The sequence below is a fragment of the Rosa chinensis genome, chromosome 5 (assembly GCF_002994745.2).
Source record: "Rosa chinensis cultivar Old Blush chromosome 5, RchiOBHm-V2, whole genome shotgun sequence".
NCBI lineage: Eukaryota > Viridiplantae > Streptophyta > Magnoliopsida > Rosales > Rosaceae > Rosa > Rosa chinensis.
Window position 1 is genome coordinate 73,746,965 of NC_037092.1, and position 63,438 is coordinate 73,810,402.

General features: G+C 39.0%; 3 protein-coding genes across 20 annotated transcripts; 2 read left to right on the top strand and 1 right to left on the bottom strand.

The window, feature by feature from the left end:
• Positions 1 to 25,010: 25,010 nt before the first annotated feature.
• LOC112164026 (ras-related protein RABC2a) lies at positions 25,011 to 26,423 on the bottom strand. The gene is made up of 5 exons (XM_040505968.1): positions 26,393 to 26,423; positions 26,178 to 26,246; positions 25,918 to 25,983; positions 25,424 to 25,545; positions 25,011 to 25,169 (listed from the first exon to the last, which is right to left on the bottom strand). Exons 2-5 carry the CDS (start codon positions 26,194 to 26,196, stop codon positions 25,011 to 25,013), a joined length of 366 nt encoding a protein of 121 aa, XP_040361902.1. The 5' UTR covers positions 26,197 to 26,246; positions 26,393 to 26,423.
• A 1,683-nt stretch (positions 26,424 to 28,106) lies between these two features.
• On the top strand, positions 28,107 to 33,384 carry LOC112202564 (ABC transporter C family member 12). Of its 16 annotated transcripts, none has more exons than XR_005800936.1 (12): positions 28,109 to 28,708; positions 28,824 to 29,143; positions 29,397 to 29,557; positions 29,674 to 29,702; positions 29,780 to 29,881; positions 30,290 to 30,375; positions 30,950 to 30,980; positions 31,083 to 31,142; positions 31,687 to 31,842; positions 32,111 to 32,289; positions 32,784 to 32,884; positions 33,095 to 33,384. XR_005800936.1 is itself a non-coding variant. In XM_040507450.1 (11 exons), exons 6-11 carry the CDS (start codon positions 30,966 to 30,968, stop codon positions 33,136 to 33,138), a joined length of 558 nt encoding a protein of 185 aa, XP_040363384.1. In that variant the 5' UTR covers positions 28,118 to 28,708; positions 28,824 to 29,143; positions 29,397 to 29,702; positions 29,780 to 29,881; positions 30,290 to 30,375; positions 30,950 to 30,965; the 3' UTR covers positions 33,139 to 33,384. The 16 variants fall into 16 exon arrangements, 3 of the variants coding, with proteins under 3 accessions (XP_040363384.1, XP_040363385.1, XP_040363386.1); XR_005800933.1 differs by having other exon boundaries at positions 28,110 to 28,708; positions 30,950 to 31,023; positions 31,103 to 31,142; positions 31,684 to 31,842; XR_005800934.1 differs by having other exon boundaries at positions 28,110 to 28,708; positions 30,950 to 31,023; positions 31,103 to 31,142.
• A 10,294-nt stretch (positions 33,385 to 43,678) lies between these two features.
• LOC121049514 lies at positions 43,679 to 46,686 on the top strand. 3 transcript variants are annotated; one of them, XM_040507097.1, is made up of 4 exons: positions 43,679 to 43,782; positions 44,530 to 45,264; positions 45,355 to 46,238; positions 46,330 to 46,686. In XM_040507097.1, exons 3-4 carry the CDS (start codon positions 45,462 to 45,464, stop codon positions 46,372 to 46,374), a joined length of 822 nt encoding a protein of 273 aa, XP_040363031.1. In that variant the 5' UTR covers positions 43,679 to 43,782; positions 44,530 to 45,264; positions 45,355 to 45,461; the 3' UTR covers positions 46,375 to 46,686. The 3 variants fall into 3 exon arrangements, with proteins under 3 accessions (XP_040363031.1, XP_040363030.1, XP_040363032.1); XM_040507098.1 differs by having other exon boundaries at positions 43,770 to 43,782; positions 44,527 to 45,264; XM_040507096.1 differs by having other exon boundaries at positions 43,691 to 45,264.
• Positions 46,687 to 63,438: the final 16,752 nt, after the last annotated feature.

Below are 63,438 nucleotides of genomic sequence, written 5' to 3' on the forward strand. Positions count from 1 at the left end.
ACTAAAAATTTCCTCGTCGTATTGGACGAATGGATGAGGTGGACAAGATATCATTGAAATCATATATGCATTTTGTCGTGCTCGATATTCTTCCTCGGACTTTCTCCTTCTCTCCATGGACTCTTCCTCATACTTCCTCCAATCCTCATCCAGTTTCTCTTTACGCTTTTGAAAGTATTCATCCAACTCTTCTTGGCTCTTTCGAGAGTTTTCATATAAAATTTTGGTACTCTTTTTTATGGATTCAATGATTTTCCAACAATTTTGTTGGTGATTCGAAACAAATTCTGGCCGTGGGTTGACCAAATATCCAACCTTTTGATTAGTCCACGTTCCATCCACGTAATGGCCATTAAAACCATATTGAGTTGTTGGTGTTTGTAAACTCCATTTAGCATGACTATTCAAATCAACAAAACTATTGTACGTCGCATAGCTGTATCCACCATTGGCATCATATATTGAATTAGAGCCGTTTGCATTCAGCTCATAGAAACTCATTTGTGAATATGCTAATACATTAGTGTCCCACTCAGCGTGCCAAAAGATGGCTGCCTCAAAATCGTCTCGGCCGAAGTGAGGGCCGAGGGACTTGCGGTTGAATCGTCCTTCTGAAATTGCGCGGGCGAGCCAACTCGCTGCCGAATGGCTGAGCGAGGTTCAGATCTGATTTGCTATTGTATCTGACTTCTTATCAAATGATTGTTGGCTGAGGAAGGAACCCTCTCGACCGTTGAGTTCTAATGCCTCTGTTTCAAGGACTTTGGTTAGGCGTCAATTCTGATCATGATTCACTTCTTGGGTAAACTCAAAGGTTCGGGTGACAAGCGAGAGATCTATCGGGTGAAGGTACTCGCAAATCAGGGTGAAGATGAAGGTGAAGTGGACTCGGTTGTCAAAGCGTTGAGAGATTATGTGTGTGTGAACAGCGAATCACATCGACCCAATTAGGACTGGCCGAAAGAGATCAATGGATGATAATATACGTTACGAACTACTCCTAAGTGTGAAAAGTAAAGTGCATGTAATGTAACTGAACAAGAAAGTAAAGTGCTTGAATGTAAAGTACTGAATTGAAATAGAAAAACTAGAAATGAAAACAAGTTATGAAAGTTGAATCGAAGGTAAAGTACCTATGAGATAGCAAGAGAAAAGTTTGAGAGTAAAAGTTGTATATTGATTTGTTTGTGTGGTGCATGACCTCTTTACAATGAGTTTACAGCTCCTATATATACAGATCAAAACCTAGGCTAACTTGCTCTCTAAGACATGGAATTCAAGTAGGATTCATCTTCCTTTTTGGGGTTGATTTGTCCATAAATGTTATGATTCGGCTGATATCTGGAATCTTCACAATTGAGATCCTTAATTGATTTGAACTCTTTCCTTATGAGGATTCCTTCCTTGGACGGACTCCTTGGCCGATGTTTGTCAGTTGGGCGAGCATATCTAAGCTCTTTCTCGGCCCATCTGCGTAGTCACTCATTTGAACTTGGATTTTCCAACGATGTAACCGTGTGATCCACTTTCATCATCTTTTGGGTTGTTCGACCCAAAATCTCAAACCTTGGCCGAGTGATTGAACGATGTCTTTATCTTAGACTCAAAACTCTAATCTCGGTTGAGTGACCGAACAATGCCCAGTCATACGACTCAAAACTATAATCTCGATCAAGCGACCAAGAAACTTTGATTTCAGTCAACACCTTTATTTCAGCTGTATGACCTAAACTTTATATTCTCGGTCGACCTAATGCTTATTTGACTAATTTCCTCATCTCAGTTGAATTGCCAATTAATTTCATTCTCGGCCAAATGATCGAGTGACTCTATTCTTGGCCCTTACTTAATCTCGGCCAAAATTCTCTCTCATCCAACGGCGAGAACTTAATAGGTCGACGTGCAAAAAATAGGTGAAAATAGGCCGCAGGGGGACGGCGGCGCCGGCCAGGGATGACCGGTTTTGGGGGTGAAGGGTGCCGTGAGGCACAGGGGCTTTTTCGGTGTCCAAAAACCGATTTTGACTTCTTTTTGTTCTAAAAAATGGATGTCTGTGTGAAGTCTTTAATATACGGATCATCATATCACGACCTAGGTGTTCCAAACGGTCATGCCAAAGCCTATATTTGTCAGAATCCCATAAATCATCTCTCATAACATGATTGGATTCAATTATTTGAATAGTCGTTGCATACAACCCACTAAATCGACACATAAGTTTCTCTAAGACTCTTTTATGTCCGTAGTCATTAGAGGTGATGCAAAGGAACTCTTGTCCATTCTCACAATGTGTTTCCACATGAAAACCATTGGCTCTTATATTTTTGAAGCTCAAAAGGGTTCTTTTAGCCCTTGGAGCGTAGAGAGCTTCAGTGACATTAATGATTGTGCCATGTGGCAATAAGAATTGAGCTGGTCCTCGACCATGAATCAATTTAGATGACCCTGCCATCGTAGTCACTGAAGATCGAGTAGACGTCATCTCAAGAAATAACTACCTATTTCGAAGTATGGTGTGCTTAGTAGCACTATCCACGAGGCATTCTAGCTCTCCGGGAAACATACTTGAATGAATAAAGTTTGAATCAAAATCGACACTTTATTTCAATGAAAGCCAATGATTACGTCAAAGTTTCTAAATTTAATCCAAAAAGGATAATCAAGCTTAGACAAGTAGTAATTATTCATTCCGTTTGGCAATTCCAATTTGGTTGTGACCAGGTAAGGTAAGGTGAGATTTTGGTGGAGCGTTGCTCACTTTTAAAACCGTTCTCTCAATTCAAACCTTTCCAAGACATCATAATTACTCTTGAGTACGCCTAGTGAGAAAGAGTTATAACCATTGTCTTTGTTGATAGTGTCCAAATTTTTTTTGGATTTGGATTGAAACTAATGACATTTATATGGTCAAATTTTTATGCTTAAGAACGGTCTTAGTTCGTAAAAATCGATGCTCACGGATGCTCTTAGTCCAAAGATCACGAACGTTCTTAGTTCGTATATAGCGTGAATCCTCACGATTCTGCTTTTAGCAAATCGAACCCACGTTACAGAAAGGTGGGATGTAGAGGAAGGGATTTTGTAAGTCCCCGAAGAAAAGTAAATTTAAATTTCAAAAAGGGGAACAACTTACTTGTGAAAACTTACTCATGAATTTTGGAACTTGAAATTCTCAATACACACGCATGTTGATGCAGACATGTAGGATTGCAGGCGTGCTATCGATCTTGGGTCGGGGATTGCAAACTATCTTTCAATCCCTGCTATGTGGCCGATACAGGTCTGGCCGAGGTAAGCCAAAGAGCTGGCCGAAGGATGCGTGCACAGGGGTGCGTAGGCACTGTAGGGGCAGGCACGCAGATGAGGCTAGTGTGGGCTAGGAGCTGATGCAGTGATGCTTGAAGGTGGCAGCAGCGGTTTTCAAGGATTTTTTTTTGTTGAAATTCAGAGCAGATTTGCCTCTGTACAGCTTTCACTTCGATTAGTGTATAGGTCTAAAAAAAACTCCGATATGTCTAAAATTCGAAAGTCAGATAGAAGAGACAGAGATGAACAGCTTTGATGAAGGAAGCATTTTGATCTGAAGTTCCTATCAAGATGTTTCGGGGCTTTCAAGCAGGCTGATTTGCACAGGAACGAGCGTCCTGCTGTGCTGCAGGGGCAGCAGGCGTGCAGTGATGCTGCAGGGGCAGTAGGCGGCACACGGGTGCCTAAGGACTGTAGGGGCAATGTGCAGCGCAGGGGCGCGCAGGTGGGCAGCAGCAGCTAGTCTAGCACGGGCTAGGTGCAAAGGTGAGAAGGTGATGTTGAAGAATTTTCTAGTTTTGGATTTTTGATCTCAAGGTTAGGGCTTGTGCTGATAACGTGTTTAAGGAAGAAATAATTCAAGAGAGATTGATGAGAGAATTGTGTGGAGAATTACGCAAGGACATGAGGAGAATTTCTGATAGGACCCGCCCCGGATTTCACCTTGAAATCCGAAGTGACCCTGCGGGGCCCACCTTAGAAGAAATTCTACCAAAAATTTGGCGGAACTTCCCCTAAAATGGGCTACCCAAACCTGTAGAAAACATTTACACTTCTTAATCAATTCATCCTTATGCTCCTGGAGCCACCCTACTCCCCAAATCAACATCAGTCTCCAATTCATAAAACACACATCTAAACTCGAATAGCATAAATCCAAAAGGTAATCAGAGCAATTCTAACAGAAAGGTATAAAAGGAAAACCTAATTCAAAGGCAGATGCGGAAGCCATGCTGTTGACTATGCCTCAACTCCGTGTACGCCCGACCTCAACCAATTCGCCTGCAAACTGGGCATTTGAAACCGAAGGGCCCAGGGGAAAGTACATAAAATACGTTAGCGTGAGTGGACAAAAATAAACAATTTTTAAACCAAATGGATTTTATATTTTCCCACATTTATTTCCTTAAGAAAAACTCTCGATGCATGCAACGAACGATTTAGAAAACAAATCATGAGAAGCTCCGCTCAAGAAAAACCGACTAGCCCCGATAGTCACAAACAACTGAGAGGAAAGATGGAAACTCCGATACTCAACAGGATAAGACCAGCCCCGCTGGTTACACGGAAATTGGACTAGGCCCCGCTAGTCGAGAAATGATAGGATATGGGGAAGAGATATCACCATACGGGAAATGGAGCCTCCCAGGCTCTACCTACCCTCAACTGCCACTCACACATAGATTGTGCGAGGAGGAGAACTAATAACCTCAACTTCCACTCACACATAGATTGTGCGAGGAGGAGAACTAATAACCTCAACTTCCACTCACACATAGATTGTGCGAGGAGGAGACCAAATAACCTCGACTGCCACCCACGTGAGGAGGAGAATAAATCACCTCTACTACCACTCACCAACACAAAGTAGGTGAGGAGGAGAACAAGCTACCTCAACTGCCACTCACCAACACAAAGTCAGTGAGGAGGAGACCTAATCACATAACCCGCGTATGGTGAGGAAAAATCATCGAAACCAGTAAATCCATGTAGCTTCCCCACATTTCTCACGAGATAGAAACCATATATTCAACGACGTGACCCCGCACGCCAAGATTACTCTCAATCTCAAAATGGATAAGTGAGAAATAGGAATAACTCGACGGGGTGTCCCACACGCCCAAAATATTCTCAAATCCGTAACCGAAACCGGAAATTAGTATAAGCAAATCCCATTTCCAAAAATCTCTCAAAATCTCCAAGAAACCAACCAAATCCAAAATCCTTAATTAGGCATTCCCGATGCCAAAACCAAAAGTCAATAAATAAATGAGAAAATCCAACTCCATCGAAACTCATCTCGAGAATCTTCTAGGAACTTAAATCGGCAATTAGAAATATACTTAATTCCGGAAAATTACCTCGGAAATAAGCAATTTGTCAAATAATATTATAAATCATAATCAACTTTTGAAACTCATTATCGAGAGCAAATCCACGAGATAAACCGAGATCGAATTCCGAAAATCAAATCATTTGCTCAATAAGTAATATGATTAAAACTAGAGCATTATTTAGGAAAATAAATGCATGCATCAATATTTAAAAATAAAAGTCCACTCACAGTACTATTCCGACGATCACGCATTCGTGTCCCGTTATCGAGCAATAGCTCGGTACGTCGTTCTGTACACAATTATATTCCGTGAATAATTCTTCAATAATTTAATACGATTCCTAAAATCAATTCCTCATAAGTACATCTCCCATTCTCCTCAGATTTAGCCCAAATTATACCACTAATACCAATTCGTGAATTTAAAGGTTCCAAGGCAGAACCGAGAGATATCCGACAGTCGGATTCTCGTAATTCGATAATCGAAACTCTAAACTTCAAAATTCATACTTAATTCCAAGTTTCTCCAAAAATTACCAAACTTCACATACAAGCTCTACACAATTTATAGGATTTAATGGGCTAAAAACCGGAATTAAAACACTGCCCAACACGCCTCCACGCGCCACCCACAGTGGCGGCGAGTGGGGTTCACGCGCCGGTGGCCACCACCTTCAATGGTCACCAAATTTCGGCAGCGCCACCTACTCATCAGACCCAACATTTTTCATGTTCACAACATTTTCCAATTTTACCTCGAAGGGCTCCAAATTGGCCGGTGAAATTTTTCCAGAAAACTCCAAGAACCCTAAAAATTGCAAATCGTTAATTCGACCTCTACACTGAAAATTGAAATGAAAGACCTTAGGGAAATGATCTATGTCAAAAACCGAACCTTCGATGCCGGTTTGGTGGCCGGAGACGGCCGGAATCGCAGGAAATCGACTGAAATCCCGACCTGCTACAGTAACCTTCACAGCTCCCAATCGAGCTCTTCCGGCCAAATTGCTGCAAATTACCACCACAGACGTGACCAGGGTGAGGAGGCGAGCCAGCAGATGTCCAGATTCCATTGTGGGGTGGCCGGAGGAGGAAGAATCGGCCGAAAAGGAAGAAAAGGTCGGGGGAGAGGAGAGAGAAAGAGCCGGGTAGGTTTCCAAAAATAGAAACTTACCACAGTAACTCGGCTATTTATAGAAAGTGACTATGAACAGTAACCGTGAACAGTAACTTTAATATTTCGCTTATAACTTTCACATACGAACTCCGATTTAGATGTATCACATGTCCATGGACTCGGTTTAACGTCCTCTACGACTTTCATGAAGAAAACTTTCTCAAATTTTGACCCAAACAAAAGTCAACAATTTAGGGCCACTAAAGTTACCGAAAAAGAGTAAAGGTAAAACAAATTGTCGTTTACTGTCCAACGACTAGTAAACCGGTGAATTTAGGTTCGGGACGTTATAATTTCTGCAATTATTGGGACAGGTTTAAGAGCCTTGTAGCATCATGCCCTAACCATGGGATGAGTGAGGCCTGAGGTACAACCCTTACTCCAATACTTACAATCCTGGGCTCAGAGACCACCCCAACTTTCGTTGGGCCAACAATGATAACACCTTGAGACCACCTCAAGGCCCAGGTCACACTACTAGAATTTTGCTCTTAGACATCACGACAATTACATCGGTGAGGAATTCACGCGATGTAAAAAATATCATTAACATCGATTTCTCAAATTCTGATTTGTATGCATATAATTGACATCGATTTTTAAAATAGTCGGTGACTAAACTTTTATTCAAATTTTTGTGAAAACGTAGAGCGGCTAAGTTTAAAAAATTTCAAGAAATGTGGGCCATGAAAATTTGTTTCCCACACTTCTACATATTTCGACGGCTAAAATTGACTTCTGAGGCCCCAACTATTCGACTAGCACCCAATCACCCTTTCCTCTCCTCCTCCGCCTCCGACCAGAACCCTCATCCTCTTCATTCTCCGCCTCCGACCAGAACTCGATCCTCCTCCTCCTCCTTCTCCGCCTCAGACTAGCTCCTCTGCTCGAAGATGGTGAATAGAATCAGAGTTCGAGGGATTTGCGAGCTTTTGTGTCATAGGTAATTCACGAATCTGTTCAAATCATGGCTTCAAAGGATTTGCGAGTTCTTAATTCACTGATCTACTTAATTTTCTTTCAAGGGTTTTCAAGAAACAAGCATTCTTCATTCATTGAGCTTTCTGGGCAAGTTCAAGCTTGCTAGGTTTGTGACCATGTAGTTGTCATTCATGTTCTGAGCTTTCTAGGCATTCTCCATCTCTGGTTTGCTCTCTCTCGATTCTTCTCATTGTTTTGTGATTGATTTGGAAGGTTTTGGGCTTTTTTTGAGTTTTGGATTTTGGTTTTGCAGAGGAGACTTCATGCTTGTTCTCGCAGTGGTCAAGACATTCGATTCTGTGTTCTCTGCCGATGAAGGTTTCTGTAGCTTGAAGCAGGTCAGTAACTTCAAATTTTTTTATCTGTATATTATGAATTGGTCAATAGAGATTAGATTAATTTCAATCTTGGGTCTTGGGGATTGAGATTTGAGAGCATGTGAATGGTGGGCAAGTTGATCTTGGTTTTCAAGGTTCCTGATCTTGGTCTATATGCTTACAACAGGCTTCCTTCTGAGTTAATGGCTTTAATGGTGAGTCACTGTGACTAAATTCTTTGTTTTCTGTTTGGGTCCTGTGAATTTTGGGTCTTCAATTTTAAGGGTTTTTGGTAATTGATCGAAAATTGAATTATAGATGGGTGGAGATTTGGGGATATCTGCTTGAATGAGATTTAGAATGCAGATTTGTGATATGGTTGTAGAACATCTGTGGAGAAGAATTACAAAGAATTCATATACAGAAGGTGAGGAAAGATCTCTTGGTGTATACTTTCTTTTAGTTATCTTACCTTCTATCGGTTGGTTGCAGAACTTGGAAGCAAGGTACGGTAGTCAAATTGGTAGAGGAATTCATTTGCACTTTCATATAATTAAATGACTCTAACTTGTCAAATTGTCTCCGTAATTGTTTGCTCTTGTTGATTGCAGTCTCTTGTCATACTAGTATCAATGTCATACACAGAAACCTCAGATTACAGAACTAGATATACCAGTTTGACAAGCATGTTATTTATTTTACTATATATCAGCTAGCTGTGTACTCGATCTTATTTGGGATTGACTATTATTGGGTAGGCAGGTGAGCTCATGAAATTTGAGTACCAAAAGAAGGTCGCCTCGCTGAGCAAGCTAAAGAAATGTAGTACTAACTCAGAAGCATTGGAGAAATCAAGAGCTGCAGTGAGTCATCTACATATAAGATACATAGTTGACATGCAATCCATGGACCCAACAGTATCAAAGATAAACTCTTTACTTTCAGCTTGTTGTAGGGTGAGTTTGTAGTGTACTCATATTTGACATTCTTTGGTTGTGATTTTGTCTGTGGTTGGAGTCTTTTAACTTTGCACCTGATAATTACATTTCTAGATGAGCAATTTCAAACAGGTTATTATAATTTAATAGAGGAAATTGAATTTGATAACATCGAACTAGATTCTATTAATTTTGGTTGCTTAGGTACTTTTGGTTGATCAAGGCTTTGGTAGATAGTTTAATGGGTCTGATGGTGAGTTGTGGGTAGTTGGTGGGGAGGGCTGGTAAAGGTTGAGGTCCTGGGTTCTGAGTATTAATAAATGAGTTGTAGACTTGTAAATTTTGCCAGGAGGTCTTTTCACCCAGAAGGGTTATAATAATGCCTTGTTAGGAGCTTCTGATACCATTTTTGCTGCTGTCAAGTGTGAACTTTTTCTGGGTTGAATTATGTTCTTTTGGTGAAGTAAAGTATCTGTTTTTAGTTAATGCTTAGTTGTAATATATTTTCCTTACTTCAGATATTTTCCTACTTGAGCTAGATATGGTATTATTCCCTCAAGAGAGGATCCCAACTTTAATAAGATAGCAGCTAGTTATGACACTTCCCTAACTTTTTGTTTTCTGGGTTTTCAATTTTTTTGGTTGACATATCTTAATGCTTTTGCAATTTTGATTGCTTAGAAATGAGTGAAAAACTAGGTTATCAGATTCTCTCCCCATGACCAGACATTTATTTTACCTGATTAAATCTGGTAATTTTAGTTCTTTAGGAGCTGATCAATTAAAGGAATTCTAGTTTATGATGTCTTTTTTACAAATAGATCTATGTTACATTTAGAAAAGTGATTATTTGTAATTAGCAACGTTGTGAGAGCTGCCTAGATTTGTAATAGAGATGTGCATATGCAATGGTGTTTGTGGGTTGCTCCAACCAAGTACGTTGGACATTTTAGGATCAATTGGTGAAAAGCTTTTGCCATTTTAGGACATTTCTCATACAACTAGCTAGTGTTCTTGTTTTTGTTTTTCTTGGTCACTTTTCTTATATTTACGAGGATTGAAATGCTATGTCAAAGACAAAGAACTTTGGGAACTATGTTCTTGTTTTTCTTTTTCTTGGTTTGCTTTCATATATTTACAAAAATTGAAATGTTGTGTTACAGACAGAAAACTGTAAAATATCATAATGAATGCAGCCGATGCAACAGGCTTCATGGACAGTTTTGTGGAGACTATTTGTACAGGTGGTAAACTCTACTCTTGAAACTTCGTTCCTGCTCTTACATTTGTCAAATTCTTTATGATGTCATTATTGCTTTCATTTTTCGGACAACAAAAGAAGTTAATATATCTTGATTTGGTGATATCTACTTGCAATCAATAATGTGATTGTGCATATGGCAATGATAGCATTATAATAATGCCTTGCTGAATTTGAGTGTGCGTACCTGTAGGCACAAATGTGGTCAATTAATGGTATCTATATTGGTGATACCTCATAAAAGTGTAGCATGAGTGAAGCTGAGAAGTTCCATTTTCTCGGGGAGTAAGTTTTTATACTTCTCACTACGCATTCTTAGTCCATGGAAGTTTTTATACTTTTCACTACTCATTCCTAGGCCATGGATTGGTTTTTAGTTCCATTTCCCATTGTATGCATGTTTTAATGGGTCATTGTGCCAAAAAAAAAAAATTGAAGATAACGCTAATATTGATGATTGGATTTCTTCAGAAGAGCCATCGGATATCTACATTTTCGGGTCAGTACTTTCTATCTTCCTCTTCATAATCAACCTAGGCACATACTCAGTGTTTTCTGCATCAGGTTCTCCCTTCACCTCCGTAGGCAGCAATAATTTGTTATCTATAGGATTCTACATTCATTGTGTCTAGTGCTCTATAAGTCTATATTCTTTCTTTGTTAACACATTTGGATGCAGAATGTTTTGCCTACTGTTTATTGAAGGATGTCAAGAAGTCATGAGCATATAGTTGACATCACATGCTTAAACATTTTCTAAATGGTACAAGTATTAGATGTTGGTGGGGTGCTTTGCATGCTTAACTACATGAAATTTCAGCCTAGCAGAATCTTGATATTAGATAGTCTATCTAAAAATAGTTAATAGTGTAGTATAACCAATATTGTGGCTGCTAAGAAAGTTTTAATGTAATTTTAATTGGCACTTATGTATCGGCTATATGGTTCAGTTTTCAAGAGGTTGTTCCTTTGAATGCTAGGAATATATTCGGAGCAGAGGATAACAAACCAATACCAAAGTAGGAGGCAATCATTCGGAGAACTCGCAACAAATCATTGGAACCTAAAAGCAAACATAATGCTACAGTGCTTCACCTTCACCGATACAAAGGACTTCTTCTGTTGCTGATGTACTTGCAGATGAGACTAATGCTCTTCCACTACGTTAGCATATGATTTTGAGTAAGTCTAGCTAGCTTTAGTTGAACCATCTTGTAGTACTTGCACTAATTGTAGCAACTGTGAACAAAACTACATGCAGTTATTGCAGTAGTATGTTTTGGGTTAGCCTTGAAGTAAGTTGGGGTCTTTTTGCCTATTTTTTAAATATTAACATCTCTGATGTAGGACATAAATTAATGCAATACCCCATATTCAAATTAATTTGGAATTTCATGTTGTCAAATGTGGACTTGATGTATATACACCTATTTCAAATCAGTGTTAAACTATAAAAACAATGTCAATAAAGAGATAATACATCAGTTTCAAAACAAAAATTGATGTCTCGTTTTTCAGTGGATATCGACGCATTAAGTAAGAAACGATGTCAATAAAGAGATGATACATCAGTTTTGAAACAAAAATCGATGTCTCATTATTAAGTGGATATCGAGGTATTAGATTAGAAACGATGTAAAAAAAACTAATGGACCTCGATGTATAATATGGGGAATGATGTCTAGTATCAATATGCACATCGCTGGAAACCTAAAAAATTGATGTAATATAGAAAAATAGACATCGCTTCATAAAAGGAAACGATGTTTAACATAATAATGGACATCGTTCATGCAATACTAAAGAATGTAGATTGAATCTTAAATAGTGGGATATATGGAAAATACGTGTGAAGCTCATAAACAGCAGGAAAACTTCAAAAACAACGATGTATAAGAAAATATAACACATCGTTTCTAGAATGAGTAACGATGTTAAAATGAATACTAGTGCTGTTGGACCTATATTTCGTTAAGCACTAAATGCATAAATATGAAGGTTTAACAATATCTAAAAACACCAATTTGTGATCATAATAGCAGTTTAACATCGATTCTGGAACATAATCCGATGTTTATTATTATATGGGACATCGGTTTTTAACCGATGTCTATTTTTTTGCTATCTTTTACATCACCCACTAACACATGTGTACAAATTTTTTTTTACATCGGTTTCTGGCCGATGTATATGAGAAAAATTCTAGTAGTGTCAAAATTCTCAGCGCCCACTAGGTTTGTTTTTGAGGCCTCAGGTACCTCAAACTTTTGGTATTCCCAATTCTGTCCCTCCATCTCCTGTTTCTAATACTTTGAGTGCCCCTAATTATGATGAACTGTTGAAGTCCCTTGCTGCGGGGCAACAACAACTTAACACGGCAACTCAAGCTTTGGTTGTAGGACAGGCGACCCATTCAAAGGATATTGCAGAGCTCAAGAATCAAATGGGCCAAGTGGTGGATTTCATGGGTCGGATTGCTGAAACAGGGAAACTTCCAAGCAACACAGTGCCTAACCCAAGGAATGAGCATGCCCAAGCCATCATCACTAGGAGTGGGCGCGTACTAGTTGACCCTCCTAGAGCCCACAAGAAGGCCCATAATGAAGAAGAAGATGTTGTGGAGGTGTCTAAGAAGGATGTTGAGAAGGACCTAGCTACATCAAGGGTGGAAGTTGACTTGCCCCAAGCTGAGGCACCCAAAGGTACAATTCCTAACTCTAGTGGTTTAGTTAAGACTAACCCAGTTGTTTCTATACCTTTCCCAAGCAGGTTTGCCAAGACAAAGAAAGATAAATCTGATCAAGAGATCTTGGAAATCTTCAAGAAGGTTCAAGTGAACATGCCCTTGATCGAGTGCATCAAACAGGTGCCTAAATACGCCAAGTTCTTGAAGGAGCTATGCATCACAAGGAGGCAGACAAGAGAGAAGGAGGTGGTGAAAATGAGCGAGACGGTATCAGCCGTTATCCAGAGGAAGCTACCCCCAAAGTTGAAGGACCCAGGGAGTTTTTCTGTTCCCTGTATCATTGGTGACACCAGGTTTGAAAATGTGATGTTAGACTTAGGGGCATCCATAAATGTTATGCCTTATAATTTGTATGTGTCCCTAGGTCTAGGCCCTCTTAAGAGGGATAATGTTGTCATTCAACTTGCTGATAGGTCTAACAAATACCCTCAAGGGTATGTTGAGGATGTTCTTGTGCAGGTAAACCATCTGATATTCCCTGCGGATTTCTACGTATTGGACATGGAGGAATCACCCCTAAATACCACTCCATTACTTTTAGGGTGTCCCTTTATGAGGACTGCAAGAACTAAAATCGACGTGTACAAAGGGACTCTCACTATGGAGTTTGATGGTGATGTTATACGCTTCAACATTCTTGAAGCCATAAGGTACCCTGTTTCTGATTTGAAACCTTGCTTTGCTATTGATGTAGTTGATTCACTCGCGCAGGTTTTCTCTGAAGCAATGGTTGAGGATGAATTGGCTCTGACCCTAGAGGAGGGGGTCGGATATGATGCAAATGGGGAACCTATCCCCAAGGTTAAGTGGGACATTGAGGAGCCTAGAGTGATCAAGACTGTGGCCTCACTGGAGGCTCAACCTATAAAGAGGTCAATTTCCTATTTGTCAATTCCGGTTTCTACTAATAAAATGCTACCCTCTATTGTTCAGGCACCCAAGTTGGAATTGAAGGTACTCCCTGAGCATTTGAAGTACGCATACCTAGGAGAAAAGGAGACCCTCCCAGTGATCATATCATCAACGCTAGAGGTAGAGCAAGAAAGAAAGTTGGTGGACGTGTTAAAGAAGCACAAGACTGCCATTGGTTGGACTCTGGCAGATATCAAGGGGATCAGCCCAACCACGTGCGTCCACCAGATCATGTTAGAAGATGGCGCCAAGCCCACAAGAGAAGCCCAAAGACGTCTACATCCGCCCATGATGAAGGTGGTCCAAGACGAGGTGATCAAGTTGCTAGATTGTGGGGTGATCTAATTGTGGGGTGATCTACCCCATTTCTGATAGTAAGTGGATCTCTCCAGTGCAAGTGGTGCCCAAAAAGTCTGGGGTGACAGTGGTGAAGAACGAGGATAATGAGCTAGTGCCCCAGAGATTAGTCACTGGTCATAGGGTATGTATCGACTACCGGAAGCTGAATGCCACAACGAGGAAGGATCATATGCCCTTGCCTTTTATTGACCAGATGTTGGAGCGCTTAGCGGGCCATTCCTACTACTGCTTCTTGGACGGATATAGTGGGTACAACCAGATCTGCATAGCCTAGGAGGATCAGGATAAGACGACCTTCACATGCCCCTTTGGGACCTTTGCTTATAGGCGCATGCCCTTCGGCTTATGCAACGCACCAGGTACTTTCCAAAGATGTATGCTTTCCATTTTCTCAGAATACATTGAAAATATTATTGAAGTCTTTATGGACAACTTTAGTGTCTTTGGTAAAGATTTTGATACTTGTTTAGAGAATCTAGGATTGATACTTGAGAGGTGTGTAGAAACTAACCTTGTGCTGAATTGGGAGAAGTGTCACTTCATGGTGACACAAGGAATAGTGTTAGGACACATAATATCTGATAGGGGCATTGAGGTAGATAAGGCTAAGGTTGATCTTGTACGTCACTTACCCTCCCCCACAACTGTGAGGGAGGTACACTCTTTTCTTGGCCATGCAAGATTTTACAGGCGGTTCATCAAAGACTTCTCCAAGGTAGCGAGACCTATGTGTGCCCTATTGCAAAAGGACGTGTCGTTTGTGTTCAATGAGGATTGCAAGAAGGCGTTTGAAAAGCTCAAGGAGTTGTTGACCACGGCCCCCATCATATGCCCTCCGGATTGGAGTCTACCCTCCGAGCTTATGTGTGATGCATCAGACTATGCTGTTGAAGCTATGTTGGGCCAGAGGAAGGATAAGAAGCCCTATGCTATTTACTATGCTTCTCGGACCCTCAACGACGCCCAGCTCAACTACTCCACCACTGAAAAGAACTCTTGGCTGTAGTCTTTGCTTTAGATAAGTTTCGTTCTTATTTATTGCACTCTAAAGTAATTGTTTACTTTGACCATGCAGCCTTAAGATATCTGATGATCAAGAAGGAGGCCAAGCCCAGATTGATTCGATGGATCCTGTTGCTTCAGGAATTTGACCTAGAGATCAAGGACAAGAAGGGCAGCGAGAATGTGGTGGCGGACCATTTGAGCAAGATAGTACATGAGGAGGATTTCCAGCCCCTACAGGAAACTTTCCCAGATGAGCAGCTCTTTGGGATAGAGGTTAGTGTGCCCTGGTATGCAGATATAGTTAACTATTTAGTCACTAGGATATTTCCTGACACACTTTCCAAAGCTAGTAAGAATAAATTGAAGAAAATGGCTAGGCACTTTATTTGGGATGAGCCCTATTTATGGAAACATTGTAGTGACCAAGTCATTAGGAGATGTGTCCCAGAGTCTGAGCATAGGTCAATTATGTCATTTTGCCATAGTGAGGCTTGTGGAGGCCACTTTGGGCCTCGTAGAACAGCCCTGAAAGTCTTAGATTGTGGATTTTATTGGCCCACTATCTTCAAGGATGCAAACTTGTTTTGTATTTCTTGTGATAGGTGCCAACGGACTGGTAATCTTGGCCCAAAAGATCAAATGCCCATGAGCCCAATAATAAATGTAGAAATTTTTGATGTTTAGGGCATTGACTTTATGGGCCCATTTCCCTCGTCTAATGGTTGTTTATATATACTATTGGCTATGGACTATGTATCAAAGTGGGTGGAAGCAAAAGCCACCAGGACTAACAATTCAAAAGTGGTTGCAGGTTTCTTGAAAACTAACATATTTTCCAGGTTTGGAGTGCCACGTGTGCTAATCAGTGATGGAGGTTCTCACTTTTGCAACCGTACAATCGAGGCTTTGCTGAAGAAGTATGGGGTAACCCATAAGGTGTCCACGCCCTACCACCCTCAGACCAGTGGCCAAGCAGAGGTATCCAACAGGGAGATCAAGAGGATACTCGAGAAGACAGTGGGCCCGACAAGGAAGGATTGGAGCTAGAGATTGGATGATACGTTGTGGGCCTATAGAACGGCCTACAAGACGCCTATTGGGATGTCTCCCTTTAGGTTGGCCTACAGAAAGGCATGCCACCTTCTAGTGGAGCTAGAGCACAAGGCTTGGTGGGCTGTCCAGAAGTTCAACATAGATTATGATGAAGCGGGCCTACATAGGAAGCTACAGCTAAATGAGCTTGAGGAGATAAGGAATGAGGCCTACGATGCTTCATGGATCTACAAGGAGAAGACAAAGGCCTACCATGACAAAATGATTCGCGGAAAAAGCTTCCAAGTGGGCCAGAAAGTTCTGTTATTCCATTCCAGACTTAAGCTATTCCCGGGTAAACTTCGTTCTCGTTGGGTTGGCCCATTTATAGTTACAAATGTATTTACTCATGGTGCTGTAGAGATCAAGAGTGAGAAGACGGGGAAGGAGTTCAAGGTAAATGGGCATCGTCTCAAGCCCTACTATGAGTCCTTGGTGGGACACACATTGGAAGAGATACCCCTCTAGGAGGCACCCCATGATGTGTGAACAAGGAGAAGAGTCCAGGCTGAAGGACTATAAATATTAAGTGCTGCATGGGAGGCAACTCATTTCAACCGAAGCTGTGAAGGAGCCATCAACGAGAGTTTGACATTTCTATCCCTTCACTTGCTTAGGTTGAATTGTACTTGTGTCTTTGTTTATTGTTTGTTTATTTTACCCTTCCCTTATTTTCGTAGCCCCCCCCCCTATTTAGGGTCTATATACCATATTTCTTGCCTACATTGAGGACAATGTAGATTCTAAGTGTGGGGTGGGTTTACACTTTTATTTTAGTTTAGAAAAAAAAAATTGTTTTAGAGTCTTTTTGTGTGTTTGAGTCTTAGGATGCCCCTAACGTCTAGGATGAACATGTCTCTGAATTCATGGCTGAAGGTTTTCACAATCAAAATAGGACTTAATTGAATTCTGTGGTTAATCGACGTTGTGATACTTGTATGAAGATTTGAGATAGGATTGTAACTTGGTTCATTAAGCATGCTAGGATTAAGTCTGATTCATTTGACCCTAAGTGAGCTGTTGAGCTAAAATACTTTCTTTTCGAGTGCTGATTGATAAATTCAGAATTTCATGGCTGTATTTGCAAAACCTCATCATTCTTTGAAATCCAATGATCATGTGCCATAGATTTTAATGGACTAGAGATTATTAGAACTCGGCTGTTGTGACTGTCAAAACTTGTATGCCATAATATGCTCTGATCCTGGATAGGATAGAAGGCATTAGGGTAACCACCATAGCCAAACAAGCATGTGTCCCCAATTGTGCCCGTCGTGGGACTCCTTAGAATGAACCCCTTTGAGCCTATGTTGAAAACCTTTGTTTCATCACCCTCACTACCCTACCATGAGCTTAGTACATGATATCTCTACCCTTGTCTTAGAGACTTAGTAGAGCATGACATAGTGTGTAGGGGTGACGATGAAAGACAAGTGTGGGGTAGGGAAAAACCAAGAAAAAGAAAGAAGATTGCCATGAAAAATGAATGAAAGAAAATGAAAAAAAAAGAAAGAAAGAAAGAAAGAAAAGTGGCAAAAGAGAAGAAAAATTGAAAAGAAAACTCTTGGGAAATTGTTGAAGTGTGGTTTTGGACTTTCAAATTTGTAGAAGGCTCAAACTTGAAAATTAGGCCTTTGTCCGTTTCCATGTTCGTTAGAGTGAAGGTTGGGCCTAAAACAATGATAATTGGCCCACAAAAATGGTGACATAAGGTGGTCCATGTATGCTCTGCTAGGTCCTTAGGATTTTTGTATCCTTAATCTTCATTTTGAAAACCCTAGCTTAGCCCCATTACAACCTGTTTTAAGTGCTTACTTGATCCTTGAGATGGGCAGTCTTTGGTTAGTGGAGTCAGGTACGCAGTCGAGCTTATGGTTTAGGTCCATTTGTGCACTTAGTCATTTCTTGAGGTCTTTAATAATTCTTCACAAAATGCGTTTATTGATGAAATATGCAAGCTGTTTGTTGCCTTACAATTTATTCTCTTGCATATACTTGAGTGTGAAGCTTTTAAGCATAGCCATTTCTGAGAGAAAAATCGAGAGTATGCCTTGTGAGTTTGGATTGGACTTGTTCGAAACATGCTATCATTCAATGTATAACTTAAGTTCTCCACATTTTACTTAGTCATATGAGTGTCACATGTTTATCAACCATGGAATTATCTATGCGATTTTGATTAAGTGTTTAACATGAAAGCCATGAGTTTGGAGTCTCTGAGACAACAGTTAGGAGCAATAGAGTCATTTACTTGCTTTTCGTTGAGTCTTTGTTTTGTTTTGTATTTTTGTTTTGTTAAGGGACTAGCAAAAGCTAAGTGTGGGGTAGTTGATAGGAGCACAATGTGCGACGATATTAATGAGTATGTGCTCCATTTTAGCCTTGTTTCTCCCTTAAGTTTCATGTTTTGAGTCATTGAGTCATTTTAAGAGTCTTATAGAGTTTTTGGCGTGAAATAGGCAAAAAACGCAAAATTCATGAAGAATCCTAGCTAGATCTGGATTCCTCACCGTCATGCATTATGTGGGCCTTAAGAGAGAATTTATGGGTATATTTTTTTGAAATTAAATTGTTTTAATTTCTTTTATTTTCTCTAAAAGAATTTAATTTTGTGCCCTTTATTAAATCAGGTTGACCAAGCAATGAAGAAGGGACATAAAGTGAAAGACGTTTTCAGTTGGAGAATAAAGGAGAAAGATGTTTCAACTTTGAAATTAAAGGAATTGCCCCATTATGAGAGGAGTTAAGGCCTTAAAGGAGATGTTTCAGTTGGAAAATTAAAGGAATTACGATGCAATTCTATCCGTCTAATGATGAAGGGTATGATCGACAAAAGACAACCAATGCTCCCCTATAAATAGGCAACGTCAAGAACTGAATTTACATCAATTCTTGGCCAAAAACTTTTCCGAGACTCTGTCCAATTCACTCCTTAAACTTCCATCACCTACAAGACCGTGACCACCATCCATCCATCAATCTACGAAGCTCTTAGGCGCTGAGTCAAGGACGCTCCACCACCATAGCAGAGACGAGTTCATCACCTTGTTGCCAAGCCGCTGAGGAAAGCTTCAAAGTGTAACTATGACTCTACTTATAATTTTTGTTTCGGTTTTGTGTGTTTCAATTTGCAAGTTGTGTAATTGGAGACATGAAATTTTCAGAATATTTTTATTAATATTTTTGAGATTTTCAGTTTATTATTGAGTTAATTTCGAGAATTCTTTTATGATGCATGTTACAATCTTGTGCCCTTTTACGTGTTTAGGTAATTTTCAGAGTTAGGTTAATAAGTTTGCATGCTAGAATCACGCTGAGTGTTCTTGTGTGTTTGCTTAATTTGCCAAGAGTAATTGTTATTTGTTAAGACGCTGAGTTAAACAAGTAGTAATTAGTTCTAACGGGTGGTAAAAATCATGCTTTAATGATTAAATGATTCTAGAAATTATGTGTTAAATTCTATGTGTAATGGTTAATTTGCACGTGTGAGTTGATTCAAGGGTTAGATAATACTACTAGTTAAGAGAATTAAGCTGAGTGTTTTCGAAAATTATTAGTATTAGGCTTGGTAAGGACTTTTCCGATCCAAGCCTACATTAGAATGAATTAGATAAATGGATTGATCTGCTTAGGCTTTTCATTTGGGCTCTTATCTAGGCATTTAAGATGGGCACGTTTTTGTAGCATGTTGAAATAAATTTTCTGTTTTTACACTTAGTAATTTCCAAGTGGTATTGGTCTAGGTTAGGGAAGTCGATCATTGTATATAGTTTTATTTGTTTTGTTTTTATTTTAAGTAGATTAGGAACCAAATTTGAAAACCCCCATTTTATTCTTTTATTTGTTAATTGACCTTTTTGTGTAGGTGTACTCTACAATCCCATGACTGAACGATCCCTGCTTATCCTATACTAACAACTACATTTTGCAGGGTTAAATTGTGAGGCTATTTTAGCCGCATCACATACCTTAAGATTAAAACTAAAATAGGAAGTTCAAAATATTAAAGGTCTAAACATGATGACCATGTTTTTTTTTTTTTTAAATAGTTTTTGAACTAAAACTTGAATTCATTAGATCAACAGCCAAAATGCTAGAGTCTACCATAACTTACATAAGTAAACTCGGCAAGAAAATCCGAACTAAACTATCTAAGCTAGAATAGATCATTAAACTCTCTGAGACGCTCGCTTTTAAGCAAGCCTATCTAAGAATGTATAAACCTCGCCCTCTACGAAAAGGAAATCATTCAACTAGCGCTCTCTTGCCAATCATGCAATTGTGGTACAAGTAAGAAACTAGAAACGTCATAGATGTCTCATAGAAGCTTATACAAACTCACACAGGCTTGCGTCAATCTTATTTCAGATAATTACCAACTCCCGTAGCAGTCTTGATCTAACAAATGATTGGTTATGGACCATCTACACGACCCAATTGCCTCAGAAGGTCCACCTCCTCTTAGGTCATGGCCACCCTCATCACTAAGAGCAAATGCACCCATGAACCAAGGGCAATTGCTGATTTGCCAACCAAATTGGTACTACCAATCCACTATTCATCCCAAATTGACAATTGCCTCCAGCTTATACAATGCACTAATGAAACGCAATTTGCCTGCCAATCCAGTATTCACACTTCAAATTTGAATAATTCATTAAACTTATAATTTAATTAACTAAAAAATTAACAATTAGATTAATCATACAATGTTAATTTAATAAAAAATTAATGCATAAGTTTTAAAAACAAATAAAGTTGTATATCAAGTATAAATATCATTCCTGGAAAAAAAGAAGTTATTGTTATGATAAAAAAAAAAGTTATCGTTATGATAAAAAAAAAATATCTATGACAATTGATAAGATTATCGACCAATCTTCATTTGTCATGTGTCGACTTTAGATACCTTTTTCTTACAAAAAATATATATGATTTCTTACAAAAAATATATAAGATTATTTTATTACCATTCGGATTATTTTTTAGGGTGGAAAATAGTTATTACCATTGTCAATTAATTGCAGCCATTGGATCGCATGATCCAACAGCCACAATTAAGTGACCGTTGCACAAAGAATAGTTAAAAAAAAAAAAATAGCTGTTGGCAACAGGTCCATGTGGGTGTGGAGCCTGCCACCAACAGTCGAGCATTTCAGTTGCTGATTGTTGGTCATCCAATCAGTCGGGCAGGTGGGGCCCCCAAATTAGTCGGGCAAAAAACCACCGCTGCATTCTACTTTTCTCTCTTTCTCTCCAATTGGTTATCCAATTGGTCCACCGCTGCATTTGCTCTAAGTGACAGATGAGGGTGGTAAGCCCATTGATGAGGCCCAAAAGACCCATATTTGAGCCCAGGCCCAGCAGCACAAGCCCAAACATGAGCAGCCCTAACAGAAGCACAGGCCATCTTCTGCCATGCCGCCATTGCTGCTGCTGCCTCCGCCCAGACCTCCGACGGCCTTCCTCACCACAGCATCAGTGGCCTCTCAAGACTGGTGCAACCCAAAGCTAGGACCACCAGCCAACTCAAATCCTGCAAAGATCACAAACCGACGCTCTGCAATCGCAACCAGAAGCTTTGCAATCCAAGCACCTTCACCATCGAGGCTGAAGCAAAACGACTGGATCTGTTGCTTCTCTTCACCGACGATGCCGCTCCTATAAGCCGATCACTTGCACCAGTAGGACTCAGAAGCACCTCCCGTCACCTACCCGTGAACCTCCGAGATCACCTTCAAACCACACACCGCAGCCTCTCATAGTCAAACGTAGAACCAAACAGTCTTCCTCCTCAACCAAGAGGTCGCGCTGTCAAATCTCAAAGGAAGGGAACCCGACGTCAAACGTCGCTGGGCACGGTCCAATCCCACCCAAAACGAGGGGTGCCACCGCTGTTGCATGAGAAACCTAGGTTAAGGGTTGCGTTTTTTTTTTTTTTTTTTTTTAAATAGTTGTTTTAGAAGTTAAACTTGTTTGGATAAGTATAATTGAGAAATATGTTACTAGCACTTCTATAGTCGAATATTGTTCACACACACACACACAAAAGGAAAATTGTAATTACCAAAATGAAAACTAAAATATTATCCAGGAACAAAAATAAACTTATCAAATTATCAACATAAACATATCAAATTCTTGATCCAGTTGTTTACTTGTTAGCTGTTACTATTTGGTTAATCACAGTAACTAAACAAAAATTCCTTTCTTGTGGTAGACCTTTCACATTCGGGTTTGAGGGTGGAACTTGCTCCATAAATTGTATACTTCTGAGGAACTAATATCGTCTCATCCCTTATTTTAATTATAAAAACAAAAATTCCTTTCTTCTGCTGCTGATAATGTGTAGAATTGCTGTAAATCTGTATGCAATTAGGATTTTATTTAATTAGGATATCTTATAATTATGGAAAGATTGTTTCCTATTAGAGTTAGACTACTCATTTGTACTTGTATATATACCCTCATTGTGGGATGAATAGAATTATCGAATTAACCATAAATTGAAGTATTCTTTTCTACTTGGAATCAAAGCAGGTTCAATCCTTTGAACTTGCGCTGCATCCTTTGAATCCTGAATCTTGAATCCCGAAGAACACCACAAACCACTGCGTACCACCACCGTTGAAATCAAACCATCATGAATTTCAAACCACCATCACCCTACCTTTTTTTTTCGGACAAAAGAAACAAAAAAAAACATTTCTTTTTCCAAAACATTCATATCCATCTTGAAACCCTTGAAAATCCAATCCTGTGAAAATAATGAATTCCTCAATGATGCAATCAGAGAAACTGGCTATGGGGCATTCGGTAACTACCGAATTTTTTGTTATGGCTCAACCCAAACAGGGTCCTCCTCCAGGCTTCTCAGGACCTTCTCCACACCGTCCTCTAGGTAAACCAAATCCATATGCAAACAAAAGGTGCATTAATTATCTGTGGGGAATTAGGTTATAGCAAGGAGCGGTGCTATAAAGTGATTGGTTACCCTGATTGGTGGGACTTCACCATGAAACTGCGAAAGAATCTGGGCAAGGTTGCTGTTGCTACTAAAGAGGAAGTTTACCTAGACAATGCCTCTGCTAATGTAGCGCAGTCAGGTATGAAGGGTAAGGTTACTTTTAATAGTACATGGATAATTGATACAGGTGCATCTGACCATATGACCAATGACCCAAGTCTTGTGAAAAACCTTAGACGTTCCCCTCAAGACGTTGTCTCTACTGCTGATGGTACTCCAACTCCAGTCATCGGAGAAGGTTCTATTGCTTTATCTGATACCTTAACCCTTGAATCTGTCTTAGTTGTTCCACCACTAGCTTATAATCTCCTGTCTATTGGTCAAGTTATTTTAGCTCTTGCATTTATTGTGACATTCTATCCGTCTTTCTGTGTGTTTCAGGACATTCTGAGTCGACAGATTCTTGGTTATGGTGTTAGAAGGGGGAAATTATACTATCTGGATCTGACAGAGAGGAAAGAGACAAAAGCATCTTTTGGGACAGGCTAATTAGATCAACGAGGTAGAGATTGCGAAGGAAGCTGTATGGTTATGGCATCGCCGTTTAGGTCATCTATCCTTTCGTTATCTTAAGAAGCTGCAACCTCAATTGTTTTCAGTTGTTAGTGATTTGGATTTCCACTGTGACATTTGTGAACTGGCCAAGAGTCACCGTATTTCATATTCACCAAGTCTTAATAAAAGTCATGTTCCTTTTATGAAGATACACTCTGATGTCTGGGGTCCTGCGAAAATTCCTTCTCTTTCTGGAGCTCGGTATTTCGTAACGTTTAATGATGATTGCACTCGCATGAGATGGGTGTCATTATTGAAGAATAAGAGTGATGTATTTGGAATGTTTACCGAATTTCACAAAATGGTGGCAACTCAGTATCAACAATCCATCAGAGTGTTTCAGTCTGACAATGGTGGAGAGTTTGTGAATGGCCCTATGATTGAGTTTTGCCGGTCACATGGAATTTGTCATCAAACCTTCAATTCTTATACTCCTCAACAGAATAGTTTAGCAGAATGGAAGAACAGGCAGTTAATGGAAGTTGTTAGTGCTTCCTTGTTTGGCATGAATGTACCTCGGTTCTATTGGGGAGAAGCAGTAAAATCAACAGCATATCTTATCAACCGTACTCTTTCATGGGTGATTGAGTTTTAGAATCCTCATCAGAAGCTTCATACACTTTTGACCATCCCTTCTATGCCTAATTTGGAGCCCCGGGTGTTTGGGTGCACAATCTATGTTCATATTCCCAAGCCTCAATGCAGCAAGCTTGATCACTACAAGAAAAATGGCTTTTTGCAAGGAATTTTTTCCTTGTAAAAAACTAAAAATTCCTTGCATGAACCCAAATGCAAGGAATATTCGTTGCATTTGAGTCCTTGCAAAGAGGCCCTTGCAAAAGAGAAAATACAACGACTTGAAAATTCCTTACATTTGAATTCACAAATGCAAGGAATTGTTCATCTCAAATGCAAGGAATTTAACACTTGAGGTTAACTATGGTTAACTGATATACAAGGACAATTCCTTGCATATCATTCCTTGCATTTGGTATTAAAAAAATTTAAAAAAAAAATTAAAACTAAATAAAAAAAATTACCACAAATGTCATTCTGGAATTTTTTTTTATTCCTTGAATTAAAAACAATTAGTTCAACTGTACATACAGACCAAAAAAAAAGGTGTACATAAAAAATTGATGCTACTAAGCTATAACAAGATTTGCAAAATCAAGATACATATACACAAGTAGAGACACCAGAACAAAAATTAGTAAAACTGCAAATCACTGAAGCTTGGGGTGAGTGTATTTTGGTGTGGGGAGAATCGTCCAAACTCATCTACTCCCAAGATCCCCTCGAAGTACCTTTAATGCTAGCTCTTGAAAGCAAAGCTTCACATTTTCTCTAGTCTTGGCGCTACATTCAAGAAACATGCATCCAATATCTTTTGCAAGAGCAATGCCCTCTTCTCTACTCACAGCCCTCTCAGATTCCTGAAATTACATATAACTTCTTTTTAATATGATCCAAGAAATTGAGACAACAAGAAGAGGGCATTGAGGGGTATCTTATTATCTTGTGACATATATGAAGAGCATGCTATTACATAATAAGGCATTCCTGGCTGTCTATTTACTGCTAGAGAGAAAAAAGACTCCAATACTATGATCCATAGTCAGGAGCATTGTTTTCTTGTTCATTTTCAGAATAAAGTTTTCAAGGATCAGATACAGAGACTGAAACTTACTCTATCAACTTTATTCCCGACAAGCACCTTGACACAGTCCTGATTAGTTGAGTATAGTTCCACTTCTTTAGCCCATACATCTGATAAGTTGGTAAAGGTGTCTCTCCGAGTCACATCATACACTAAAAATAAAGCAGATGAATCATCTGTTAATCAAAATCGGACAACTATAGTATGTAAAGGTTTTATGAGAACTTCATATTATAAATTCATAATACTGATAAAAAAAGGCCGGAAGGCAAGGGAGAATGTACTATACTTGAAGAACTCAAAATTATTAGTAGTTATATAGAACTACTCAAACTCTATTCTCCCCTTCTCATAGTTTCACATGCAATACGCTTAATAAACTTTAGATAATAGTTACATGTGAAAAATGAACACTAACAAGAGAAATGCTAGAACTTGCTCTGTAGTTGCTAGATGGATATTGGTTCCATTTTCCTTTAATAAAGAGTTGTGAATGTAGATATTTCCAGAAAAAGTGAACGTACCGAGAATGATTCCTTGGGCACTTCTATAGTAAGAGCTTGTTAATGTTCTGAACCTCTCCTGTCCAGCTGCAATAACAAAATGATTTGTCATATTAACAATGCATCATTAAACTTCAACATTTAAAATCATTAGAAATAAGGGTGTGAGCTCTGAAGTCCCTTAACAGAGTTATACTCTTTTCCCATCATCCAATGTAGAATGGGCCATAATCAAAATTGCATCATAGAACGAAAGAATACACAAGTTCCACATGCAGTACCTGTATCCCAAATTGTCATCTTAATTCTCTTCCCACCAACAGTAAGCAGCTTAATTTTAAAATCCACACCTGCAATCATGGGAGCAAGACCCATCAAATGCTTGAATCAGAATGGTTGTATCAATCAATCCAATCACAAATTCTAATACTTGTACAAGTTGAATGTATCAGAATGGTTGTGTCGATCAATCAATCCAAAGTATGAATTCACGTACATATGAAACACTAAAAGCTACCAACTTTCCAGTCCCCTCCTTGGAAGATCACAAAAAGTCTAATCCTTTTTCTGAGTCAGAAATGCATTTATTAAGTTCTTGCTAACTGAATTGCATCACAAGAAGAAAAGCAAGCAGAAAATGTAGAAAGCTATGACTGAGCAAAACACAAGAACCCCATACAGCACAAAGAAAAAGCTAGCTATTCAAATTTCAAAACCAAATTAACAATAATAGATCCAACAGTTCATCTCAAAAAGACATGCAGTAAAAGGGTCTCTTCCAGAGCAAATGAAATGCCAAGCTAAAAAGCAAGATACAGAAAATGGGTTACCAATGGTGGGAGCAAGATGAGCCTTCAAGTGCCATTTCCTTGCTTCATTATGAGAATATTGGAAAAGCCAGTCATTAGAGTTCAGCACTTATGTAACTTAGAATTACTAACTGTATTAAACAATTCAAGCCATAGAGAAAACTCCAACTTGATGATCATATAATCTAATTAAGAAAGATAAAGATGCTTAGTCACATGAAAAGAGTCGATTGCACCTAAACTAACAAATCTTCAGTGTTTGTTATCCAATCATGTAAATAAAATTAAGTGGCTCCATGAAGGAACACCTATTTAGGTACTTTACAGTAATAAGAATAAAATAACACACGAAAACTTTATTACACTTATCATTACTTTGAACCCTAAGGATCCAAATGAAAATAGCACAAATAAAAACCTTGAGGAGGAAATTCAGGTTTGAACACGGCGCTTCTGGAATCGAAGTGTTTCTCAGTAACTGTGAATTGCACAATAATACATACGAGCCTTTCAGCTATTCCAATTACACAAGAAAATTCAAACGGAAAGTAACACATAATATGCAAAACACAACAGACCTTAGTCATCTTATTATGCTTCTTCAACAATGAGATTACCAAAGAACCAATAATGGGGGCCTCAACAATCCATAGAAATAACTTAAGAAAAAAACTAGTCAAATGTGGAGCTACAAGCACAGAAAAGAAAACCCAATTCACACTCAAAGCCAAATACATTCATATAATTACTGTAGTGCAGTGAAGAACAGTAAACTGACCCTAATGCATTCAAATACCTTAATGAAAGGATCTGAGAGTGAGCACTGAGCAGCATTACCAGCCAAATTCCACAATCCCTAACCCTGTGGAAGGAGACCACCAAATTCAGTCTTAGATAAACAGATTTCAAGTATATAACTGACATAACTAAGTAAGTTGATGACAATTCTACACTAACATTGCTGACAATTTTTCAATACCAGTAGCCAAGAAGACGCATGAATTTCATTGATACCATTGATTTTACATAATAAAAGTTACATCCGAGTCATCCGACTACTGAAACAAAGTTAACTACATGCATAGATCATCCAATTTTCATGTGTCATCATTCAGATTCCAAACTTTCAAACAATTGATGATGCCCACAAGAAAAGGCTCACTACCCACTACTAGAATAATGTCATTAGACATCGCCACTATTAAATCGGTCAGGATTGCACCTGATGTTAAAAAACATGTTAACATCAGTTTGTGAAAAAAGCGATTTCTATTGTTATTATAGACATCAGTCAGTAAGAGAAACGATGAGAAAAGTTTTGTTCGAAAAATTTTAAAAAACGCAGAGGGACTAAGTTTCAAACTTTTAGAACCGCGGGGACCAATTATTTCATTCCCCCCAACACTTATGTTTTTTCCGCTTTCTCTAAAACTTTCGAACCCTAGCTAAATCTCACAATTTGACTTCAACAGCTCATTCACCTTGTCGACATCGTTCTCCAAGCTGACCTGCGTCGAGTCCCCGACCTCCTTCTCCAACCTGACCTGCTCCAAGTCCCCGACTTCATTCTCCAACCTAAGCCAACTGGAGCCGCCTCCGACCTGTCTCTCCCTCATTAACCGCCTCCGACCTTATTGTCTTTCAAGTCACAGATCTGGTAGAGTCTTATCGAATCCAACCCACAAACCAAAATGGGTGGTATAGTCTTATCATATTCAGCCATATTCTCTCAGAGCCATAACGGGTTCAGTCTCGCCTTCTCTAGGATCTCTCACAATCCAAACCCCAATTTCCCGATCGAGTTCAGTGAGGTTGAAATAGAGATGGTAAATGGTAAAGAGATGAGTTCCAGTGAGTTTGTGGAGAGGTACTTGGAGAATAACCAGCCTGTGGTGCTCATAGGTCTCATGGATGATTAGAGGGCTTGCAGAGATTGGGTCACTGATGAAGGCAATCCCAATCTTCAATTTTTCGCTACCCATTTTGGAAGATCCAAAGTCCAGGTACTCAAATGTTCTCTATTGAGCTGATTGGAAGTGTTTTTTCTTTTTTCTTTTTTCTATTGATTATCCTATTCTCTAATGGGTTCGCTTCTGTCTCCTTCATATCGCTCCTCAGTGGCTCAGCCCCACCTCACTTCCCAAATTTGAAGCGCCTGTCATCATCTTTTCAATCACTCACCTCTCTTGAATCCCTTAACATTTGGGATTGTCTGAAGCAAGCATCTATTATTCCAGAAAAAGAGGATCGTCTGCCTCTTTCACTTACACAGCTTCGCATCTATTTTTTCCATAAGGGCTGTCCGCTGCTCCATCATATATACATATATATATATATATATATATATATATATGTTTCAAGCTTCAAGCGTCAGAATCAACTACACACTGTATACACAACCACAATCTCCTTCATTTTATTCAATTCGTCACAATCAGGTGTGCCTTATCTTCTCCCTTGTTTTCACACTATTTCGATTAATTCTTTCAATTTCGTCTGTAATCTCAACTTGCCAATTGGTTTATTCCTTCTCTTCTTAGCAAAATTTGTTTAAAGTTTTCATCTTTACTGCTATTTCGCACTGTGGAGCTGTTTCTGATCTATATAGATTTGCTTTTACCTCATCAAGTTCGTTAATTGCTTATTGGAATCAAACTACTAGGTGATTTAGTTCAGCTTTTGATAACCTAGGGCATGATTGATTGGCTTTGGAGTCCCAACCGGGCAATCTAAGTGGTTGATAATGGGACATATTAGGCAAGAAAATTGCATTATATTGGCAATTACTCCTGCCAACGCTGATTTAGCCACCTCTGATGCACTGCAACTTGCTAGAGAAGCTGACCCTACTGGTATCCTAATTATTGCTGTTAATTTAGCTTTACATGCATACATTGTGTTCCAGAGTGTTCATTTGTTCCCTGAATCCATACATTGTTCTCTATCACTAACGCAAATGCATTAACAGGTTTTCGTACCATTGGTGTCATCACCAAGGTTTGTCTTTCTCCTCTTTGATTCCTGGTTTTGTGCTTTGGTAAAAGTCTGATAAGGCACTTTTGTTCTGTCTGTAGCTGGATATAATGGACAGGGGCACCGATGCCAGCAACTTTTTGCTCGGGAAAGTTGTTCCCCTTAAGCTCGGTTATGTTGGTGTTGTCAACTGTTGTCAGGAGGTACAAATCGTTCAAATAGTTAATCTGTCTACCACTAGTTTTATTTGCTACGTCGCTACAAAATTTATTCCCTATGAGTATATATGGCAATATTAATTGGCAACTTTATAGGCTATTTTTCAAAGATTTGAGGAACTGGTATGACCTTTTAATTGGTTGTAAGTGTGAATTCTTGTTCAAGAGCTTCTTGGATAATGTATGCTGCAATGTGGATTAGATTGGAAGTGCACATTAATGCTGAGCTGGCTCTTAGCACTTCAAATCTCTTCCCTTACATCAAGCTGGCACTTTCTTGCCTTGGAGCTTTAAGGCCTCTGGTGGCCTGGCTGGATGTTAACCCTTACTGGCTAAGTGATCCGATCAATCTTATCCATGAATTGCTCATGAATCTTGTTTTGCATTTTGCAGGGCAGCAGCAAGTGAAAGGTGGAGAAAGTTGTTTGCAATGAGAGCACCTCAAGAATTTTGATCTGGGCTTCTAGTTCTGGTTCAAGGTATTGTCCACTTAAGTAATTCTAATTACGGTGCATTGATATGCATTCTGTCTGATATATGCTTCAGTTACGAGTAATGTGAACAATAAATTTGTTGTATGTGGGACTGAATTAATCTAGCATGACATATAACCTTTCTCCATTAACTTTTGTCTTTCAAGTCTCTGTAGTTATAATCAGGTTCCTTTTAGATTTTTCTGTTTTAGGTAAATCAAACAAAGCTGACAAATATTAAAAAGTATATAAAGCACTACACTAATTTTTCTGTTGACGTATCTTTTATATTGGAAAAGTGTTTCTGAAAATTTTGTTTGATAGGGCAACCTTTCCCAACAAATACTGTTGAAATTTCACATGCTTGCAGCAGAAGAGCTTGCATGATTGGTCCTCTCCATATGAAATTCATATACATATTTTGATCTGGTTTTAGAGCAATTGTACACTAGGAGCATAAATTCATCGAACGTTTATAACTAGTTAGATAGACTACACTCTGTACAAATACTATATACAAATAGTAATAACTTCTTTTATCAGGTTAGAAGCTCAGGCATTTGTTTTCTATATGCTGCAGATTGCCAGTCAAGACTATGATAGCCAGTGAGGTATTTAAGCATGCCGCTACCATTTTAGGGTGTTGAACTTCTGGTAAGAATAAAACTGGAGTTTTTTTAAGCTTGTTGTGGGATTTTGCATGCGTGTTGAAGTTCTTCGAGCGCGGTTGTAGGAACAAAGCAGGCTTCAGAACTAAAGGAGCAAATTTTTTGGTAAAATCAATCTTCTATTATTTCTTTTCTTGTCAGTGACAAATAGAGTGAAATTGAGATTGAGTGTACTTTTTGTGTATTTGGTGTTCTCTGCTGGAGAACAAGAAGATAAAAGAGATATCGTTGTATATTCATATGCATTTTGTTTTAACTTCATATGACAAATCACTATATCGATTGGAGTCTTTGAAATTATTCACAGTCCAAGTTCAGAGGTATTTCTTCTTCTTCTTTGCATTGCTGCCTTTTGTGGATGTATGTGATCTGCTTCAAAACCTAGCATCAATTCGATCTGAATTGGATCCTTCTGCTGTAAATTTGGGATCTTTAAATGCCTACTTCGGCTTTGGGTAGTTAGAGATTTGGGATCTGTTTTGTTGTTCATATATCTATCTGTCTGCATTTATGTACATTTGAGGACATTGAATATTTAGTGTGCATACATGTCTGTACTTATACAAGAAGAATATTTAGTGTGCATACATGCATTTCTCATTTAGTTCTTTTCGGTTTGTGCTGCTATCGAATATGGATGATCAAGAAGAATTTGAAATCCCGGAGGTTTAGGTTGAGGTCAAATTACTATAACTACTTGTTGGGATTGTTGGCTAGTTACTCCACTGCTGAGCCTCTACTGAGGTTGGTGATGGGTTTATCACTTTTTAACCCGTCTAGAAAAACTGGCTTTGCTCCTTTTGAGGTGAGTTTTTTTTTTTTTTTTTTTTTTTTTTTGGGATAGAACATTTGCTTTTGACATGTCTTAATGATATCTGTCTTTCAAGTGAAAGCATGCACATACAAAATAGTATGTGGTTAATAAAACAGAAGGGAGTTGTGAATAGCTCATTTAAAAGTTTTACATTGTCGAAAGCTAGTAAAAACTTGATCTGATAGTTGTGAATAGCAACCCAGTGTGATTGTATACAACATGAAGCGTATGAGTAATGTAATTATTTGTGTTGTTGCAGATGACTTCTTCAATCATTGAAGCTCTTTCTTGGTGCTCTATGCTAATTTTAATTGGCTTGGAAACTAGGATTTACATTCGGGAATTCCGATGGTACGTAAGGTTTGGGGTCCTTTACGTCTTGGTAGGAGATGTTGTGCTGCTAAATCTTATTCTTGGAGTGACAGATTCCTACAGCAGGTTAGTTTTTCTTCCTTTCACTCGCTCAATACTGTATTCCCTTTTATTTAATTCCATTTAGTGCGCTTTTCAGTGATGTGTCAATGTCCATTACAAATTAGTTCCTTTTATTTAAATGAACCAGTAGTTCATACATATATCTAACTTGTCAGAAAAATTAGTGTAGTGCTTTATATACTTTTTAATATTTGTCAGCTTTGTTTGATTTACCTAAAACAGAAAAATCTAGATATAGTAGTTAACAAATTCACCAAAATGTTGTTGTATATTTAGATTTAAAATTTACAGAAACGAAATGAATTAATAGTTCTAGACTATAAATGATTCACTATATTTGTCATTGCTCTCAAACTGTATAGGACATTCTTACAATATTTGTACATTCTTACATTCTTACACATTACTAACTTCAACCTCCGATCCAAAATTTACTTCTGTGCTTGATGCTAATACCTTGTTACAAACTTGTCATATATGTGCTAACATTAATGCAGCAAGGTTATGCATACAAGCTGGAGCTGCAGGAATAATTGTATCCAATCATGGAGCTCGGCAACTAGATTATGTCCCTGCAACTATTATGGCTTTGGAAGAGGTACATATACGCTTCATTTATCTTTCTGATTTTTATTGATTTATTTATTGCTTACGAATGAAAGGGCAGGAGTTCCTTTATCAATTGTTTGCATTCCTGAAGTTTCAGTCATTATAAGTGCTTAGTATTTCCCTTAGTTTGATTTTCTATTAAACTTTGTTTTAAATATTAGTGTTTCATTATGACTTACATTATTATATATATTTGTAGTGGGCGGTAAAGGATCGGAAATGGTATACCCAACAACAACTTGACGAGGTGTGCATTGAAGTAGCCGACTACTTACAGACTGCTGTAGATTCTGACCAGTTTCTTGATTTTGAGTTAGACTAGCTTTTGATTAACTTTTGTATAGCAATTATGAACAAAAATGAATACTAATTGCTAGGCTAGCCTTGTAGTAGGTGAGTTGGGGTTTTATTTTGCCCATTTTGTAAACTGTTTAGGATGTGATTTTAGATAAAATATCCCAATATTCAAATCACTTTTACTCTTGTTAACTGTTGAAATTGCAATTTATAGCAGCAGCTATATATTCTGTGGACATCATCCTCTTTATAAAATATGATGACTAGATATAAAGTTGAAATCAATTTTAACCGTGAAAATTGATGTCCAGTAATACAGATACATCAGTTCTAAAATGAAAATCGATGTTACTAAAATATACAGACATCGATTTTTTGTCGAAAACGATATGTTACTGAGTACCAGACATCAGTTCCAAAATGGAAATCGATGTTACTGAAATATACAGAAATCGATTTTTTGTCGAAAACGATATGTTACTGAGTACCAGACATCAGTTCCAAAATGGAAATCGATGTTACTGAAATATACAGACATCGATTTTTTGTCGAAAACGATATGTTACTGAGTACCAGACATCAGTTCCAAAATGGGAACCGATGTCTGTAACAGTACCAGACATCAGGTCCAAAATGGGAACCGATGTCTGTAACAGTATCAGTCATCAGTTCTTAAATCAATAACAATATTAAAACGCAAACTTGTGTTGTATAATCTATATTTCTTTAAGCTTGAAATACAATAAAATGTGGGTTTAACAATAGTAAAGCATGCAAGTTTGTTATCATTTAAACCTATTTACATCGGTTTATAATAAGGAACCGATGTCTACACGAATACTAGACATCGGCTAAAAATCGATGTCTGCATTTTCCGGATCTTTCTCATCACCCACAAAGACATCGGTCGGGTTTTTGTTTCTCATCGGTTTTTGGCCGATGTCTGGGGCCATAATTCTAGTAGTGACCAATTGAAAGGCCCACATTCTACCAGGCATGAACATATTTAGGTACTTAGTTGGCAAAACGTACATGCTATTTATAATTAATATCTGATAAAACCACTCAACCCAACATCTATTAGTCTCTTGACAAATTGACCAAATTGGTACTGAAAATAAAAATACAACTCAGCCTTAAAACTAAATGTACTAGTCATATACCAAATGCTAAAGTCATATACAAATTTCTGTCAATATTACTCACTAGTTTAATCAAATGTCCCGGAAACCAAAACCTCTACAACTAGCAATTATTTGCTGAACCTGCAACCCATTGAATTCCTTAACAGAATCACTATAAAAATATTGAAATTTAACCAAAATTAACCTCCGAATAAATGAAAATCCAAATTGCAGAAAACAACAAACTATCAATAAGAATTCGGATCCTAAGCAAACTAGTTATATTATAATACCTTTCAAAACGAGGCAAAGCAAAGTCGTGAGGATGAACTAAAAATAAGATTCATGCTCAACTTGCCGATTTGGAAACCAAAATTTCTAGCCGGGCATTTGGAAATCTATCATGGATCGAAAAATCAACTCAAACCTCATAAAAATTAAGACAGTCGTCAATTCACACAAACACAGAACATAAAAGTACAAAATCGAGAGCAGAGCATAAGAGATGTGGGTATTGGAGCTGAGGGGTTAGGATTTGTGTTTTGGGTATTAGGGTTTTTGGGCCTGGATTGGATTTAAGAGGCAATGGAGCGGGATATGAGAGCGTGAGAAAAAAGAATGACGAAGAAGATGGAGGGGAAGGGATGTGTGATTCAGATTTGGGTTTGGTGCGTGTTTCTGATTTTCTGCTTTTCGGATCTGGGTTTCAGTCTTTGGGAGAAATAGAGAACGGAGAGATGAAGAAAGAACGTAATAGATAGACAGAGAATTGGTGTTATCTTAAAAATGATAAATTTAGACCAAACCTTTGGAGCGCCAAAAATCCCGCTCAATCAATGCAAGGAAATGAAAAGCAAATACAAGGACTTTTACTTTTCTTATATTTTAGCAAACAAAATGCAAGGAGTTTACGTGTTCATGGCATTATCTCCAAATTAAATGCAAGGACTTGTACAATTCTTTGTATTATCAAACCAAATACAAGGAATTTTAACTCCTTGCATATAAACCCGTTGCATATACCCAAATTTCTTGTAGTGGATCCCCGTGCCCGTAAGTGTATCTTTGTTGGTTATACTGACTTCCAGAAGGGTTATCGATGTTATGATCCCCTTACTAGCACTCTACATGTCTCTCTTGATGTTGCTTTTCGTGAATCCGAGCCTTATTACTCAGGGGGAGTTTCTCAGTCTTCCCTTCAGGGGGAGAGAGGTTGTGAAGGGAATCCTCGTTCTATTATTGATTTTGATGTCTTTGAAGACTTGAAAAATTTGGAGGATAGATTTGAGGGTAGAAATTCGGAAACAGAAAATGCAGTTGCCGAACAGAGCATTGTGAATTCTGAAATAGACAATGCGACTGCCGAACGAAGTGTTGCGAATTCCGAAATAGAAAATGCAACTACCGAACGAAGTGTTGCGAATTCCGAAACAGATAATGCGACTGCTGAACAGAGTGTTGTGAATTCCGAAACAGAAAATGTAACTGCTGAACAGAGTGTTGTGAATTCCGAGATAGAAGAGACGACTTTTCTGGATAGCTTGAATCAAAATCAAGACGTATCTGAAGCTCACACACAAGATATTCCCCCTTCTGCATCACCAACTAAAGATCCCGGTCAGAATGATCCTCCTCAGGTACCCTTAAACTTTAATAAATCTTCTGGGTGATAGGAGCACAATGTGCGACGATATTAATGAGTATGTGCTCCATTTTAGCCTTGTTTCTCTCTTAAGTTTTGTGTTTTGAGTCATCGAGTCATTTTAAGAGTCTTATAGAGTGTTTGGCGTGAAATAGGCAGAAAACGTAAAATTCATGAAGAATCCTAGCTGGATCAAGATTCCTCACCGTCATGCTAATCTGTGGGCCTTAAGAGAGAATTTATGGGTGTATTTTTCTGAAATTAAATTGTTTTAATTTCTTTTATTTTCTCTAAAAGAATTTAATTTTGTGTCCTTTATTAAATCAGGTTGACCAAGCAATGAAGAAGGGAAATAAAGTGAAAGACGTTTTCAGTTGGAGAATAAAGGAGAAAGATGTTTCAGCTTGGAAATTAAAGGAATTGCCCCATTATGGGAAGAGTTAAGGCCTTAAAGGAGATGTTTCAGTTGGAAAATTAAAGGAATTACGATGCAATCCCATCCGTCCAATGATGAAGGGTATAATCGACAAAAGCCAACTAATGCTCCCCTATAAATAGGCAACGTCCAGAACTGAATTTGCATCACTTCCTGGCCAAAAACTTTTCCGAGATTCTGCCCAATTCACTCCTTAAACTTCCATCACCTACAAGACCGTGACACCATCCATCCATCAATCTACAAAGCTCTAAGGCGCTGAGTCAAGGACGCTCCACCACCATAGCAGAGACGAGTTCATCACCGTGTTGCTAAGCCGCTGAGGAAAGCTTCAAAGTGTAACTATGACTCTACTTACAATTTTTATTTCGGTTTTGTGTGTTTCAATTTGCGAGTTGTGTAATTGGAGACACGGAATTTTCAGAATATTTTTATTAATATTTTTGAGATTTTCAGTTTATTATTGAGTTAATTTCGAGAATTCTTTTATGATGCATGTTACAATCTTGTGCCCTTTTACGTGTTTAGGTAATTTTCAGAGTTAGGTTCATAAGTTTGCATGCTAGAATCACGCAGAGTGTTCTTGTGTGTTTGCTTAATTTGCCAAGAGTAATTGTTATTTGTTAAGACGCTGAGTTAAAACAAGTAGTAATTAGTTCTAACGGGTGGTAAAAATCATGCTTTAATGATTAAATGATTATGGAAATTACGTGTTAAATTCTATGTGTAATGGTTAATTTGCACGTGTGAGTTGATTCGAGGGTTAGATAATACTACTACTTAAGAGAATTACGCTGAGTGTTTTCGAAAATTAGTAGTATTAGGCTTGGTAAGGACTTTTCCGATCCAAGTCTACATTAGAATGAATCAGATAAGTGGATTGATCCGCTGAGGCTTTTCATTTGAGCTCTTATCTTGGCATTAAAGATGGGCACATTTTTGTAGCATGTTGAAATGGATTTTCTGTTTTTACACTTAGTAATTTCTGAGTGGTATTGGTCTAGGTTAGGGAAGTCGATCATTGTATATAGGTTTATTTGTTTTGTTTTTATTTTAAGTAGATTAGGAACCAAATTTGAAAACCCCCCATTTTATTCTTTTATTTGTTAATTGACCTTTTTGTGTAGGTGTACCCTACAATCCCCGGACTGAACGATCCTTGTTTATCCTATACTGACAACTACATTTTGCAGGGTTAAATTGTGAGGCTATTTCAGCCGCATCACTGGGTTAGAAAGTGTCGAACCTAGAAAATCACAAAGGGTTACCAAGGGAATTCCTAAGAAACAATATGTGATGCCCCGGAAATTCATAATTATTGTCCGAGAATTTTCCGGATTAATTTTATAACTATTGGGCGGTTTCGTGACTCGTAGATGGAGCGGAAGTGTTTCGGGCGAATAATTAATTGGAGAATATGGTTTTAGGGGGCTTGCCAAAGGTTGACTTTTTATTCGTTGGGATTCTCCAAAAACTTCCTTCACGAAAGTTGTAGAGCGCGTCGATACGAGTTCGTGGACATGTGGAATGCGTAAATCGGAGTTCGTATGAGAAAGTTATGGCCATCGGAAGGAATTTCCATTTTGGTATAAATAGAAGTTTCCCGAAGGAGAAACTTACTATTTTCATAAGTTTCCTTTTCTGGAAAAACCAATTCCTTTCTCTCTCTTCTCTCTCGGCTGCACCTTCAGAATCGAAATTATCCGGCTGACCCGACCCGAACCCGGACGGTCCGACCAGACTTTTCCGGCGAACTGCGGCGGTCTCCGGCGACGAAACTTTCCAGATCAGTTCGTCTCCTCCGTCTGGTCGTCCCTGTGGTGTCCTCTAGCACCGATTCTCGGTGGTGGCGGCGGTAGAAGGCGGCGCAGTTAGGTGATTTCGGACCCGGTCAGAAATCCTTGTTCCGACGTCGGCGAGGCTTCAAGTCTTCTTGGTTGAGCTCAGAGCAGCCTCGTTGATCGATCCTTGGTGGTTGTTTGGTTCGATTCACGTGAAACTTCGATCAACTCGGATTGAATTACTGTTCACGGCTTGTGAGGTAGTTTTCGACCCCTTATGCTTGTTTTCTGACTTCGAGCTAGTTATGAAAGTTCACAAGCATGCTTAGATGAAGCTTTTTGATGTTGGGAGTTTTGTGAAATAATGAGTTTTTGGCCGGCGGCGGTGCACCACCGTCTGTGGTGGCGTTCCGGCGGAGTTCCGGCCACTTAAGGAACTGTTTTTGGTATTATATATGTTCTACTCGTTGATACAAGCGTTTCGATATATAATATGCAAATTTTGGAGTTCATATGGAATTGTTATGATTTTTGCAGTTTCATACCGATCGATTTATTCGATCCGTGAGGATTCGAGCATCCGATCGACTTGTGGTTTGGTCACATCGATCGTGGACGAATTCTGGCGACTTTGGGAGGTCTCGGATGTGGTTTCGCCTCATTTGGCGTCACCTTGGGAATTTTGGTTCGATTTAGGGTTTCGAACGTTATCCCTTGTGATTCGTTGACTGAATGAGAGCTGTAATTCCTTAGGTACGTGATGAGGTATTCTTTGGATAGCTATTTTGGGTGGTTTGGCTGCCTTGTTCTGTATTGAAGACGCAGCGGGAGATTCGAGGTGAGTAATCTCACAAGGTTCATTTATTAATGAATTACCTTTATCGTTTGGTGAGTAAATCTCACGATATTTGTTATGAGTAGGATCGATATTTGTTATGAGCAGGATCGATATTTGTTATGAGCATGATCGATATTTGTTATGAGCAGGATCGATATTTGTTATGAGCAGGATCGATATTTGTTATGAGCAGGATCGATATTTGTTATGAGCAGGATCGATATTTGTTATGAGCAGGATCGATATTTGTTATGAGTAGGATCGATATTTGTTATGAATATGGTCGATATTGTTATGAGCATGATTACCCTATCATCTTGGAGTTATTAGGTTAACTATGACTATAGTTGGTATTAGTGGTTTTTCTGTGTGGATGGATGACTATGTGTGTGTATATATATATATATATATATATTATGGGATGTATATATATACATATATATTCATGTATTAGTGACTTCGTGGTGAATCTTTGTGATGATCGTCATGTAAAGCTCGTGTAGAATTATCTGAGTAGCTTGTGTAGGAATATTAGCAGGATGGTTGATATCTATGTGATAATCGTTATCTATGTGATGACCAGTGAAATCTATGTGATGATCGCTATCTATGTGATGACCAGCGAAATCTATGTGATGATCGCTATCTATGTGATGACTAGCGAAATCTATGTGATGATCAGTGGGATGATGAATATGTGCGTGATGATTGATGAAATCTGTGCGATGATCAGTGTGATGACTGCTCGGTAACGGAGCTGAATTGTTATTAGGTTAACAAAGATCGAGAGGACTGCTGTGATGGTTGGGGCTACCTATAGACGTCAAAGAGTGGGACTTCGATGACTACTTTTTCTTGAATTGCTTGACTTAATGTGACCTCCTGAACTAAATTATATGCAGGGATTACTATGAATTGTTTTGCTTGTTTTGATATGTGATTGCCTTGATTTCCTCCTTGATTGTATTGATTGATGGTTTGATTTACATTAAGAGCCATAGTGGTTATGAATTGTACTCTATAGTGAGGATAAAAAGGTGATTCATTGTTCTTCACCTTTGATGTCATGTTGATGACAAAAGCTCCTAGGGGGGAAGATGGGAAATGAGTGTGATGTTGGAATTCACCGCAGTGCGTTAGGATGGCGTCAAACATTTCTTGAGGAAGTCTTGTTTGACCGAAAATTGTGTAATTGGATGCTAGGATTGAGGTTATGAGCATGAGGCTTTTGTGAAATTTGTGTAATTGGTTTTGAGTTACTCATACGAGCTTCATAAGCTTACCAGGTTTGTTGTGTGGAAACCCGGTGCACTATTCAATGGAATGGTGTAGGGGTTAATCCTGCAGGTCAAGAAGATCGTGGCTGAAGCTGAGGTGACGCCTTTGCAGCTTCACGGTAGGAAGCTATCTTTGTGACTTTACCGTTGATAAGGACTTCCGTTGTATAGTTACTCTGAGCTGTATTTACGTTTTATTTTGTTGTTGACAATTTAATTCGTAAGCATTGTAATATATAACTCTATGGAGCGAGAGTGTATATTAACTTTGAGGGTTCAGGGCATCAGTATGTACTTGTTTAAAGGGAAAAAGATTTCAGGTATTTTGTATTGATGACTGAACGTTCACAAATGTATAATTATGAGATTATATATATCAATTTTCTTGTGTGTAAAATCAGGGGCGTGACACAATATGAACCAGATATCAAAGCCAAAGCTAAATACCCTATAGCTAATTTTATGTCTAACCATAGGATTTCTGGGTCACATGCACTTGTTGTTGATCAATTATCTACTGTATCTATTCCTAGTAACGTGCAGGAAGCATTGACGGATCCAAAATGGACAAAGGCGATGAATGAAGAATTGGAAACTCTTCAAAAGAATGCAACATGGGAGCTAGTACCTATGCCGGTTGGAAAGAAGACTGTAGGATGTCGTTGGGTATTTACTGTAAAGTTTAATGCATATGGAACTATTAATAGATACAAGGCGAGGTTGGTTGCCAAAGGATATACACAACGCTATGGGATTGATTATGAGGAGACTTTTGCACCTGTGACAAAGATTAATACTGTCTGGATTCTAATCTCACTTGCAGCAAACAAAGATTGGCCCTTGCACCAGTTTGATGTGAAGAATGCGTTTCTTAATGGGAATTTGGAGGAAGAAGTGTACATGAATGTGCCCCCAAATGTTAAGAATTACCCAAGTGACATTGGCAAGGTGTGTAAATTAAAGAAGTCTTTGTATGGCCTGAAGCAGTCTCTAAGAGCTTGGTTTGGAAGATTTTCAAAGTCCATGAAAGCCTTTGCGTACAGACAGAGCAATTCTGACCATACCTTGTTTATCAAACGCAAGAATGGTAAAATTACAGCTCTTATTGTGTATGTTGGTGACATGATTGTTACAGGAGATGATTCGAAAGTGATGAATGAATTGCAAAAGTATCTGTCAAAGGAGTTTGAAATGAAGGATCTGGGACAACTGAAGTATTTTCTGGGTATTGAAGTTGCAAGGTCTAAGAAGGGGATTTTGCTTTCACAAAGGAAGTATGTCCTTGATTTACTTGCTAAAACGGGGATGTTGGACTGCAAACCAATGGAGACACCCATTGAGATGAATCACAGACTTGCTATTTATCCTGATCAAGTTCCAACTGATAAAGGGAGGTATCAACGTCTTGTAGGAAGGTTGATTTATCTTTCACATACTAGACCTGATATTGCTTATGCTGTGAGTGTTGTTAGTCAATTTATGCATTGTCCTAGTGAAGAGCATATGGATGCAGTCTTTCGTATTTTGAAGCACTTGAAGATGGCGCCAGGTAAAGGGTTACTGTTTCAGAAAAAAAGATGAATTGGAAGTTGTTGGGTACTCATATGCAGATTGGGCTGGTGATAAAACTGACAGACGTTCTACATTTGGGTACTTCACTTTTGTTGGAGGGAACCTTGTCACTTGGCGTAGCAAAAAGCAGAAAGTTGTTGCCAGATCAAGTGCAGAAGCTGAGTTCCGAGGTATGGCACACGGAGTCTGTGAAATGTTGTGGATTCGTAATGTCTTGAAAGACCTGAGTTACAAGCTTGAAAAGCCTATAGATTTGCATTGTGATAATACAGCTGCCATTGAGATTGCACATAATCCAGTTCAGCATGATAGAACAAAGCATGTGGAGGTTGACCGTCATTTTATTAAAGAAAATCTTGACAGAAAGGTTATTCGCTTTCCATTTGTAAACTCAGAGAAGCAATTAGTTGATGTTCTTACTAAAGGAGTGTGCAGAAAGGTATTTGACAGCTCAATTGACAAGTTGGGCATGATAGACATCTATGCACCAACTTGAGGGGGAGTGTAGAATCGCTGTAAATCTATATGTAATTAGGATTTTATTTAATTAGGATATCCTGTAATTATGGAAATATTGTTTCCTATTAGAGTTAGACTACTCCTTTGTACTTGTATATATACCCTCATTGTGAGATGAATAGAATTATCGAATTAACCCTGAAGGAAAATGATTTGTGGCCTCAATCTTAGGTGTCATGCCATGTCATCTACACAAATCACTTATTTATCAAATCATGCCACGTAATTCTTGAGAAAAAGACCATCTTATCCTTCCAAAATCTAATGACTCTAAATTATTTTGGTTTTCTACCTCAAAAATTATTTTGGCTTTCTTCTAAAAAAAAAATGGCTTTCTTTCATTTCTTTTTCATTACACTCATGCTTAGATTTAGATAACAAATTTTTTTTCTTCAATCAAGAGTAGAAAAAATTTCATGAAATTCAGTCAATAGATTTGCACGTACATTCGATTAACAGATTTGTATAACACATGTATATGAATTCAACCTTTGTTGGGTTCCTGCAAATTTTGAAAATATATTGTGAAAAATACATATTCATATAACTGTATTTATTCTTTTGTTCATTGTTTTCTCTTTATGTAGCTAGGGTTTAAAAGTTAGATATGAATTTATTATTTTTTGTTTGTCTTTCCCTTATATTTAGATTGTAGATGTTAATTAATGGTTGCTAACGTGTAATTTTTTCTTACCTCTTAATTTAGACATAAGTATTTCCCAAATTCAATTTACTAATGCTACATTTTTGTGGATGAAATTAATCAATATTTGGAAAGAAAAGTTAACGTCTATTTCTTGACACATAATTCAATATATTAATGCCATTTGGGAAGAAAAATTAAAGGAAAAAATTTAATTAAATGAAGAAAAATATTGATCAAAGAATCTGTAGACATATCCCTTAAATTAATATATAATTAATAGCTAATATTTTTTTTCACCTAATTAAATTCATTAATGTAATTGATTCACCTCCTAACATCTAAAAGGAAATGTAAAAGGGTAAAGTTGGTGTTGAAATAGTATGATGTGGCAAGATATATTATATGGAATTGAAAATAAATTTTTATTTACTTACATGGCATGACACCTAGGATTTGAAGCCACAAATCTTAGGCCTCATTGAGGCCCTATATCATTGCCCTAACCCTGAATTGAAGTATTCTTTTCTATTTAATGTAATTTTTTTTAAGTCCCAAGGAAAGTATCTGTCTTTTAATAATGCTAAAATGGTGACCCATAATATGCTCCTCTGCCCAATCAAGAGCCACTCTCAGCTTCACTTGCTTTACTATCTCTTTATTTCTACTCATGATCTTCTTCTACTGCACTCTATTTCAGCTGAACTAATTTCATTCAAGTTTCAACTCTAAAATTTCATTTGCACTTGGACTACCAGGTTTGATTTTCACATTCTGTTTTCTCTTTTGAATTTCACGGTAATATTTTTTTCGACTAGGAATTTCACTGTAATATTCAGTAGTTGTGATAATTCATGATCCTACTGCTTGATATTACGATATATTTGGAATTTTTTTTCTCGAATCTGTACTCCTTTTGCCCATTGCCAGCTAATTTTTGTGGTTATTAATTCAACTAATTTCTTAGTTAGCTGCTGTTTCATAAAAATTTCTTTCATTCAATGAAATTTTAACTGACAAAAAGTAAAAAATAATGACTAGCTGATATGATGCACACAAGAAATAATACAGAAATTGATCAGTTCAGTCCCAGCGGATATCCGAAACAATTGTAACGATATAGTGAATTAGCAAAATCATTGTGTCAGGATGATGCCAATAAATCAAGAAATTGATCAGTTCAAATTTTAAAAGTTCTAGATCAACAATTTAAACCGATTAAATTGATTAGGTGACAGTAGGAATTCTCATTGCTGATAAAATAGATGATAAATACATTGCAAATTAGTATGTAACATGTTGTGCAGTTCAAAGGGCTGTGGCATTTGTACCTCATTGACTGTAGGGAATAATTGGGGCTCATTTCATGTCGGGATTGTTTGACTGAACTTGTAGGATTATTAGTTTGAGCTAGGCTCATTATCTGCCTAAGATTTGCCAATATATCAAACTATGTATGACGCAAATTCAAACTATGTTTTTATAGTCCTTGCATGTTTAAGCAGGAAAGCAACTAATATCATTGCGGGTAACAGAGCCATACTTGCTTTTTCTTGATTACAATCCAATATGGCTGATGAGTATGAGGACAGTACTACTGTCAGCTTGAAAGCCTTGCTGCACAAGGGAAGCAACGAAGTTATTTTCATAGAGTGTGGTAATGATTTTCTTGATGTTCTCTTCAGTTTCTTGACTTTCCCAATGGGAACAATCATCAAGCTTGGCTGTAATCACTCAGTAGAATCAGTACCAGTGCAAATAGGGTGCATGAAAAATTTGTATGCAAGTGTTGAGAATATTGATGTTCAGCAGTTTCACAATGAGGTGTGTAGAGACAAATTGTTAAGTCCTCATAATGCGGCTGAATCTCATTGCAAGGACCTCAAATTGAAAATTGACATTGGTGAGTCCACACAGTACTTTCTGTGCCCAGATTGGAATTGCTTAGGTGTCTCCAAGGATGAATTACAATTGAGTCGATTCAGAGGTAATTTATTAAGTATGTATAAAGGCACTCGTTGTGATAACTGTGGAAAAAGCATGGATAGGGAGTATCACCTTTCCTATTCATCCTCCCCTGCTGATCAAGAAAAGGGCATCTTTGTAAAGGGATTAGCATAGTTACTGATGATTTACAAGTGTTGCCCCCATTAAGCGGTACAAGCTTTTCTTTCTTTACCAAGCTTGGAGTCACGGATGGAGACATTACTGAAGAGATATTTAATATAGGTGTTAGTGAGGTAACTCAATGTTGTCTGCCATTTTTTTTTTTGTTACAACTGTCATTGTGTTGCATTGCTGTTCATTTCTGACCTCATATCTTTTTCCAGGTTTTGAATTTGCTTATCTGCTCATTTGTGTCAAAGACACCATTGACTGAAACTCTACTTAAGCATAAACCAGAACCTAATTTTAGCACTGAAATAGTTGATCAAGGATGTGTATTGAACCTCAAATGGCAGGGGAGGCAGTGATTGAGGAAGAAGAAGAGATTTCAGTGAAGCCTATGGTTAGTACGCCAAGGAAGGCATGGGAATATTTTGCTAATTTACCCTTCAGTTTCCTGACTCCTCCACGTGGATTTACACCAAAACAGATGCAAGGCTCTTCTTCAAAAGAACCCACTGTGGAAGAAGAAAAGATTTCTGTGAAGCTTATGGTCCGCAAATCAAGGAAGATGGTTTGTTTTGCAGAAGCAGGGGAAGATTTTGTCAATTTACTCTTCAGTTTCCTGACTATTCCACTCGGATTCATATTAAAACAGATGAAGTATTCTTCTTGGAAAGGATGTATTGATCAGTTGTACAAGAGTGTCCAAGATCTTGATGATGAGCAATACTTGAAGTCAAATGACCACAAGAATATTCTACTGAGTCCCAAAATTTTTCCTAGTTTTTCCTACAAGAACCATATTTTGGGAATTCAGGAGGGCAAGGCCTCATATTACTATGCTTATTGTCGTCCTAACGGTGCAGAGGATATGTTGATTACTGATAAAACCCTCATCCCTTCTCAGGTGATGTATACATTCCATCTCAAATTGGTGAATAATATAAGTTCTCAAGGATTTTTGAAAGGACCGACCATGTTCATCGTAACTGACAAGCTGGTTGTAAGGCCTATATCTCCCATCTTTGGCTTTTCCATTTTGAATGAATTGAAGGTACCTTTGGATGACATAAAGGAGGAAATAGTACAAGTTGGCAAGGGGGAGGTGAGTTATTGTTTGTAATGATTTTAGAAGACCTTTTATTAACACAATCCTTGGTCTTAAAATTGTCTCTTCTGTTGTTTGCTTGTTGTAGGTTTGCGTCTACTGGTGGCATCTATTGCTGGCGATTCTGCCTTAACTGATGTTTTCATAAGGCAGCCCAAGAAAGAACAGTAAAGAGATTTTCGTTATCTGATTAAACAAGGATGATGCCTAGGTTTCTACAAACCGGAATCTCCGAAATGAATATGTAGTGTGCTTTGCATTTTCTTATGTTCTTTGAGCTATGGCCTCCATTGAAGGTTGCTTTTGGTTACTTGTAGCCTAAGCTTAGGGCTTCACTTAGGCTATTGTGGAGGGGGAACAGGTTTGTCAATATGCTAAATTTGTAATGCACGCTTTCTATAGCTTAGCTAGGTTACATCTACATAAACACATTATAAAGCATCAATCTCTATTAATATCACAACAAATTGTACAATTTGTCTCTCTCAAGTTCTCAACCTCACTTTCCGGGAACAAAGTTTGTTGTGTATGACCAAGCATTGTTGTTAACAGGGTCAGCCAAGTGGTTGGTGAGGTTTTCGATTGGTCCCTTTCCGGTGACAATGGCTTGCATGAAAAACCTGAACATGTTGTAGAGAATTGGAAAAATGTATTGTATTCATCTCACCATGAGGTTTATATAGGGTTACATCATGTATACAAAAGGCAATACATAATAGCTATACTAATCAATCGCACATTACAATTATGTCAATCACATACATTACGAGTCTTTCAATCGCATACATTACGAGTCCGTCAATCGCATACATTAAGCAATTCCTATTGCAAGAATAGTCATTATCATTCACAACACTCCCCCTTGTATATTCCATGTCAATAGTGTTGCCTCTGCTATGCGCTTGTAAGTTGGCTCGTCAAAAACCTTGCCAAGTAATAAAAATCATGTGGGAAAAAAACAACCTTGGTCGAAGGAGAAAAAGAGCACAACACGCGTGAATGTGGAGTAGTCGACATCCTTCAACACTCCCCCTTGTGCCGCTCAAACTCGGTGATGACGCTTTGATCGTTGCCTCACTAAAAACATTGCCAGGTAACAAAAACCCTGTGGCACAAAAATAACCCTGGTCGAAGGGCAAAAAGATTACATCACGTCCTTCACTCTTCGAGATCGAACATGTAGACATCATACCTCCCCCTGATGTCAAGGTCTCCCCATGATTTCTACAATTATGGGAGTTCGGATAACTTTCTTAATCCGATACTCTTCACATGTTTCTCGAAGGTGGATTTAGGTAACGACTTGGTAAACAAGTCCGCTACATTATCCTCTGAACGGATTTGATTCACTTCAATATTTAGAATTGTTTGTTGTTGTTGATTGTAAAAGAACTTAGACAATATATGCTTGGTGTTGTCGCCCTTGATGAAACCCAACTTCATTTGCTCAATACAAGCTGCATTATCTTCATAAATGCATGTAGGTTCATTTGTGGTAGACTTCAAACCACAAGTTACTCGAATGTGTCTAACTACAGACCTTAGCCATATGCATTCTTGCACGGCTTCATGTAGAGCGATAATCTCTGCATGATTTAAGGAAGTAGCAACAAGGGTCTGCTTTGTAGACCTCCAAAATATCGCAGTGCTTCCTATGATAAAGACATAACCCATTTGGGAGAGACCTTTGTGAGGGTCAGAGAGATACCCTGCATCAGCAAAACCCATCAAGACATCGTTGTCATTTTGATGGAAGGGAGGAAGAGCACGGAAGGTGGCGTTTTGCCTTGTGGAGTCCGATCCCACACTTCCATTATTTCTTTTCTCTCTGTAGGGATAGAACAAGCCCATATCAATCATACCTCTCAAGTATGAAAAGATTGTCTTTATGCCAATCCAATGGCGGCGTGTTGGCGCAGAACTGTGTCGAGCTAACAAGTTCACCGCGAATGAGATGTCCGGTCTTATGCATTGAGCTAAGTACAATAATGCACCTATTGCACTTAGATAGGGCACTTCAGCTTCTAATAAGTCTTCGTCCTCATCCCTTGGATGAAACGGATCTTTTTCAGGCTCAAGACTACGACCGATCATGAGAGTACTCACAGCCTTTGCTTTATCTTCATTAAAGCGCCTTAATAATTTTTGAGTATATGCTGACTGGTGGATCATAATCTCATCACTACGGTGCTTGAGTTCTAGTCTGAGGCAAAACCGTGTTTTCCCAAGATCTTTCATCTCAAATTCGGATTTCAAGTACTTAGCAGTTTCCTTTAACTCATCTAGAGTTCCAATTAGGTTCATGTCATCGACATAAACTGTTACAATTGCAAATCCGGAACTTGTCCTCTTTATAAAAACGCATGGGCATATTTCATTGTTGACATATCCCTAACCAATCAAGTAGTCACTTAGACGGTTATACCACATCCGTTCGGATTGTTTCAATCCATATAGTGAGCGTCTCAATCTTATTGAAAACGCGCTCCGTGGTTTAGAGTCACTTGACTTGGGTAATTGAAGTCCATCTGGAACCTTCATATATATCTCTGAATCTAGATCCCCATAGAGATATGCTGTAACCACATCCATAAGCTGCATGTCAAGTTTTTCGAAAACTACCAAAGTGACAAGGTAGCGGAACGTTATAACGTCCATTACGGGAGAATATGTCTCCTCGTAGTCGATTATAGGGCGTTTGTGAGAAACCTTGCCCCACAAGGCGGGCTTTGTATCTAACAACCTCATTTTTCTCATTACGCTTTCTAACAAAGACCCATTTATGGCCAACAAACTTTATACTTGCGGGTGTCAGCGTTATAGGCCCAAATACCTGTCTCTTTGTTAGTGAATCCAATTCAACCTGGATCGCATCTTTCCATTTAGGCCAGTCTGCTCTTCATTGACATTCTTCAACGGAGCGAGGTTCGATATCATCATGTTCTATAATTCCTTGAGCAATAGAATATGCAAACACATCATCAAGGATAATAGAATCTCGATTCAACGTCTCATGTACACTAGTGTAATTCATGGAGATCTCCCTATTCCCTGGAATTGGTTCTAACATTGGAGTGTCCCCCAATGATGTCTCTTGGACATAACCATAATCCGGAATATCTTCATGAGACGGGTTATTTATGTCGATGATTAATGGATCTTTCTGTGCCAAACTCGCTTTCTTTCTCGAGCGAGAATCCATCGAACCTTTGGGCCTCCCACATTTCCTTGCTGGGAGCCCGGCCTGAGCCACATTGCCATCACTATTAGTGGTGGCAGCACCATGCCCAATACCCCTAGGGGTGGCGCCATGTCCATGATTTTTAGGGACATCAATCCTTGCAGGAACGTTTGCAGCAGGTATATGTGATTTTGTCACTTTAGCGATATCAGAAAACGCATCAGGCATAGAGTCTGCTACGTTCTGAAGATCGAGAATTCTCCGCACTTCAATTTCGGACTGTGCGGTTTGGGGATCAAGATGAGACAAAGTGGGGACAGACCACGACAATTCGTGTCGTTCCTGTTAAACATTATTGTTCCTATCTCCCCCTAACGACGGGAAGACTGTCTCATAAAAATGACAATCCGCAAATCTAGCGGTAAATAGATCACCTATCAAGGGTTCTAAGTAGCGGATAATAGTTGGAGAGTCATATCCAACATAAATGCCTAATTGTCTTTGAGGACCCATTTTGGTGAGCTGTGGTGGCGTAATTGGCACATAAACTGTACACCCAAATATGTGTAAGTATGAGACATCAGGCTCATATCCAGTAACCATCTAGGACGCAGAAAAGGGTTGAGTGGCAGTAGGCCTCAGACGAATGAGCACAGCTGCATGCAATATTGCATAGCCCCAAGCAGAAACAGGGAGATTGGTGTGCATAACCAATGCTCTAGCAACCATTTGAAGTTTTTTAATGGCATCTTCTGTGAGACCATTTTGGGTGTGAACATGAGGAACAGGGTATTCAACCTCAATCCCAATGGACATGCAATAGTCATCAAACGTTTTTGATGTAAACTCTCCAGCATTGTCAAGACGAATTGACTTAATGGGATGCTCAGGGTGGTGAGCCCTTAATTTAATGATTTGTGCTAGGAGTTTAGCAAATGCAGCATTTCTTGTGGACAATAACATGACATGTGACCATCGTGTCGATGCATCAACCAACACCATAAAATATCTAAATGGTCCGCAAGTTGGTTGAATAGGTTCACAAATATCACCTTGGATTCTTTGTAAGAATGGAATATTTTCCTTAGTGTCTTTTGCATAGGATGGTCTCGATCCTAATTTTGCTAAAGAGCAGGCTTTACAAAACGAAAGATGGGCTTTAGAAGCAACCAGGGAAGTATCCGGTTGAGCCACGAAGTCACAATTGACTTTAGAAGTAGAAAAAGGAAACAAGGAGGTATTGGTGGCGTCAATACCACTTTTGGGCCGCAGGGGGTAGGCGGCGCCAGCCCTACCTTGGATCGAATTTTGGTTCTAACTTCTTTTTGTTTTGAAAAATGGATGTTCGTGTGAAGTCTTTAATATACTGATCATCATATCACGACCTGGGTGTCCCAAACGGTCATGCCAAAGCCTATATGTGTCAGAATCCCATAAGTCATCTCTCATGACATGGTTGGATTCAATAATTCGAATAGTGGTTACATCAACCCACTAGAGCGACACATAAATTTCTCTAATACTCGTTTATGTCCGTAGTCATTAGAGGTGATGCAAAGGAACTCTTACCCATTCTCACAATGTGTTTCCACATGAAAACCATTGGCTCTTATATCTTTAAAACTCAATAGGGTTCTTCCAGCCCTAGGAGCATATAGAGCTTCGGTGACATTAATACTTGTGCCATTTGGCAACATAAATTGAGATGGTCCTCTACCATGAATCAATTGTGATGGTCTAGCCATCGTAGTCACAGAAGATCGACTAGGAGTCATCCATAGAAATAGTTGCCTATGTCGCAATATAGTATGTGTGGTGCCACTATCAACAAGACATTCCAACTCTCCAGGAAACATACTGAAAAATAGTAAAGTTCGGAATTAAAACATGTCCATGACATCGAATAATAATACGATACTTTATTAATAAAGATAGCCAATTGTTAATGTTTAAAGTTCAGTGGTAGTTAAATCTTTACTAACGCTAGTCCGATGGGCGGACCGCTATCGACGATACTCAGAGTTCCTGCTACTTGTCAAGTAAAATACAAGGGGGCGTCAGAGGGAGACCGCGCTGGGCGGTCTTCTCTTCTCCGATGCCTAAGTTAGTCAATGTATTTATGTTGACAAAGTAACAGTAGGTAAGTATTAATTTCGTAATTAATGAGGAGAGAGGAGAGAACCTTTTATAGGTGGGGAAGAGGCCGAGCTCTTCCATGTTTTCGATGTGGGACTGATATGCTTCAGTTCCCAGCTTTTGGAGCTTCTGATGCTATCTTGGCGCGGCGAGTCAGTGGTGGTCTGGGGGTGAGCCGGGGCTCAGGCGGTAGCCTGCTTGGCTGTGTTTCCGTAGGTCACATAGTTGGTGGTAGTTGGTATCGCTGGCGGTATCATGAGCGTGACTCATTATAGCTAATTATGCTTGCAAATGCTTATGTAAGTACACCAATGATTACATCAAATGTCCCAAAAAGTCTAATCCAAAATCAAAACCAAACTAAGACACATTGTAGTCACTCTATCCGTTTGATAACTCCAATCAAATATGACCTGGAAAGTAGAGAGAGATGTTGGTGGAGCGAGGCTCTCTTAAGTACCATTAATTTCAATGACTTTCCTAGATATCATATTTCATTGGGTGCACCACATAAGAAAGAGTTTAATACAATTGTCATTTATTGACTAAGGCATATTGCCATTACAAAAATTCTTGGAAAATAAAAGGACTATTCTAATCAAAGTCTGCAGCATGCTTGTGCACTTCATCTTCAACTTTGAAGTACTCTATGGTGAGATTGACATCTCCACCATCTTCTTCTTTTTCTTCTGCAAGGTACACTTCTTGCTCCCTCAGGTCCTTATATGTCTTGTATCTTGAAGCTAGTTGCTCTCTTGCCTTGCATTGCTTGAACCAATGCTCACTTGATCCACATCGATGACACATGTCATTGTGGTTGCCTCCCTTTAATTGAGGTGCATGCTGTGCACGTTGTGGCAGTTCCCTAGGAGGGTTAGCATCACCACCACGAGCCATGGCGCCTCCACCACGACCACCTCTCCCACGTGTGGCATTTCCACCACGTGTATTCATACCAAACCTGTGGTTTCCTTCCTTGTTAGGGCGGTCATATCCCTTATTCTTAGGGTTCCGCTCCTTGCGCCCTCTTTTGGGTGCATTATAATTCGCCTCATGAACACTCTTAGTTTCAATGGGCCTTGAATTATAATTCCTCAGGAGTATGTTATCATATTTCTCAACTACAGATATGAGATTGATAAGCTGATGAAACCTCGTTATCCGTCCAGCATTGACTTCAGTGCGGTATTGCTTTGATACCACAATGGCTGAAACAGGGAAGGTGGAGAGAGTTTTCTCAATTAGCTCTTACTTTGTGACAAGTTATTCACAAAACCTCAACATGGACTATAAGCGAAGAGCTTCTGAATTATATTCAACAACAGACTTGAAATCAGCAAAGCGCAAATTGTTCCATTGAACTTTCAAGTCAGGGAGGAAGGAATCTTGGACATTGCCAAAGCGCTCTTCTAGCGCTACCCATAGCTCTCTTGCATCCTTGATCGACATATACTCCAATCTGAGTGTCTTGTCCATATGGCGTCGCATCAAGATAACTGCTTGAGCATGCTTTGTAAGTGTTCGCACGAACACACAATCCAGGTTAGGTGCCTGGATTATGGGTAATATTCCCTTTGAAGTGAGGTGGTTCTCAACATCAGTTACCCAACTGTGGTAATCCGAGCCTGTTGAGTAAAGCATGGAAAAGTCGAGTCTAGGTTCATTCGACATCCTGAAAATAAGAAGAGAAGATATATTAGTTTTGGAGCTAAACTTCCACGAAAACTAAAATAATAAGATTTCCGAGCTATGCTACCAAGAAAACAATTTCCAAAAATCTCTTTGGAGTAGACCAAAAAATAATGTTTTAAGATGGTCACAATTTGATGCTTACGGACACTCACTATGCCAAAAAATGAATCAGACGACACATTTCCAATAACAGCGAAATTTTTAACTGTCGCCTGATATAATCAGACTACAGCAAGAATTATTCTGTTGTCCAAATTTTCAATTCAGTCAACAGTTATTACATTGCTGTTGTTCAATTGTCATTCAGACAATGGTTATATTTTGATGTTGTCTGAGTGAGTTATTTCAGACAACAGTTATTACATTGATTGTTGTGCAATTACTATTCAGACAATTGTGGTATTTTGATGTTGTCTGACCAATCTAATTCAGACAATAGTTGTTTTTTGCTGCTTTATTATGTTGTATAACTCTCTTTCAGACAATGGCTACAGACAACAGTTATCTATTGATACTTTACTGTTGTGCAATTTGTATTTAGACAATGGTTGAGTTATGATGTTGTCTGACTGATTTTACTCAGACAACAGTTATTTAGTGCTACTTTATTCTGTTGTGCAAGCCTCCTTTAGACAATGGCTTCCGACAACAGTTATTTTTTATTGCTTTAATCTGTCGTGCAACTCTCCTTCAGACAATGGCTATTAATTTATGTTGTCTGAGTTTTCTCGATTAAATTTATGCTGCCCAAGTTTTCTCACTTTGTGCTTCCCACCCCTTTTTTGGGCCAAAACTTGAACTTCCCACTTCTTTCTTTTATCAAACAAAAAATTTCTTCATTCAATGTTCATTGCTCGGTTGATTAACTCATCTTTCTTTCTCTCTCAAACAGCTTCCTATTCCGACTGAGACCTAATCCAATCCTCTCCAATGGCCACCATCGATATTGTGAAACCCACCGGTGGCGCTCCCTGTACTCCCTTTGCCACCATAGCTAAACCAGATCTACTTCTATTCAAAAGCAAGTGCTCGAATATGAAATTGGAGCAAAGCAAATTTGCTTTGCCTGAATGGATAATCTCTTTCCTTCTCAATTTGTATGGTTTTTCTAGGTAATGGGAATCAAATTATGGTTTCTTTCTAATTTCAATTTTGGAGTAGTTTCTTTTGATTTTGGGCTTTCATCACTCCTTGTTGTAGATTTTGGGGTTTCTTTCGAATTTCATGTACTAGTTTGTAGTAGATTCAACTTCGATTTTTCTTTTTTTAACGAAAGGAATTCTATGAAGTGCTTCCGAGTTTTACAGCTGCTGAGCATGAACGTCTTCATAGGCTCTTTACTTAGGTGGGTATATTTGATAAATAGCAACTGACAATAATTCAAGTCGTCCTCAGCCCCCAAGTCCATGAAGGTGAATGGCTCTCTCAATCTTTTGGCTCATACCCAGATCGTTTTCTTGCATTTAATTGTGTAAAGTTGAAGCCTTTGCCTTTTTTGAGCCAATTTGATGTTTTCAATTGGTGGTGTTAATTGGATTTTCTTTTTTGGTACTTGTTTCTGTTGAAGAATACGGAACGGGAACTAAGTGTGGATCATGATGGGGAGAGAGAGAGAGAGAGAAAGGGAGAGACACAAGAAGTATAGTGATTCACCTTGCCCTTGAGGCAAGGCTACGTCCACTTAGAGATTCCACTAGTAGTGAGGCCAAGTAGCCTTTGTAGTGATACAAGTATATGGATCCCCCTCTCTAAGAAGGGGAGGACTTCCCTTTATAGCTAAAGGAAGCCCCACCCTATTCTATATTTCCAATGTGGGATACAACATACATATTGCTTCTCTTGAAGCCTCTTGGAGAGCATGGGAGGGTGGCCTCCCTACGAGGTATCGGCCGACCTCCACCATAGCGAGGTAGCTCGGGTGTCGGACTACCGGATGCATGTCGTAAGCGGGACTAGCCATGTCGCAGGGCCCACCTAAGAGGTCGTTGCCTATGCTTGGCAGTATGTGATATAGGTGGTATGTACAAGTCCCCCAAGTCCCTGAGTAAGAGGCGCTTCTTGGTTGGGGAGTTTAAATGTGATGCCGCCAAGTATGAGTGATGACCTCGTTAAACGCCATACCCATACTAGTCCCCCAACTCCGTAAGTAAGAAGGGACTCTACGGGTATGTTGGTGCCCCGGGGCCCTCATCAAGCTAGTACTTGCAAAGAAGATGAGAGTGCACAAAAGCATATTGATTGCGCTAGGGCAATCGAAGTGACATTTGTGTTAAATGCATCAAGGTGCATGAACGTGTATGAGATGCATGATGCAAAGATGTGTGATGAACACGGTAAGACATAATGATATGTAAATATTGTATGCACGTGATGCACATCTGTTAGGATCGGGAGTGTTGTTACTCACGGAATCCCCCAAGTCACGTAGTTAGTAAAACGGGAATTTGGATTTAGGTTACGTTCGACGAAGCCGGTAAGGCTAAGAACGAAGCTCCGATATCGAAGTAACCATTGACAATACTAGCGAGACTATGGCGTGACCATGATAGTCCCCAAAGGATAAGTTAGAGGAAGGAACGCTAACTTACTTAACCCGAACGTATAAGTCATAACTCGATTGTTTGGCTCATGTGTAACGGGAACGTAAGAGTTGAGCTCGCTTATGTTGAGCGGGTGTGAGTTTTGTCCTATGGTCTTATTAATGGGATGTAAAAGAAATTAAATTGTTGCGATCAACAATAGGTGAAAAATTTCAATATTTCCATTAATAGACCATAACACGAAAGTATGAGCGTGAAGCTCAATGATAGTTCCGGTCAGGTACTACCTCCACTTGTGATAAGTGGTATGAATAAGTCCCCCAAGTGTAGAGAATGTTCAGGAGGTGGGATAACTCAAAAGCAAGGGACTGGACCTTGGTTTGCCCCCTGGGTACCGCGCTTCGGGCGAGGATTTTGATGCAAGGGACTGGACCTTGGCTTATGTAAGGGAGCTACCCTTATAGTTATCCCATTAGGATACCTCGCTCGAGTAGAGGATTTATGAGGGCCTGTAGGCCTTGTGTATAACGACTTTGGTACCCGTTGGGGTATTGTATAGGCGTCGGCCTCCAGTACCCGTTAAAGGGCCCGGTCTCCGGTACTAGGTTGGGTAGTGAGAAGGCTTGGTGCCTCTGGTACCCGATGGGGTAGAGTAAGGCCAAGTACATCGTGGCCCGGTGGGGTCACGTGAGGGCTTAAGCCTCCTTAACCCAATGGGGTTGAATGAGGGCATGTAGGACTCCTTTACCCGGTGGCGTGGCCCCGGATAGAATGAGAGATTGAGCCTTCTAACCCCGTTGGGGTACTCGGTGGAGTGGCCCCGGGTAGAATAAGGAATTGTGCCTCATAACCCCGTTGGGGTATTCGGTGGCTTTGGCCTCCGGTACCCGGTGGCGTGGCCCCGGGTAGAATGAGGGATTGTGCCTCATAACCCTGTTGGTGTATCCGGTGGCTTTGGCTTCCGGTACCCGGTGGCGTGGCCCCGGGTAGAATGAGAGATTGTGCCTCCTAATCCCGTTGGAGTACCTCGCTCGGGCAAGGATTTTTAAGTGCCGCATTTTACACTTATTTAGTGTCGTATGTATGCATGTAGTAATTTTAATTGGATTGGAATTAAATAAAGCATGACATAAGCACATAAGCATAACGGATGTGCTACCAAAAAATTAAAACACTTATAGATATTGGCAATTATAGTAATCACTATTGAAGCATGTATAACATTTGTATTAGCTCAAATTGAAAGAGTATAAGTGAGAACTTATCTGGAGCCGGTCGAAAATGATATAAACATTGCAAACAATGATGCAGTTGTCCAAGTATAAGAGTTCCATGTTTTGAAAAGTGGTGTCACAGTGTAGTGTCGATAATATATCCGGTTCGATTGATCGAGCCTTCTCAAAACAAAAACTTCTCAAAACATATAGAGGTTAGCCCATAGCGTGACTATGATAAAATATATAATTGTGAGGAGTGATAATTTGCGAAAGCTCTAATTAATGTGACTATGACCATTAATAAGAGTCAGCCACGTGAGGTGTAGCATGTAGTAGTTTGTATAGTGTGGCCAGACCACATATAAATAAAACAGTTGTGCTTGATTGTTGCGCATGTGTTATGCAAGTGTGTACGTATATAGGATCATGTTTTGCATAATTGGTGCAGCATATAGGAATGTGGCCGTGCTTACCATGGGATAGGCTTTGTTATTTGGGTTAACTACAAAGCACTACCAGACAACATATTTTTTGACAACTAAGTCCACAACCTTTTCCACTATACAATTAAGGACAGACACTATTCTCCTTTTACCTTCTTTGCTTTTTACATAGTATCAGCTTACAGTACACAGTATCAGCCTATTTCTTTTCCAAACTAACACAGTATCAGCCTAAGGACTAGCCTTCAACATGCCACAATTTCACCTAACGACTTCCTGTCTAAGCGGCTACTACCAGGGCAGAATCACTGCTGCCATAGTATGATAGGGGTCAGTTTTTATAGAAAGACTGCTACTGCTTACTGACTGCTACTGCTACCAAAACATAGATGCAAAAACAGTAAAATATTTTTGTGACAGAGTTCTGGGCACAAACTGAATTTATTTATTCAAACATAAATACAGATACAGAACCCAGAGCCTCACTCTTGGGCAAACAGCTAGAAGCTGTTTTAGCTACTCATAACTGATTTACAAACACTTACTTGTAATAGAAAGCACACTGTGTCCACAGACGGACTGCTACTGCTACTGAGATATGCTGATCTTAGAGATTTTCGAATATAGAACTAATGCCCTCTTCCTCCCATCGTAAGCATGCCAGTGTCGAATCTATCTCTTTTCTGGTAAGAGATAGGAACAAGTCACCGCTGACTACGTCAGGATGATCGTAAGCAGTGATGATAATTTTCTCTCCTGCTGCCAGGAAGGTATTGTAGGTATCCTCAGAGATGATCTTTTTGATATATTCTAGAGTCATGGCTTTCATCCAAGGGATGCTTGAGTTTGGTTGGCCATTGTACCCTACACAGGCTGGTTGAAGATATTTCCTTTGAATAATTCTTACATAATGATAAGGAGGAATATATTCAACTTCACCGTTTGCCTTCTGGATCCATTCTGGAGGAGTGGATCTGAACTTCAGTCTAAGCATACAGTCATTTTTTCTTACATTTTTGACTGTATTAACAAGGATAGGCGGCAAACCTTTTAGATCATCATTTGTTTTAGTCCACAGATTATGGACAAAACCATTTTCAACAAGCCAGAGCTTGTGTTCTTGAGGATGTTCACTCTGAACATTAACCAGGTATCTTCCAACATAAGGACCTGAAACAATAAAGAGAGTTGGAGGAACTAGGTCTTCTGGATTATGTCTTCCTATCAGACTATGGAATTCATGCCAGTCTGATTCATTAAGTGCCATGACAGGAACTCTAGCACTTTCTGGACTTTCAAGGAAGAGAATTTTTTCTTTTCTTACAGCACTCTGCTGTATATGACTTTCTTCAAATTGTGGTCTGGCGTTCTCATATAGTTCTTCAGCTAGTGCAAAGAGTGCCGGGAACATTAGACCACTGCTTCTTTCTTGAAAAGCAAATAAGAGATTATCCAGGATTGCCTTCTGGTGATAAGCTAGTCTCCTGCCAGTTCTGAACACAGGAGTGTCAAAAGTTCTTAATTCATAGTTAAAAACATTTATGACTCCAGTTGGAGTTGGTCTGCTTTTTGGCAAAGCAGCAGCCGTCAACGGTCTTGATGAGCCTTTACCGTCTGCCGTTTGAGACGGGCTAGCCAATCCTTTACCCTGGGATTGATCAGTTGAGGCTAGTCCTTTAGGACTTAGTAGAAACCTTTTAAGAACTTTTTCTTTGGTTTCCATAGGATCTTCTTGATGCTCATGTTCTTTCCCAGTCCTTCTGCTTCTGGGATTACGACCTTCGTCGTCTTCTCTTTGGCTAAACATTGCCATTTCCCTGGTCAATGCGTCTGGAAGAAAATTCTTGTTTCCTGCAATTAATTCAACATTATAATCATATTGGTTAAGAAATAATTGCCAGTTTGCTAATCTTCCTCTATCAGCAGCTTTATCAAGTTTAAAGTTTTTGAAATTCTTTACTCTGGCACAATCGGTGCAGACAGTAAAGGTTTTTCCAAGAAAAGCTGGTGAATTTAAAATCGTTTTTTTGACAGCCAAAATTTCTTTTTCCCCTGTGGGATAATTCAGTTCTGCAGGGCTGAACTTGCCACTACAAAATTTGCAGATTTTTTCAATGTTAGTTCCAGGCGCTCTTGCCAGAACAACACCGGACCAGTAATTATCGCTCGCATCTGTTTGGAGGATAATTTCATCATTCTCTTCTGGTTGTTGGAGAGGAGGGAGGTTTTTGCAGAGATTTTTTATCTGCTTCACAATCTTTTCATCATCTTCTGTGAAGTTCCATTTTCTTTTGGAACTTGTCTTAGGAGATAACATTGCTGTTAACCCTGAGATTTTAGGGATGAAGTCTCTCCCATAATTTATGACACCAAGGAATCTCTCTAGACTCTTAGCATCAGGAATTCTATCTGGGAACTTCCAGATTTTCTCAAGGATATGAGGTTGGAGTTTTATGACCCCATTTTTGATGTTTATTCCTAGGAAATCAACTTCATCGAGGATAAAGAAGATTTTCTTTTCTCCTAAGATAATTCCATGCTGAATTATCAGCTTTACTACCTCATGGAGGTGTCTCATGTGTTCTTCTTTGTTTTTGGAGAAGACCAGAATGTCATCTATGTAGACGACACAGAACTCCGCCACATGCTTAAAGATGTTGTCCATCTTTCTTTGGAAGATTGAGGGAGCTTGCTTGAGACCAAAAGGCATCACTAACCACTCGTAATGACCTTGTGGTGTTCCAAATGCAGTGAGAGGTACACTCTCGGGATGCATCTTGACTTGCCAGAAACCCGACTTTGCATCGAATTTCGAAAAGACTTTGGCTCCTCTGAGCTGGTTGATCAGTACTCTTACTTGAGCAATTTGATAACCATCTTTGACAGTCTTCTTGTTGACATCTCTGTAGTCAATCACCATTCTAGCTTTTCCTCGTAGAGTTTCTGCATGATTTCTCACGTAGAATGCTGGAGCATGATGAGGGCTAGTGGAAGGTTGAATCAATCTCTTGTTCAGGAGATCTTTAATATCTTTTCTGAATTCTTTTTGATCTTCCTCTTTGTAATGAGGAATGGCTTTGACATGGCAGATAGCATTCATGTCATGCAATTTCAATTCACAGACCACTGGGTCTTTTTCCCAAAACTTTTGAGGATTTGTATCCACATTCTGCTCGAGTAGTTTTTTGATTTTTTCAAGAGTGGGAATTTGCTGAGACTCAAGCTTATTCTGAAAGTGCTTGAGGTTGTGTTCATGGATGAAACTAGCTTCTTCATCTTCACTAGCTTCTTCTTCTTCTTCTTCTGAAGATTCTTCAACAAGCAATTCTTCTTGTTGTTTGATTTGGAGTATGGGCTCGAATTTGGGTTTGTAGGGGGTAAGATCACCACTATTCTGTTGCGATCTCTGATAGTGAGTAGTAAAACCGGGACCTACCACACTGAATGCATGTGTGAGTCGGTCTGCCCAGAACACCCGTCCTCCTTTCCTGAAGCCTATCGCTTCTTCATCCTGAATAAATCTTTGTTGGATAATAAAATCATTTCCTAACAGGAAATCAGATCCTTGGCCTTCTGACTGCCAAACATTCTGGATGATAAATGTTCCTCCACCAATGGTGATATGAACATTTTTTGCTACTTTCTTCATGGTGAGATGGCTTCCATCAAATGTAACACCAGTAGCAGACTTTTTCTTATCTTCTTTCCAGAGTTCATCTGGAATTGCAAATCTCTTTGCAACAGTAAAACCTGATCCATTATCTACAAAGGCATGTAGATGATATTTCCTGTGATCAGGGAACTTGAGTCCGATCTCTATGTAGTTGCTGTATCTACTTGTAGAGACGACTTTCGATTGGTGAGGCTCATTTTCTTGAGCTTGCTCTTTTGGAATGAATGGTTTACATTCTTCTGAAACATTTTCCTGCATGGGTGATTTATCTTCACTATCATCCCAGTTTGTAGGAATTATCTCTTTGATGTCTGGATCACTGAACCAGGCCGGAGGATCATATCTGACTTTATAATCATACTTGCCAGAAGGTTGGCCAAGTAGATCCCATGTGTCAGTAGCCTCTTGTCTTTCTAAGAGATGAACAGTTTCTGGTGGTTTCACGAGTTCTACATTTTCTGGTATTTCAACCAGTTCAATATCTTCATCGACTTTTTCTTTATCGACGATTTCTTCCTTTTTCGAGGAAGATGGTTCCATGGTTTCCTGGAAAAGAGTTTCAATTTCTTTTGCCTTTTGCTCGGCAAAATACTCTTCATATTCTTGCTTAACCAATTGGCTGACAAGACCATTCTTGGTTTTTCTTCTCGCTTCAGCTATGAAGCATTCTTTGTGATAAGTCTTCTTAAACTCTTCACAAAACATTGGGAGACCATTCTTTTCGTGACAAAAGCAGTAGTCACAAACGAATGTACCAGGGTTCACCTGATAAGAAGACATGAAGGATTCTGTCTTGCTTTCTTCCCAGTTTTTTATTCTCAAAACATTCAGTTGTCTAGATTCGAAGTACTCTACTTCAGAATCAATCTCAGACTCTTCTGATGAACTTTCTTCTTCTTCAGACCAGGCCGAGTAGACTGACCTGTCGTCATCTTCATCATCAGAATAGGCTATTTCGTAGCCTTTCATGTTTGCTACCTCTACTATTTGCTCATATTCTTCAAAGAGAGCCTTAGTAGATCTTTTACCCTTTTCCGGGCATTCATTTGCATAGTGTCCTTCAGCTTTACACAACCAACATCTGCAAGCTTTCTTGCTAGGCTGTTTATGCTGATGAGTATTCTTCTTTTTGAAGAATTTCTTTTTAGGATCTTCATCCTGTTGCTTTTTGTAATTGGAACTTCTCTTGAATTTCCAATTCTTCTTCTGATTACTCTTTTTAAATTTTTTAGAGTAATATTTTTCTTTTTTCTTCTTTCTGTGGAATTTGGAGTCATGGCATCCCCAGTTTGTGGGCATATCTAATATTCCATAACAGAAATTTTCAACTCCTTTGAGTTGTTTCTTGGCCATCTTAGCTCTAAGATTGGCTTTGCATTGCTCTTTCAGTAATTGCCGGATTCTGTCGGCAATCCCTCCAACTGAAAATCTTTCAATTGGTTTTTCAGCTATGCTTTCTCTCACAGCTGTTCTCCATGGTTCAGGGAGTTTTCTGTGCAACAGATTAACTAGATCAGTATTTTCTAGTTCACCAATTGTACAGTAGTACTCTTGAAACTCATTCAAGTATTCTTCGAAATATCTCATGTCACAGATTTTAAGAGCATAGATATTCGATTTTGCCGTTTCTTTGGCTTTTGCACTCAGATTTGAAAGATCTCCACAGAACTGATCGTACAGTGGTACTGCAAAATCATACGGAGATTTTGAATTTTTGATTTCTTCCAGCCAGTCTTTTCCTTTGGCAGTTTCTTTGAAAGATAGGTAGTACTTTTTTGCTACTCCAGTGAGAGTAGTTTCATAGTACACCTGCAGATCTGGTGCTTCAAATTTGCCAAGGGTGAGTGCAGAAGTCATCATCAGGCTGTCTACCCATTGGTCAATGGTTTTTCTTTTGTCTAGACTCTTGTCTAGATTTAACCATATGCCATAGTTCGTGATCGGAACTCTAGGCAGATTGTCCTCTGGGACAAATCTTTGAGAATTTCTTTCTCCTTTTTTACCCGTGGGGGCTTTCTGAAATGGGAGTTTTATTTCTTTTTTTTCTCTGCTAATGAAAGTTCTGGAGCTTTCTCCTTCTTCCATTTCAATATCTTGATAAGGAAAGACTTTTCTTGTCTTTCAGAATTTGTATTCTTTCATTTCTTCGATTAGTTTTTCTAATCGTTCAGGATTTTCGCAATTCCCAACTTCTTCATAAAGATCATAGAGCTTCTTAGTTCTGAACATATGGACTGGTCTGTTCAGATCAGCTTCCAATTCTTCTTCAGAAATTGGCTCTTCAATAGTGGGTTTTATACCACTGACACTAGCTT

Excerpts from the sequence above, each read along its gene's own strand:
- LOC112164026 (XM_040505968.1), bottom strand. Across the intron at positions 25,546-25,917 it reads TGCCCAAGGAATCATTCTCG|TGTATGATGTGACTCGGAGA; the intron begins GTACGTTCACTT and ends CTTTATTTTTAG. Across the intron at positions 25,170-25,423 it reads TCGGGAATAAAGTTGATAGA|GAATCTGAGAGGGCTGTGAG; the intron begins GTAAGTTTCAGT and ends ATGTAATTTCAG.
- LOC112202564 (XM_040507450.1), top strand. Across the intron at positions 31,843-32,110 it reads CTGGCTTTGCTCCTTTTGAG|ATGACTTCTTCAATCATTGA; the intron begins GTGAGTTTTTTT and ends GTGTTGTTGCAG. Across the intron at positions 32,885-33,094 it reads CTATTATGGCTTTGGAAGAG|TGGGCGGTAAAGGATCGGAA; the intron begins GTACATATACGC and ends ATATATTTGTAG.
- LOC121049514 (XM_040507097.1), top strand. The coding sequence starts at position 45,462 with ATGTGTATTGAACCTCAAATGGCAGGGGAGGCAGTGATTGAGGAAGAA. Across the intron at positions 46,239-46,329 it reads TACAAGTTGGCAAGGGGGAG|GTTTGCGTCTACTGGTGGCA; the intron begins GTGAGTTATTGT and ends TGCTTGTTGTAG.